Source organism: Nomascus leucogenys, chromosome 13, assembly GCF_006542625.1.
Source record: "Nomascus leucogenys isolate Asia chromosome 13, Asia_NLE_v1, whole genome shotgun sequence".
NCBI lineage: Eukaryota > Metazoa > Chordata > Mammalia > Primates > Hylobatidae > Nomascus > Nomascus leucogenys.
This window is the reverse complement of record NC_044393.1, coordinates 17,331,126-17,403,214: the sequence shown is the minus strand read 5'-3', so window position 1 is coordinate 17,403,214 and position 72,089 is coordinate 17,331,126. Positions and strand designations below refer to the sequence as shown.

General features: G+C 45.2%; 2 protein-coding genes across 2 annotated transcripts in view; one reads left to right on the top strand and one right to left on the bottom strand.

Annotated features, from left to right (window-relative positions):
* Window positions 1–35,725: 35,725 nt before the first annotated feature.
* TP53RK (TP53 regulating kinase) lies at window positions 35,726–39,737 on the bottom strand. The gene is made up of 2 exons (XM_003253697.4): window positions 38,606–39,737; window positions 35,726–36,680 (listed from the first exon to the last, which is right to left on the bottom strand). The coding sequence occupies exons 1-2, from the start codon at window positions 38,886–38,888 to the stop codon at window positions 36,202–36,204; spliced, it is 762 nt and encodes a 253-aa protein (XP_003253745.1). The 5' UTR covers window positions 38,889–39,737; the 3' UTR covers window positions 35,726–36,201.
* A 19,645-nt stretch (window positions 39,738–59,382) lies between these two features.
* SLC2A10 (solute carrier family 2 member 10) overlaps window positions 59,383–72,089 on the top strand; it is a 19,103-nt gene continuing 6,396 nt past the window's right edge. The window contains exons 1-3 of the mRNA XM_003253698.4: window positions 59,383–59,477; window positions 68,366–69,649; window positions 70,190–70,312. Of these exons, the coding sequence (XP_003253746.1) occupies window positions 59,423–59,477; window positions 68,366–69,649; window positions 70,190–70,312 (1,462 nt within the window). The 5' untranslated portion in view covers window positions 59,383–59,422. The remainder of the gene's footprint in view (window positions 59,478–68,365; window positions 69,650–70,189; window positions 70,313–72,089) is intronic.

Below are 72,089 nucleotides of genomic sequence, written 5' to 3'. Positions count from 1 at the left end.
GACTCTGAGCAAGTCACTTTCTCTCTCTGAGCCTTGGTTTTCTCCTCTGGAAAATGGGTCAAATAATCTTTCCCCTCTGAGACGCGTTGAAGTGATTAAATAAAGTGATACACAAAAGGCAAATCCTCACCCCTAGTAAGCACGCATGAATCTTACCGTCCTCGTCATGTAAGGACCTGGTGCAGAAAAAGACCAGCCACTGCTTATTGGGCATTTATTCTGTACCAGGTTTAGTTATAAGAGATTTACATATATTGCCTCATTGATATTCACCGCTGCCCAATGGGTGGGCACTATCATTTCTCCCATTTTTACACACAAGTAAACTGAAGTTCAGAGAGGTTAAGTGACTTGCCCCAGGTCACACAGCTTGGCACACAGTAAGTGTTCATTGTGACTGTCAAGTGAAATGTGCAACACAGCACCAAGAACAGAATTAGAGCTCAAGAAAGAAAGAATTCTGCTAGGCACAGTGGTTCACGTCTGTAATCCCAGTATATGGGAGACGAAGGTGGGAGAATTGCTTGAGTCCAGGAGTTCGAGACCAGCCTGGACAACATACTGAGACCCTATCTCTATTAAAAAAAAATTAGCTGGGCATGCACCTGTAGTTCTAGCCACTAGGGAGGCTGCAGAAGGAGGATCGCTTGAGTCCAGGAGTTGGAGGCTGCAGTGAGCTATGATCACACCACCGCACTCCAGCCTGGGTGACCGCTAGAACCTGTCACTGAAACGAAACGAAATTATTCCCATGGAAGTGAGATCCAGAAGGCAGGGTGGGACTCAAGCTCTAAGGAGCAGCTGGGAAGAGGGAAGAGGCGTTAGGAGCGTTCACAGCGGTCCGCGGCAGGTGCAAGGGAGGGAAGGCGAGGGGGTCTGGTGGAGCCTGTCTACACTGGGACCTCAGCGGTCTCCCAACTTGGAGGCTTGGGAGAAGAGGATCCCGCCTGTGGCTGACTGGGGGCCCACAGGCAGAGGAGGCGTTACCTTGGGCGGGAGGGCGAAGACCACCGGCAGCAGCGCGAGCGGCGTGAACAGCAGCACCAGCAGCCGCCGCGCGCTCCACACCTTCTTGGCCGCTGCCGCCAGCGCCGCCATCAGCGCGATCGCCCGGCGGTACGGGCCGGCCCGGGACTGCCCCGCCTGGCCCCGGCGCCGGCTTAAAGCCTGGGGGAGGGTCGGGGAGGGGACTGCGCTGGGGAACCCGCCCTCTCCCTGCTCCTCCTGGAGGAAAAGGGTGGTGCCTGCACCCCTGGGACCGGGTGAAAGAGGCCCGGGAACGTTGGAGAAAGTTAGGCACTAGAACTAGCAAACGGGACCCCAGCCGCAGGGCAGTGTGGCCTTGGGTCTCAGCCTCTTGGCTTCCCAGCAATGTGGCCTGGGGCAGCTGGCTTATCCTCTCCTCGCCTCTGTTTACTAGCCTGTGAGATGGCAGAGGATGACAAGGCGAGGATTAAGGCGCGTACTCCTATTACGCGGGTTCAAATCTTGGCACTGCCACATACTCACTGCGTGGCCTTGAACAACAGCCTCTGAGCCTGAAAGTGGAGTGGTGATAATGATAGTCTACACCATGGAATACTATGCAGTCACAAAAAAGAAGGACATCATGTTTTTTGCGGGAACATGGATGGAGCTGGAGGCCATTATCCTTAGCAAACTAACACAGGAACAGAAAACCAAATGCCACATGTTTTCACTTATAAGCGGGAGCTAAATGATGAGAGCACATGGACACATAGAGGGGAACAACTGACACTGAAGCCTGTGGGAGGCTGGAGGGTGGGAGGAGACAGAGGATCAGGAAAAATAACTGATGGGCACTAGGCTTAATACCTGGATGACGAAATAATCTGTACAACAAATCCCCATGACACAAGTTTACCTATACAACAAATCTGCACATGTACCCCTGAACTTAGAAGTTAAATTTTTAAAAATAGTCTACACCAGACAAGAAGGTTGTTAGGAAGTTTAAATGAGATAACACATGTAATGTGATTAGCACAGTGTCTGGCAGAGCAGGTGCGCAATGAGAGTTATTGCTGCTGATGAGGTATTCTTATTTTTGGTTTTTTGTTTTGTTTTGTTTTGTTTTGTTTTTGAGATGTAGTCTCACTCTGTAGTAACCCAGGCTGGGGATCAGTGGAGCGATCTCGGATCACTGCACCTCTGCCTCCCGGGGTCAAGCAATTCTCCTGCCTCAGCCTCCTGAATAGCTGGGATTACAGGCGTGTGCCACCATGTCCGGCTAATTTTTTTTTTTTGTATTTTTAGTAGAGACGGGGTTTCACCATTTTGGCCAGGCTGGTCTCGAACTCCAGGCCTCATGATCCGCCCACCTCGGCCTCCCAAAGTTCTGGGATTACAGGCGTGAATCACCACGCCCGGCTGAGTTATTCTAATTTTTTTTAAGGTGGGTGAGTCACTTCTATTCACTTCTATTTACTCTCGGGTAACCATACAGGAGTGCAACTGCTGGGTGGCCCAGTATTTGCAATGCTTAGCTTTTTAAAACACTGTCAACCTGTCTTCCAAAGTGATTGCACTATTTTGTACTTCCATCAACAATGTATGGATCATCCAATTTCTCCACATCTTTGCCAACATTTGGTGTTGTCACTGTTTATTTTAACCATTCTGACAGGGATGTAGTAATAGCTCATTGTGGTTTTAATTTATATTTCCCTAATGGCTAGTGATGTTTAACATCTTTTCACATGCTAATTTGCCATCTCTATATCCTCTTTGGTGAACTATCTTTTCCTGTCATTTGCCTGTTTTCTACTTGTATTATTTGGTTTTTTACAGTTGAGTTTTGAAAGTTCTTCGCAAATTCTAGATGTCAGTCCTTTGTCAGTTATGTTGTTAGCAAATATTTCTCTCCATCTGTAGCTTGTCTTTTCAGCCTCTTAACTATATATCACCAAGCAAACATTTCTAATTTTGATGTAGCTAAATTTATCAAATTTTTCCTTTGGATCATTGGGTTAAGCTCTCTGCATAGCCTTAGATCCCAAAGAGTTTCTCATATGTTTAGTTTGCTTTGTTCTCACAGAGGTGTCCAAGGGAGAGAATACAGTCATGAGTTCTTAGTTTCTGTTTCTGGTTGGGCCAGTAAAGCCCCTTCCTCATCCCTCTTTTCCATTCATCACTAGAGACAGAAACTAAAAACCATGGCTTCAGGCTGCTAAAAGCTTAAAACAAACAAACAAACAAGAAAAGAACAACAAACTAAGGCAGGTTGGACAAGCTTGTCAGAAGTTTTACAGTTTTGAAACACTGTATTCATTACAAAATAACTTCATTCTCTCCTCCCACAGCCTCTGGAAACCATCATTCTACTTTCTGTCTCTATAAATTTGATTAATCTGGATAACTCATACAAGCGGTATCATGGAATATTTATCCTTTTTGTGACTAGCTTTGTGTCCTTAAGGCTCGTCCATGTTGTAGCATGTGTCATAATTCCTTTTTAAGGCTGAATAATATTCCATTGTATGGATATACCATATCGTCTTTATCCATTCATTTGTTGATAGACATTGGGTTGTTTCCACCTTTTGGCTATTGTGAGTAATGCAGCTATAAACATGGGTGTACAAAGAGTATCTGTCTGAGTCCCTGCTTTCAATTCTTCTGGGTATATACCCAGAAGTGGAATTGCTGGATCATAAGGTAATTCTGCGCTTTTTAAAAATTACTGTTGAGAAATGGCCATACTGTTTTTCACAGAGCCTGCACTATTTACATTCCCACAGTGTGCAAGCGTTCCAGTTTCACCACATCCTCACCAACACTTATTTTCTGTGATTTTTTAAAATAATAGCCATCCTAATAGGTGTGAAGTGGTATCTCATTGTGATTTTGATGTGCGTCTCTCTAATGATTATTGATGTTGAACATCTTTCCATGTGTTTATTGGCCATCTGTAAATCTTGTTTGGAGAAATGTCTATCTAGGGCCTTGGTCCATTTTTTTAGCGTTTTGGTTTTTGTCATTTGCATGGCTTTTTTTAGTAACTGCTCTAGGTATTACATTGCATGTACATAACTTATAAGTCATAATCCACTGGTATTGCCATTTTACCAATTCCAGCGAAGCATAGAAACCTTACTTCATGCCCGTTTGCCTTACCCAGCTTAAAATACTGCTTTCAGTATTTTCTCTACCTACATTTAGAACCACATCAGTGTTTTAACTTTTGCTTCAACTATCAGATATAATTTTTTTTGACATGGAGTTTTGCTCTTGTTGCCCAGACTAGAGTGCAATGGTGCCATCTCAGCTCACTACAACCTCTGCCTTCCAGGTTCAAGTGATTCTCCTGCCTCAGCCCTGTGAGTAGCTGGGATTACAGGCACCCACCATCACACCCGGCTAATTTTTTTGTATTTTTAGTAGAGACGGGTTTACACCATGTTGGCCAGGCTGGTCTCAAACTCTTGACCTCAGGTGATCCACCGGCCTAGGCCTCCCAAATTGTTGGGATTATAGGCATGAGCCACCATGCCTGGCCAAGAACTTCCTTTCATCATTCTTTGAGACCAGGTCTGCAGGCAACAAATTCTCTTAGTTTTCCAACATCTGAGAAGGTCTTGATTTCCCCTTGGTTCTTATTTTCAGTGGATATAGAATTCTGTTATTTTCTTTGAGCACTTGAGAAATGTTATGCACCTACTTTCTGGCCTCCATGGTCTCTGGTGAAAAATCTGATATCATCTGAATTATTTCTTCTCCATAGGTAAGGTTTATTTCTTTTTCTCTTGAATAAATATTTTCCAAGATTTCTTTTTTTTGTCTTATGTTTTGAGAAGTGTGGCCATGATATGTCATGGTGTGGATTTCTTTGGTTTACCCTAGTAATATTTGGAGTTCACTCAGCTTCTTGGGTCTGTAGATTTATATATATACATATATATATACACACACACGCACACACACATATATATACACATAGATATGTTCATTCATATATATATAGATATATAGATATATACCAAATATACATATATAAGCCAAAAGAGGTTTAATTAGCTCATGGTTATGCAGGCTGTACAGGAAGCATGGCGCTGGCATCTGCTCAGCTTCTGGGGAGGTCTCAGGGAGCCAACATATGTGTGTGTGTGTGTGTGTGTGTGTGGAATATATATGTATTATATATGTGGTATATATATATGTATATATGTATTATATATGTGGTATATATATATGTGGTACCACACACACATATATACACATATATATACATATATATACCACATATATAATACATACATATACCACATATATAATATATATACCACACACACGTATATTTTATATATATACCACACACGCGTATATATATATACACCACACACACACGTATATATATACACCACACATGTATATATATATATATATATCACACATGTATATATATATACCACACACGCATATATATATATACACCACACACACATGTATATATATACACCACACATGTATATATATATATATCACACATGTATATATATACCACACATGCATATATATATACCACACACACGTATATTTTATATATATACCACACACGCATATATATATATACACCACACACACACGTATATATATATACACCACACATGTATATATATATATATATCACACATGTATATATATACCACACATGCATATATATATACCACACACACATATATATTATACATATACCACACACACATATATAATATATATTATATATACCATATAATAATACAGATATACCGTATATAATATATATAGTATATTCATACTATTTTCTTTTGTATCTATATATTATATATATAGATATATATACACAGTATATCTGTATTTTTATCTAGTCTAACATTCTCTGATATTTTAATTGGAGTGCTAATCAATTTACATTTAATGTAATTATTTATCTGGTTGGATTTTAGTGTCTCATTTTGCTATTTGTTTTCTATTTATCTTATTTGTTCTTTGTTCCTCTCTTCCTCCTCTCTTGCTTTATTTTGTATCTATATATAATATATATCTATATATTATATATACTATGTATACTATATATACTATACAGTATATATATTATACTGTATATAATATATATGCTATATATTATTATATATATATATAGCCAAATTTGGGAAGTTTTCAGCCATTATTTCTTTGAATAATTTTATGTCCCACCCTCTTTTTCCTCTCCTTGCATAATTTCAGTGACATAGATGTTAGATCTTTTGCTGTAGTTCCCCCTGTCCCTGCAGCTCTATTTACCTTTTCAGTCTATTCTCTCTCTGTTGTTCACAATGAGTAATTTCCATTGTTCCATGTCCTGGTTCACTGATCCTTCTGCCCTCTCCATTTGCTGTTGAACCCATCCATTGTATAATATTTTCCAGTTATACAATTTTCATTTGATTCTTCTTTGTATCTTCTATTACCTTGCTAAGTCTTCTGTTTCTTTGCTGAGGTTTTCTACTTTTTTCATTTGTTTCCAGTGTGACACCATCATGTCATCTTGATATTAAGCATCAAAAGTCAGTTTGACCAGCCTAGTCAACATGGCAAAACCTCGTCTCTACTAACAAACCAACAAAAAAAGCTTTTGAGAAAAAGTTCAAAAAAAAACTTTTATCATGATCCGGGACATCATCAGAGGGCACTGAGCTCGTAAGATAAGGCTTCTACCTCCAGGAACTAGCTGGGTGTGATGGCATGCTTGTAATCCCAGCTACTCAGGAGGCTGAGGCACGAAAATCATTTGAACCCGGGAGGCAGAAGTTACAATGAGCCGAGATTGTACCACTGCATTCGAGCCTGGATGACAGAGTTCGACAATGTCTCAAAAAAAAAAAAAAAGTCAGCGTGAGACCTTCCACTTGTCTTATACAACAAGTGACTTTCGTTTGGAACCTGGACATTTTGGGTATTGTATTACAAAATTTTGGCTCTTATTTAAACCTGTTTTTGCTGACTTCTTTCAGTGCTCTTGCAAAGGAAATGGGGATGTCACCTCATTACTACCAGATGAAAGTATAAGTCCAGTTCCCCACCTCATCCTCCATTAATATCTGAGGTGGGGGGAGTTGTTAGGCCATTTTTGCATTGCTATAAAGAAATATGTGAGGCTGAGTAATTGATAAAGAAAAGAGGTTTAATTAGCTCATCGTTCTGCAAGGCTGTACATGAAACATGGTGCTGTCATCTGCTCGGCTTCTGGGGAGGCCTTGGGGAGCTTTTACACGTGGCAGAAGGTGAAGCAGGAGCAGGCAGCTCCCATGTCCAGAGCAGGAGCAAGGCGGTGGGGGCAGGTGCCACACACTTTTAAACAACCAGATTCCCTGAGAACTCACATCTCAAGGACAGCACAGATCCAACCCCATGACCCAAACACCTCCCACCAGGCCCCACCTCCAACATTAGGGATTATATTTCAACATGAGATTTGGACAGGACAAACATCAAAACCATCTCAGGGGGAGATTACTGCTGGGGAGTGCTGGGAGTTCCAGCTCCCATCAGCCCTCTCCTGATTCCTCCCCAGCTGGAGGAGTAGGAGTGCCTTGTCTTTGCTCCCCATGTGGCTTCCATTGACACTGCGGGAGGGTCGTGTCCTTGTTACTGCTGGGTGGTAGTTACTTTGGAATACTGATACATGCAACACTATAGATAAATATAAAAAAAGCCATTATGCTATATGAAAGAAGCTGAACACAAAAAACTACATTCTGCATAATTATATCTATATGAAAAGTTAAAAGAGGCAAACTTCAATTGTAGAAACCATATCAGTGATTGCCAAGCAATGGGGGTCAAAAGACAGGATCAATTGGAAACAGCATGAGGAAATGTAAAGGGTGATAGATGTGTTCTCCTGACTATGGTGGTGGTAATACAGTTGTATATAATTATTAAATTCCATCAAACTGATCATTTAAAATGGGTGAATTTTATTATATATAGTTATACCTCAATAAAGCCAGAACAGAAGTGCATTGAGGCCAGGTGTGGTGGCTCACACCTGTAATCCCAGCACTTTGGGAGGCCAAGGCAGGAGGACTGCTTGAGCACAGGAGTTCGAGACCAGCCTGGGCAACACAGTGAGATCCTGTCTCTAATTTTTTAAATAATTTTTTTTAAAAGTGATTGAGTATATTTAGTGATAAAAAATATTCATTGGGTCAAGTTGGCTGATCCTGCTTTTCAAATTTAGATTCTTAAAATCTCCAATTTAATTGTGGATTTTTCTATTTCTCACTTTAGTTCTGTCAATTTTCACTTCATAGACTTTGAAGCTCTGTTATTAAATGTGTACACACTTAAGATTGTTATGTCTTATTGGTGGGTTCACCTTTCTATCATTCTAAAATCTCTCTCTTTATCACCATAGATGCCCTTTGTCTTGAAGTCCACTTTATCTGATATTTAAATAGCCACAACAGCTTTCTTATGCTCAATGTTTGTATTGTATCTTTTCCACTTTTTTAACTGTCAACCTGTTTCTATACGTACAATGTGTTTACTGTATACAGTGTATTGATGAACTCTGCTTTTTTATCTAGTCTAACATTCTCTGATATTTTAATTGGAATGTCTAATCAATTTACATCTAATGTAATTATTTATCTGGTTGGATTTCAGTGTCTCATTTTGCTATTGGTTTTCTATTTATCTTATTTGTTCTTTGTTCCTCTCTTCCTCCTCTCTTGCTTTCCTTTGTATCAATTGATTATATTTTGGTGTATTTTATTTTATTTCCTCTATTAATTTTTTAGCTTTTTTCTGTTTTATTATTTTAGTGGTTTCTCTAGAGATTATGATGTGCATCTTTATCACAGTCTACCTTTGAACAATGATATATTATTTTAGGAACAATATAAGAGCCTTACCATAATGGTGGCCAAGTATGGTTGCTCATGCCTGTAATCCCAGCAATCTGGGAGGCCGAGGAGGGTGTTTCTTGAGTTCAGGAGTTTGAGACCAGCCTGGCCAACATGGTGAAACCTCATCTCTACAAAAAATACAAAAATTAGCCGAGCGTAGTAGCAGGCATCTGTAGTCCCAGCTACCTGGGAGGCTGAGGTGGGAGGATAGCTCGAGCCCGGGGAGGTGGAAGTTGCAGTGAGCTGAGATCACAGTTCTGCACACCAGCCTGTGTGACAGAGTGAGACCCTATCTCAAAAAAAAAAAAAAAAAAAGAAGAAGAAGAAGAAAGAAAGAAGGAAAGAAAGCCTTACAATAATGGAAATAATGTAAAAAATTCCTTTGTACTTTTATTGTCTTTTTAAATTTATGTATTCTATAAACCCAAGTATGTGCTGAAGATAAATCATGCTAGCTTATGAGAAATGACTGTTACTCTTTCAGAAAATTTGTGAGCCAGTTGTAGAACTGATGGTAGCATGAAATCACCCATAGCAAGAATATTTACACCATGAAATTAATAAAATTCTATAAATAAGGGCTTTTCTTCCAGCAGCCAATTGTTAAAACATTTACCAGAACACCACTGTTTGAACTGCACAATATATTGTTTTGATTTTCTAAACAATCAGTAGTCTTTAAAAGACATGTATAAATTATATAAATAAAAGATAAATGTACTTCAAAAAGTATTTTGTATTTTCCCAAATATTTACCTTATCTCTTCACTTCTTCCTGCAGATGCAGGATCATTTCTCTTTCAGGTGCTAGCATTTCTTTTACCATTTCTTATAGTGCTGGCTTGTTGAAAGGAAATTCTCTCAGCTTCTGTTTATCTGAAAGTATCTTTATTTTTGCTTTTGTTTTTGAAGTTACTTTCACCAGATATAGAAGTCTAGATTGATAATTATTTTTTCTTTTAGCACTTAAAGATCTCATTCCATTATGTTCAAGTTTCTATTGTTTCTGGTAAGAGATTAGCCACCATTCATATAATTGATCCCCTGTAAGTAATGTCTGGTAAGAAATTAGCCACCCTTCATATCATTGTTCCCCTGTAAGTAATGCCCCATTTTTATTTTGGCTACTTGTAAGATCTCTTTATCTTTCACTTTTCAGCAGTTTGACTGAAACATTTAGGAGTAGTGTTTCCCTTACATTTATTTACTCGGAGTTTGCTGAGCTGCTTGGATCTGTACATTGATGTCTTTCATCAATTTTGGTATATATCCAGTCATTATCTCTTCAAATACCTCTTTTGCCCCACTCTCTCTCTCCTTTCCTTCTAGAATTCCAGTAACATTTATGTTAGAGCATTTGGTATCATCTTACAAATTTCAGACTCTTTGTTCTTTATTTTTTTCACTTTTTCTTCTCTACATGTTTCAAACAAGCATTTTCTATTACCTGTCTTTACTGATTCCTGTCTTTGTTGTGCCCAGTCTCCTATCGATCTAAGTGTTCATTTCTGATGTTGTATTTTTCATCTCTAGAATTTTCGCTAGTTCTTTTAACAGTTTCCAGGTTTCTGCTGAAGTTTTCCATTTGTTTATGCATGTTGTTCTTTAGATTCTTTCATTTTTATAATTTTGTTGTAGATTTTTTAAGTCTCTGGGAGTTCCAAAATCTAGGCCAAATCTGAATCTGCTTCTATTAATACTTTTCTTTAATGACTGTCACATTTTATTATTGTCTGTGTGTTTGCTAATCTTTGAATGCATTATTGACCTTTTTGTAAGAAAGAACAGTAGAGAATGAAGTAAATAGTATTTACCTCCGGGAGGGGGTACTCCCCTTTTCCTGTAAAACTGATAGAGTATGGAGTTAACCAGTCTTACCTGCAGTATAGAGTTAATCGGTTTTACCTGTAGTACGGAGTTAACCAGTCTTACCTGTGGTTGAGCTGGGTTTCAGCTTTGGTGCAGTTTTAGTTTGTTTCAGTTCATCACTGGCTCCAAATGTTTTGAGGGTAGATTTAGAACTTTTCCTTCAGCAGATCTGAGACCTGAGCACTGGTGAGATTTTAGGAATCTGCCTTTGCTTCCCAGAAGAGTTGCCCAATTTGGGAATGCTGGGAGTTCTCTCTCTTGTGTAGAGCCAAGTTGCCATGGGCCTTTTTGGTCGTTGGTGAGTTCTCTTTGTTCTCGAATCCTGCCGCCCATTTCCTACACCTGGGAGGATTTTTTCAGCCTAGTTGTTGTTCATCTGGCCTTTTGAGGGTTATGGTTCTACACATTTTGAAGGCCTGGAATGACTGGTAGGGGTGTCTTTTCACTATCAGCTTCTGATAGTCAAAAGCCAGGCATGCCTGGGAGGTGAGGGAATCTCTCAATTCTTCTACCTCAGGTTTTCTGTCTGTTCTCCTGATCTGCTCCCCTGTGCCAACTTTTGAGAGTGTCTTATACTTAAGAGAGGCCCTCTTGCTTTCAGGGGAATCCTTCTTAGCCCTCCTTTTATCACCTGTTTTGATGTAATATCCCTGCACTTGATAAATCCCGTGGTAAGACTTGGTGGGCAGATTCAGACCTATTCAGTGAGTAGAGTTTATCTCCATTATAGGCTACACAGAAGCTTTCATGTTATTGAAAATTTAGCTGGTTTCTTCCTGCCCATCCATGGCAGTCTCCTCTTTTTTTTTTTTTTTTTTTTTTTTTTGAGACGGAGTCTCGCTCCGTCGCCCAGGCTGGAGTGCAGTGGCGCAGTCTCGGCTCACTGCAAGCTCCGCCTCCCAGGTTCACGCCATTCTCCTGCCTCAGCCTCTCCGAGTAGCTGGGACTACAGGCGCCCGCCACCATGCCCGGCTAATTTTTTGTATTTTTAGTAGAGACGGGGTTTCACCGTGGTCTCGATCTCCTGACCTCGTGATCCGCCCGCCTCGGCCTCCCAAAGTGCTGGGATTACAAGCGTGAGCCACCGCGCCCTGCCAAGCAGTCTCCTCTTTCTCCAGCAGTTGTGCTAGGGTTTGGAGCAGCTATGAGTCTCTTCTCTCCTATGATGATTTTGGCATTCTCTTGGAGGTTAACTCCTTTAGATTTCTTTGTGTCCTCAGCTTTCCATGAAGTTTTAAAAACTATGATTTTATAGCTAATAAAGCCTATTTTGATGGGGTGGTGTTAGAGTGGGAGCAACAGTCTCTTATCATTTCCTACACTAGAACCAGAAGTGGAACTCTTTCCAAAAAAATAATAACAAAAACATGTTTCTAATAATGCCATCAGACATTGTGGTAGTCTATCAAAATACCAGGACCATTGGGTCGTTCCTGCCTACCATGTGAAAGTCAAAGAATATTTCATTTGGGGGAAAACCTCAAGTCTTTCAAGATTAAACTCCAAATAGAATATAGAGACTTATGGACACCCGATATAGCAGACGAAAATGATGTTACAAAAAGGAAGTAAGCACCTGCTATAGCAGGGAAAAGTTATATTATGAAAAGGAACTAAGCACGCTGCTCAAACACTCTGGATCATTCAAGATGAACCTGAATCATCTTGAAATATACAAGAAGATCGAAAATGTTCTGATCAGAAGTCAGCCAGCTGGTAACTCAGCTCCTATAGGCATGGCATGTTTGAGACAGCATTCCTTTGCTTTTGAATTGGGTGAGATTACTAAATGCTCATGAAGAATTTTTTCTTTGTTGTTGTATCTAGGAAGGGGTAAAAATTAGAACCTTGCAAAGTTCTGAAAATATAAATAAGAAACAAAGTAAATTATATGAGTTCAGCACTTTTGTAACTGGCCTTGCTGTGAAGATATGAATTTATAAGTCTTATCAGCAATGAATTTGTGTAAATTTGGTCTGCTGTTTAATATGCTTGAACCATTTGAAATAATCTGCTTGGGGGCTGGGCATGGTGTGTCACACCTGTAATCCCAGCACTTTGGGAGGCCGAGGTAGGATTGCTTGAGACCAGGAGTTTGATATCAACCTGGGCAACATAGTGAGATATCATTGCTATTTTAAAAAATTAAATTAAATTAAAAAGAATCAGCTTAGCTGGGTGCAGTGGCTCACACCTGTAATTTCAGCACTCTGGGAGGCTGAGGCAGGAGGACCGTTTGAGCTCAGGAGTTTGAGACCAGCCTGGGCAACATAGTGAGACCCTGTCTCTACAAAAAAAATACATAAATTAGCAGGCCATGGTGGTGCACGCCTGTAGTCTCAGCTATTCGAGAGGCTGAAGTGGGAGGATTGATTAAGCCCAGGAGGTGAAGGCTACAGTGAGCCATAATTGTGCCACTACACTCCAGCCTAGGTGACAGATCGAGACCTTATCTCAAAAAAAAAAAAAAAAAAGGTTGAGGGGCTTTACTAAGATTTGTAATTGCAGTTTATATTGTTCAAGGGAATTTAATCAAGTTTGTGATCTATGTCAAATGCAAGGAATGTTGGCTTTCCAGCTTATTTATTCATGAATAATAATGGCCACACTCACTACGTGTTTACTCCAGTTCAGGTCCTATTCTAAGAGCTTTACATGATTTAATTCATTGAACATTTAAATAACCCTATGAAATAGGTTCTATTATATTCCCATTTTGCAGAGGAGGAAACTGAGGTACAGGGAAATTGAGTAACTTATCCAAGGACACACAACCATTGAGTGGGGATTCAAACCCAAGCAATTTCACTGCAGAGTCCACACGCATAACCAACCACTACACCGTAATAACTCTAGTATGGGTGTTTATTAGATCTGGGCAATATGACTTTAATACTGAGCATTGAACAAAGTAAAGTAGCAGTGAGTATTCTCCGTGCACCAAATCCCTGAAAGTATTAATATTAAAGGAGTTGTCAACAATTTGAGTGTATTCACTCAAGAGGCTGTTTCCCAATACTCATTCCCCTCAGATAACAAGGGTGCTACGTGCACTTCTTTAAACTTCTACCATATGGTTCTCAACCCCGGCTGCACATTGGAATCACCTTAGGAGCATTAAAAGTGCTGATGCTGGCTGGGCGCGGTGGCTCAAGCTTGTAATCCCAGCACTTTGGGAGGCCGAGGCGGGCGGATCACGAGGTCAGGAGATCGAGACCACGGTGAAACCCCGTCTCTACTAAAAATACAAAAAAAAATTAGCCGGGCGTGGTGGTGGGCGCCTGTAGTCCCAGCTACTCGGAGAGGCTGAGGCAGGAGAATGGCGTGAACCTGGGAGGCGGAGCTTGCAGTGAGCCGAGATTGCACCACTGCACTCCAGCGTGGGTGACAGAGCGAGACTCCGTCTCAAAAAAACAAAACAAAACAAAAAAAAGTGCTGATGCTCCATCCTCAGAGAGTCTGATTTCATTGTCTAGGGTGTGGCTTGGGCATCAGGATTTTTTTAAGCTCCAAGCAGATTCTAAAGGGTAGCTTGGATTGAGAACCACTGTCCCTAAAAATCTAATTCATCCTTTGCCAGATTCTGGTGAAACCTGGGAAATGTGAACTGGCTTTTTATCACATCACGTCTAAAGGCTGAAGCGACCCTCCTGAGTTAGTACAGAATCTTGACACCCAACAGCTCTGGGGCCTGGGCATGGTCTATGTTAGATGCCTTGTCAATGTTTACTTAACTATTAATAATATTTGAAGACCTACCAGACTCAGTTTTGCTCATTAGCAAACTTGGGATTAATCAGACATACCTTTCATCATGTGTTTTATTCAATATTTGCTATATGGCAACCATATATCAGGCTGTATATACACTAATGAATAAGACTAAAAAATTAAAATCCCTGACCTCATGGAACTTACATGATGGCAGGTACAAATAATAAACAAATAAATGAGTAAAATGTATAATCAAAAGATGAAAATATGACAAATCTGGGAAGAAAACACAAGGAAGCAGCAAAGGAAAGTTGACAGTGATGCTTTGGAGGTGCTGTTGTAGATAAGGTGGTCAGGGAAGCTGTCCATGAAGAGGACCCTAAGTTAAACTGAGACCTAAAGAAAGTGAACAAATGAACTTCTGAGTATGCAAAGGAGGCATTCCAGGAAGAAGGAGCAGTGAAACGCAATGGCTTTGAGGCAGCAGCCAACATGACAGGTCTTAGCATCATCAAGGAACTGGAGTGCAGAGACAGGGTCACAGCCAGCCAGCAAGGACTCAAAGTAGGATCCCGAAAGCCCAAGTAGGGACTTTCACACTCAGTGACAAAGGCAGCCATTGTAGAGATTTAAGCAGAGTGGCATATTCTGCTTTCATTTTTTTTTTTAAGTCAGTGTTACTGAGATATAGTTCATATAGCATATAATTCACCTGTTTAAAAGTGAATATGTCAATTAGCCAGGCATGGTGGTGTGTGCCTGTAGTCCCAGCTACTTGGGAGGCTAAGACAGGAGGATCACTTGAGCCCAGGATGTCAAGGCTTCAGTGAGTGGTGTTTGCATCACTGCAGTCCAGCCTGGGCAACAGAACGATACACTGTCTCAAAAAAAAAAAAAAAAAAAAAAAAAGGTATGTGTAATGTAATGATTTTTCAGGACACTCAAAATGCAACCATCACTACAATCAATTTAAAACATTTTCATCACCCCAAAGGGAAACCTCATGCCCACTAACAGTCACTCCTATCTCCCCACAACCTCCCGAGTCCCAGGCAACTACTAAGATACTTTCTGTCTGTATAGATTTGCCTATTCTGGACATTTCATATAAATGGAATCATATAATATGTGGTCTTTTTGTGTCTGGCTTCTCTGACTTAACAATGCTTTCAAGATTCATCTCTGTCATAGCATGCATTGGTACTACATTTCTTTTTATTGCTGAATAATATTTCATTGTATGGGTGTATTCTACTTTATTATTCATTCATCAGTTAATACACATTTGGACCATTTGAACTTTCTGGCTATTATGAATAATGCTGCCTTGACCTTTAGTGTACAAGTTTTTGGACATGTTTATATTTCTCTTAGGTACATACCTAGGAGTGGAATTTCTGGGTCACATGGTAACTCTATGTCTAACCTTCTGAGGAACTGCCCGACTGTTTTCCAAGGTGTCTGCACTATTTCACAATCCCACCAGCAGTGTATGAGGGTTCCAGTTTCTCTACATCTTCCCAGCACTTGTCATTATTTACCTTTTTTATGATAGCCATCCTAGTGCGTGTGCTTTTTATTTCAAAGATACCTCAGGCTAAGACGATGGTGGCTTGGACCAGAGTAGTAACGGCAGAGGTGGTAGGAAAGGATTCAATTCTGGATATACTCTGCCAGCAGAACTGGCAGTTCTTGCTGAAACTCTGATGAGGGTATGAGAGAGAGGAACTGGTAATGGGATCAAATATGAGATGGTGGAATATTTCTCAAAGTGTGAGAGGAATACTAGTGAGGAAACACAGATAATTTCATGTTGGGCATTTAAATAACATTGAATCACAGAAAGTGAAAGTTATCCTGTGTCACCTTTCTTTAACTCCTCATTATACCATGGAGAGAGTCTCAGTTGGGTGTCAGTATCCCTTTAAGACCTCATCACCTATAAATCTTCCTTTGTAACAGACAGAAAAGGGTTTGGAGTCAGAAACATTGGCCTCCTGCTGAGCCAGGCAATATTGTTTTATTTTTATTTTATTTATTCTTTTTTTTTTTTTTTTTTTTTGAGACAGAGTCTTGCTCTGTGGCCCAGGCTGGAGTGCAGTGGCGCAGTCTCGGCTCACTGCAAGCTCCGCCTCCCGGGTTCATGCCATTCTCCTGCTTCAGCCTCTCCAAGTAGCTGGGACTACAGGCGCCCGCCACCACGCCCGGCTAATTTTTTGTATTTTTAGTAGAGATGGGGTTTCACCATGGTCTTGATCTCCTGACCTCGTGATCCGCCCGTCTCGGCCTCCCAAAGTGCTGGGATTACAAGCGTGAGCCACCGCGCCCGGCTATTTTATTTATTCTTATAATTACTTTTGACTTAAGGAGAGTGATTCTTGGTTTTGGTTTTGGTTTTGTTGCTTTGTTGTTGTTGTTGTTGTTGTTGTTGTTGTTGTTGCGTTGAGACAGGGTCTCACTCTGTTACCCAGGCTGGAGCGCAGTTGTGTGATCATGGCTCACTGCAGCCTTGACTTCCCTGGCTTAAGCAATCCTCCCACTTCAGCATCCTGAGTAGCTGGAACTACAGGCACACACCACCATGCCTGGCTAATTTTTAAATTTTTTATAGAGATAGAGTCTTGCTATGTTGCCCAGGCTAGTCTCGAACTCCTGGGCTCAAGTGATCCTCCTGCCTCGGCCTCTCAAAGTGTTGGGATTACAGGCATGAGCCATCACACCTGGCTGTGATTTTTGTTTTTTATTAAAGCCTATGACTTTTTTGGAAAGCTCTCCGTTTAACTTATATCTATTTAAGTTTACAATGTAAAGCAACTCAAAGAAAAATGCCAAGTAACTTGGAGTGCAGGGAGTACATGACAATGGCAAAATTCCAAAAATTTGAGGCCAAAATCTGAAATCTGGGAGACTACAAGATAGCAAGAGAAAGACCCAGGAAGGGGTGTGGCACTCACTTCCTATCCAGATCATGCTGATGCCGTTCCTATAAACACTGAGGGCAAGTTATTTCCCAATGGACCCATTCCAAGCTATGATGAAACTGTCTCCCATGACCTTTCAGGTTGGGACTTGATCCTGAGCCAGCCCAATAACCGGCTTCATCAAAGGCTCCAGATAACAGTGTATGGAGGGACAGAGGCCCTCCAGGGAGCACTTTGGACCCTCAAGGTCTGGGCATGGAAGGATGGGGTACTCCAAACCAGAAAAGGTATTTTTAGAGAATTGGATTCATTGACATCAAAGGAACTGTGGTCCATGCCCCAAAGTCTGAGTGGAGGCAGCTGGGACCAGGGCATATTTTACCGGCGGTCCTGGGTTGGATTCCCTGTTCCAGAACCAGCTAAGAGATTAAGAGTACAATATTTAGCATTAGAGCAGAGGTTTCAATCTGGTGGCCCAAATGTAGTCATCATCATAACAATATTAATATTAGCGAGCACATATACCACACTTACTATTTGCCAGGTTCCGTTTTCAGTACTTTACCTGTCTTAACTCATTCCATCCTTATAAAATCCATCTGCATTACCTATGTGAGTCTATCAGCCCTGCATTAGACAAAGCTACATTCAAATTCTGGCTGGGCCACTTGCTTGTTGCTGGGCAGGAGGTTTCACTCAAACTGAGTTTCCTCATCTGAAACGAGAACTATAATGTGTACAGGCATATCTCGTCTCATTGTGTTTTACAGATACTGCATTTTTGTGACAACCCTACAGTGAGCAATTCTCTTGGCATCATTTTTCCAACAGCATGTGCTCACTTCATGTTTCTAGGTCACATTTTGGTAATTCTTGCAAAATTTCAAACTTTTTTATCATTATATCTGTTATGGTGATCTGTGATCAGTGATCTTTGATGTTACTATTGTAATTGTTTTGAGGTGCCATGAACTGTGCCCATATAAGATGGCAAACTTAGTGGATAAATATTGTGTGCATTCTGATAGCTCCACTGACTGGCTGTTCCCCCAATCTCTCTCTCTCTCCTCAGGCCTCCCTATTCCCTGAGATACAATACTACTGAAATTAGTGCAACTAATAATCCTTCAATGGCCTCAAAGTATTCAAGTGAAAGAAAGAGTCATACATCTCTCACTTTAAAATCAAAAGCTAGAAATGGTTACACTTAGTGAGGAAGGCATGTCGAAAGCCAACGCTGGCCAAAAACTAGGCCTCTTGTGCCAAACGTCAGCCAACTTGTGAGTGTAAAGGAAAAGTTCTGGAAGGAAATTAAAAGTGCTACTCCAATGAACACATGGATGATAAGAAAGCAAAACAGCCTTATTGCTGATATGGAGAAAGTTTTAGTAGTCTAACACAGAAGATCAAGCCAGCCACAACATTCCCAAGCCAAAGCCTAATCCAGAGCAAGACCCTAATTCTCTTTAATTCTATGAAGACTGACAGAGGTGAGGAAGCTGCAGAAGAAAATTTGGAAGTTAGCTGAGTTCATGAGGTTTAAGGAAAGAAGCCATCTGCATAACATAAAAGTGCAAAATGAAACAGCAAGTGATGATGTAGAAGCTACATCAAGTTAACCAGAAGATCAAGCTAAGGTCACTGATGAAGATGACTACACTGAACAACAGATTTTCAACATAGATGAAATACTCTTCTATTGGAAGAAGATGCCATCTAGGACTTTCATAGCCAGAAAGAAGTCAATGCCTGGCTTCAAAGCGTCAAAGGACAAGTTGACTCTCTGGTTAGGGCCTAATGCAGCTGGTAAATCTAAGTTGAAGCTTTGCTCATTTGCCATTCTGAAAATCTTAAGGTCCATAAGAATTATGCTAAATCTATGCTGCTTATGCTCTATAAATGGAGCAACAAAGTCTAGATGACAGTACATCTGTTTACAGCACATTTTACTGAATATTTTAAGCCTACTGTTGAGATAAACTGTTCAGTAGACTGTGGAAGGGAATTCTTAAAGAACTTCCACAGTCAATGGATGGCTTGACCAATATTAATTTTCATTCCTTACTAGGTATGTCCATTGGACAGATAAGGAAACTGAGACTGAGAGGGATTAAGACATTTGTCCCAGGTCACACAGCTGGTGCATGATAGAGCTGAAATCCCAATGATACACACTGCTACTCCCATATCCCCACACAAATACTGAACTTTTTTTCTTGTTGGAGTCATCAGAATATCAAGAAGTTATTATATGTGTTGAGTGAAGGAATATAACACATGGCCTGAAATCCAGAGACACACTTCAGCTAAAGGAAAAATCTTGTGTTCCACCCCCCTCGTGGACCCCCCACCCTGCTTAACTTCCTTTTAAAGACTGTCAGAGAGACAGGTCAAGTCCTTTCATCAAGGCATCCCATACCATTGACTGAGCACTTACTATGCCCCAGACACTATGCTCAGTGCTTGCTCAGCTTTTCTCATTTTATTTTTACAACCACCCTTCCAGATGGATGTGATTACCTTCATTACAGAAGAAAAGACTAAAACTCAGAGATGTGTCTTCTGACTCCAAAGTCTGTGTTGCTAACCCTCAACTAGACTGTTCCCAAGCCTGCCATCATGCCCACCTTAGGGCAAAGTTAGAAAAACCTCAGGTTGATGGAAGCTATTGGCAAGAGACCACATGAGCTGGGTGGGTCTGACCACTGGCACCCAAGGCAAATTAGAGAATGTGACTCAAGGTACTCATAATTTTATTGTACTACTATTTGTATAAATAATAAATACCAATTTTGAGGGGCAATGCCTACAATTTATAAAATTGTTTTCCAAGCACTGTGCTAAGACCATTATACAGACATTTCCTGATTTTTGATGGTTAGACTCAGAATTTTTCAACTTTACAATGGATTTATTGAGAGTATTAAATGCCTTTTAACTTAGGATATTTTCAACTTACAATGGTTTATTGAGGGGTAACACCATTGTAAGTTAAGAAGTATCTGTATAGAAATCCATATAAAACTTCATACTGGCCAGTGTGTAAAGAAAGAAAAAAATTACATGCATACTTAACAATGCAGAAGGATAAATAAAAAATTGGTTACCTTGCTTGTCTCCTAGAAGGTGCAACGGGAGGCTTGGGAGGCTGGTGTAGCAGGGACCACCCACATGCAGCTTCCTTTGGACCTTAGTGCCACTTCCCTGGAATACATGACCAGCTTTAAAAACAATTCTCAGGCTTCCCTACAGTTGGTGTATCTATAGGATTAAGATCTGGCCAATGAGAAGTGAGTAGAAGTTGTTGTGTGGGACATTTAGGACCATGTCTTTAAAGGAGCATACCCTTTTTTCTTTCCTCTCCCTTCTTCCTTCCTGACTCATGGCTTGAGCTCCAGCAGCCATTGTTGATCAGGAAGGTATAAGGGATGTATTGGTGGCCTCCACAGACTCATGCGTCCTGGTATTCACACCCTTGTGTAGTCCCCTCCCACAGTGACTCTGGGCTTGGCCATGTAACTTGCTTTGGCCAATGGGACATCAGCAAATGTGATGCAAACAAAGACTTAATAACCACTTGCACATTAGGGCTTGTCTTCTTTAAACACTCCCTCTTGGCAGCCAATGTCACACCATAAAGAAGCAAGGACTAGACTACTAAATGATGAAAGACTCCATAGAGAGGGGCCCTGAAAGACAGGAAGTTATTTTGGATGTCTCATCCCCAGCAGAGCTCCCACTAAATGCAGCCTGCTAAGTGATCTCGGCTGCACCATGTGGAGCAGAAGAACCACCAAACTGAGCCCAGTCAATCATGGAATTATGAGAAATAACAAAATAATGTTGTTGCAAGTTGTGAGGTGATTTAATACAGAAATCAACATGAACTGACCTTGAGAATCAAAGGTACACACTAAGGATGGAAAAGCAGAAAGATGGGAGTTGGGTTCCTTCATGAATTCATGGAACCACCTCTGTACGTTGTTTGCAAGGCAGTAGAAAACCTAATATGTTGAGCCTTATGTGTCTATGTTTTCAGTTATGTGTGACTGAAGTTGTTATGTTGGGGACATGAGCAAGCGGAAGACTTACTTGCACATCATACTCTGTTATGAATGTTGGAATGCACTGCCCAGTGCCCCTTTAGGAACAAAAATTTCTATCTGCTGGGAATGCTTCCAGTAGTCAATCCTTGGCTATGAGCCCATTTGATAATTGCCTCAGCAAACAGTGCCACTTTAGCCAAGGTCATGTTTCCTTCCCAGAGTGGCTGACATCCAGTTACTGACTGAAGCAGGAATACAAGTTCCCAGCCTCCTCACCCCAATTTGAGACAACTTTGAGGGGCCATCCCCCTTCAGAGCACTCATGCAATTGGTCAAGGCCTCTGTCAAGGTTGCATTTCTGCTCAACATCTCCCTTCACCCTATATTTGTTTCCTTCCCTTCCCTTCCATGGGTGTGGATCCCAAAGGTATGCCCTAATAAATTTCCTGCACACTCGTCTCCAAATCCTTGAAAACCCAACCTACAACACAGTGTTTTTCAACCCTTTGAATGTTATAGTATATGTCTGTACTCCTCGTTTAAAAAAAAAAGATATATAAGACAGAGTTCATATGCAGAACCAAATCACAGTGTGGGTTCTCTAGGAAACAGGGGGTTAGGAGTGCAAAAGATTTATTGGGAATAACACCTGTGAAAAGGAAAACGAACAGGGAGAAGCAGGATTGGGCAGAGGGAGCCACCAGGCAGCATTCAGGCATGACAAAGTCTCTGCCAGCACAGTGGAGAGCCCAGAGCAAGCTCACCCACTGGAGGAGTCTTGCACCAGGTGGGTAGATACTTGTACTAGCATCTTACTCAACCAGTCTCTGAGCTGAGGGCCTCCCTGAGAAGAGCATCACTTCTACTTGAAAACTGAGGCAGTCCCCAAAGGAGCTAATAATCGCTGGGCAGCAAGTCCCAGTTTGAAGGGGAATCTGAGCCGCACATGTCTATGACTCCCACTAGCTAGAAGGGCTTCTTCATAGTCATCCAATCTGATACACCTCTCCCACTCAACAGGTCAACAAACAGAGGGTCACAGCGTCTGTTCCAATACCACCCAGAGAGTCAGGGTCTGAATTATGGCCAGTTCCCAGTCCAGGGGTCCTTTCACCAGACTTCAAACTAACTAATGTGAAGAGAAGGAAAGCGTGGCTTTGAGCTTCCCATAGGCAGAGGCCATGCCTGCTCAGACACAGCTGTCTCTCTACTGCCTGGCACATGAGTGGGAAATAAATATGAGATGGGTTGAATTGAATTGATATGCAAATCCCAACATTTGGTAACCCCTCACCAGAAAGCTGGGCTGTCAGCATTCCTGGTGTTCCTGGTGCTGCACAGAGCAGTAGTCATTCATACCCAAGCTCTGCTGAGCCCATGGCAACAGGAGTATGGATTTTGGAATCATCTATTCATTTATTCATTCAGCAAACATTTACTGAATTCAAACCTGTACCAGGCACTGTGCTGAACCCTGGGGATCCGACATGAAATGAGGCAGGCAGCATCCCTCCTTCATGAGGCTTCCCATCTAGTGGGGTAGGCAGTTCAAATGCCAGTCCCTATGTGGTTATAAAACATAGCTACAAATCCTGTGACATCCTTTCCACTGAGAGGCAGGGTCTATTCCCCCTCCTGATGAACCCAGGTGAGCTTCTGACTGCTTTGACCAACAGCTTACCGTGGAAGTGACCCGATACGGCTTCCAGGGCATGAATAAAGCCGTGCAGCTTCTGCCTGATTTCTAGAACACTTGTCCTTGGAGACCTGGACTACTGCCCTGAGGCTGTGGTGCTGGAGAGGCCATGAGTATCTGCTCTGGTTGACAGCTGAGCCCAGACTTCCAGCCAGCCCCATCAAGGCATAAGACACATGAGTGAAGCTGTCTTAGGCCCTCCAGATGAGCTCATCTGATGGCTGAGTGACCCTGAGTGTATTCCTCGATGCCACGGAGAACAGAAGAATCACCTAGCTGAGCCCCACTCTAATTCTTGCCCCACAAAATCATGATGTATTATTGCATGATTATTGTTTAAGTTTGGGGGGTAGTGTGTCAAGCAGCAGATGTTTAACACTGAAACTGTGCACCTGGTGGGCTCATATCACCCCACCCCTCTGAGCCTCCATGGCCTTGTGGAAAATGTAGATAATAAAAACAACTACTTCATAGGTTTATGATAAGTCTCAGAGAATGAAAAGCCAGGCACTGTTCTAAGTGCTGTTCCCGTTTATTCGTTTGGCACAGCACCACGTACCTATCAACCCCTAATTACAGGGAAGTATGATTTCTAATTGGGAAATAACATACTATGTGAGGTATGAATAAATATATTAACAATGGTCATCAGCCCAGTTATGGAGGCTTGCTGTGTGCCAAGCACAGTGCTAGGCATTTATATGCACGATCAGGTCCTGCCTGGTCCTTCAACCCTGCCCCCATTCCCTTCCATTGCTGGGGGCTGTCCTCTTTGCAGCCTTCTTTCTGCTCCTTGAGCATAGCAAGTTCTCTGCTTTCACAAATGCTCAATCTGCCTGGATCTCCCTGTGCACCCTCCCCAAGCTCCCGCTGCCATCACCATGACTGGTTCCTTCTGCTCACGCAGTCCTCAGCTCAAATGTCACCTCCTCAGAGGTTCCCCACCCGCGACCTCCTGATCTAATGAAACACAGCCTTCCTCCACGTCACTCACCCTGTACAAAATCCCCAAGTTATTCCTTCATAGCATGATTCGTCGTCTGAAAGTGTTTACCACTAGGTTAAACTCCAGGAGAACAAGGGAGTCCCAGTTGCCCCCTGCCACACTCCCAGTGCCTAGAACATGGAGAGGAGCAATCAATATCAAAGGATGAAACACGCCCTACATCATTGGGTTTTATTGTTAGGAATATCAGTCAAAATCGTGTTCATTCAACAAGGATTAATCGAGCACCTATTGTGTACCAGGCATCATTCTGGGTGCTGAGGATACAAGTGATCAAATCAGACACCAGTTTTGCTGTCACAGAGTTTTCATTTTAGTAGCTCTGTGATAAGATACATGTGTGAAATACACAGCATGTCATGTGGAACTTAGTGCTATGAAGAAAAATAAGGTAGGCAGTGGGAGAGAGTATGAGGGGAATCTTGGCACCAAATTCCATTCTTCCCTCCACAGAAGGGACTTGCGGTTCCCCTCCCCTCCACCTCCGCACCCTGACCCCCATACCCCGTCAACATCTCTCAGTGTGACATTTTGTTTGAGGTCTCTGCAGCTCCAAGAACAATATTGGCTTTGATGCAGGTCCCAACAGAGAGCCCTCAGACTGGAGTGGGGATTAGTTCCCCCTTCTTTCCCCTGGAGGGAGAAGTCAAACAGTTTGGTCTTGTGGGGCCTTTCCTCACTATGGGGAAGGGGGCAGGCCTGGGCCTTCCTGGCCTGGAACGTTGACTAACCCTGGGTTCTGGGCCATCCCCTTGTCTCCTCCATCCCGGGCAGAGAGTCAAGGTTTACAAACACGGAGAGGCCTTTGATCGGCAGCAGACCCCCAGTGTTCTGTTTTTTGTTCCAAACCTCAGGCCAGGACCATACTCTGTTTTGCCTCCAGCAGGGGAGACAGTGGGTAGGTGGGGAGTGCATGCACGCGCGCGCGTGTGTGTGTGTGTGTGTGTGTGTGTGTGTGTATGTGTGTGTGGGAGTGGGAGGAATCAGAGGAAGGCTCACGTAGATCCTTGATTTTCTTTCCAACAAGCAGGCTAGGTTTGGAAGAGAGAATTCAATTCAATTCAAAATACCTAAGAAGCACCTACTAAATCTCAGGCACCATGGTAGAAACTAGGGCTAGAGCAGTGAACCAAACAGAGCTCCCTGCCAAGAGCCCCAGTTCTAGAGGGGGCCACAGACAGCAAACAAATGAGCAAGTGAATACGGAGGCTGTGGGGGGCCATGATGCCCTTGACAGGAATGAAGATGGGCAGTCGATGGGGCTGGGGTGAGGGTGCTGTGGGGGCTTCCCAGACACAGTGGCATTTGGTAGAGACCTGAAGGAAATGAGGGAGGCAGCCATGTGGCGATCAGTGGGAAAAGTGTTTCAGGGAAAGGGAACAGCTGCTATGAAGGCCCTGAGATGTGCGCAAGGCTGGCAAGTTGGAAGAACAGCAAGGAACCCAGTGTGGCTGACCCAGGGGAAGAGCAGGGAAAGGAACAGCAGAGAGGTCAGAATGGGGAGTGCTGAGGTTGGAGGGGGGAGGTAGAGTGGTTTTCTTTTTTTTTTTTCTTTTTTGGAGACGGAGTCTCGCTCTGTCACCCAGGCTAGAGTGCAGTGGCGCAATCTCGTCTCACTGCAACCTCTGCCTCCTAGGTTCAAGCAATTCTCCTGCCTCAGCCTCCCGAGTAGCTGGGACTACAGGCACATGCTGCCACGCCCAGCTAATTTTTTTTTTTTTTTTTTTAGTAGAGACAAGGTTTCACCGTGTTGCCCAGGCTGGTCTGAAACTCCTGAGCTCAGGCAATCCGCCCATCTCAGCCCTCAGCCTCTCAAAGTGTTAGGATTACAGGCACGAGCCACCGCGCTGGGCCCCTTTTTTTTCTTTTCTTTTTTTTTCTTAGTTTGTTTAATTTTAATTTTGTTTTTAACTAAAACTAAACTGTGTCATCCAGGCTGGAGTGCAGTGGTGCAATCACAGCTCACGGCAGCCTGGAACTCCTGGGCTCAAGAGATCCTTCCCGCCTCAGCCTCCCCAGTCGCTGGGACTACAGGCATGCACCACCTTGCCTGGCAGATCTGAACTGAGATTTAATAGAATTCCTGGGCTGTGTGGAAACAGTGGGGATGAGGGCAGAAGTGGGGAGAACCATGAGAGGCAACTGCAGGGGTTCAGGCAAAAGATCACATGGCCTATGCCAGGGTGGCCAGGAGGGGGAACAGAGAGTAGTTCCAAATTCATCAGCTTTTTTTTTTTTTTTTTTTTTTGAGACAGAGTCTCACCCTATCCAGGCTGGAGTGCAGTGGCAATCTCGGCTCACTGCAACCTCCACCTCCTGGGTTCGAGTGATTCTCCTGTCTCAGCCTCCCAAGTAGCTGGGATTACAGGCGCCCGCCATCATGCCTGGCTAATTTTTGTGTTTTTAGTAGAAACAGGGTTTCGCCATGTTGGCCACACTGGACTTGAACTCCTGACCTCAGGTGATCCGCCCACCTCGGCCTTCCAAAGTGCTGGCATTACAGGCACAAGCCACCACCTGGCCTCATCAGCTTTTTATTGAAGTACAACATAAATACTGAAAAGTACACATATAAACATGCCTGCAGTTTCACGAAGTTTAACAAACCCAATCCACCCACATAACCAGCATCAAGCTCAAGAAATAGAACTTGTCCATCCCCCTAGAAGTCCCCAGAAGCCCCCTCCAAATCACTGCCCCTCCCCCAAGGGCAGCCACTCTCCCAACTTTTTAATTATATTTTGAAAGTAAAGCTGGCAGGATCTTTTGCTGGATTGAATAGGGGTGAGGGGAGCTGGTGAAAGATGGGAGTCAAAGAGAGCCTGCAGGTTTGGGGTGAAGTTCTGGATCCCTGGGGCTGCTATTTACTAAGATGGCAAGTTTGTGACGGGGGCAGAGACCATGGGTGAAACCAGGATTTGTTTTGGGACCTGTTGAGTTTTGGGATGCCTTTGAGGCCCTAGGGAAGATACCTGCCATCTTATCTAGAGGTTGCAAATTCAAATGCTCTCAGGGACAAGTAACAAGAGGAGTAAGACATATCTCACTCTCCTCTTACCTCTATAAGAAGAACAATGGGACCAGCGTGATGATAAACAGTGACTCTGAGCCAAACAGCAATAGGGAGCAGTGGAGACTGGGGCAAATTGGAAAGCACAGCCCCCTCTAAAAGAAGAGATGTTAGAACAGGGGCTCCATGTGGCAAGATCTCCTGATGATGTTTCCAGAGAAGCCAGATGTCTGGATTTTTACATATGAAACCATCCATATGTATGTTTGAAATTGTTTAACACTAGCATATGAAACTGTTTAACACTAGCATATGAAATTGTTTAACATTGGCAGCTAAAAAGCAAACATTATGTGAACCCAAGAAAACTGCCTACAGTTACAGCAACCCACTGGATCTAGATCAAATCTTCCACTTTACAGGTGGAGAAACTGAGGCCCAGGGAAGTCTAGAATTTTCCCCAAACTCTCAGAGGGAGTTGGTGGCAGACTTTGGCCAAGCCTTGAGTAGGCTGGGTCTCAGTGCAGGGTTCTCACCTCCCAGGCCTTGGTAAGAAGGGGCTGGAGTTAGTCTGTCTCCTTCACTTTGATCTAAATAGAGAGGCCCCAACCTGACGGTGAAAGGCAGCAAGATGCTATGAACAAGTATGGCTTTGGGGACCTGGGGTCTGTATCTGTGTTGGTTAGGAATGCTTTTGGCTTCAAGTGATGGAAAATCTGATTTACGGTAGCTTCAGCTTTGGAGATGTTTACCTGTGCACATAATAAGTTCAGAAAGTGAGATCTGAGGTTACTAAGAACAGACTCACACTCTGCCCATCCTTCTACCTCATCATCTTCCTCTCATTGACTCTTTATCATCAGGGGTGGACTCATGGTCTCCAGATGGCTGCTGAAACTCTGGTTATGGCCATTGCATTGAAAAGCAGAAATTGTTGATGGGATGTGCTGGTGTCAGAGCAGGGAGAGAATTCTTACATCTCCTCACTTTCCAGGAGAAGCAAAATCTTCCACAGAAGCAATCTTCCCAGATTTGCTCTTGTATCTTATTGGGCAGAAAAGGGTCACATGCTGATACAGTTTGGAAGTTTGCCCCCTCCAAATCTCAGGTCGAAATGTGACCTCCAGTGTAGGGGGTGGGGCTGGTGGGAGGTACTGGATCATGGGGGCAGATCCCTGGTGAATGGCTTGGTGCCCTCTCTGTGGTAATCTCTGAGTGAGCCCTGGCTGTGTTAGTTCACAAGAGAGCCGGTTGTTTAAAGGAGACTGGCTCCTCCCCTTCTTTCTCTTGTTCCTGCTCTCGCCATGTGACACTGTCTGCTCCCCCTTTGCCTTCCACCATGATCGGAAGCTTCCTGAGGCCCTCACCAGACGCAGATGCTGGAGCCATGCTTGTACAGCCTGCAAAACCGTAAGCCAATTAAGCCTCTTTTCCCTACAAATTACCCAGCCTCAGGTGTTTCTTTACAGCAATGCAAAAGGCCTAATACACATGCCCATTCCTAATTAGAGACCAATCTGACCTTTCCTGAGATGAAGCTATCTTCGCCTAAAAATATCTAGACTAATTGGGGTTCTGTCCAAAAGCAATAAGGAGGGTAGGCCGGATGCCGTGGCTCATGCCTATAATCCCAGCACTTTGGGAGGCCGAGGCAGGCAGATTACTTGAGGTCAGGAGTTTGAGACTAGCCTGGCCAACATGTCGAAATCCTGTCTCTACTAAAAAATACAAAAATTGAGACCATCCTGGCTAACACGGTGAAACCCCGTCTCTACTAAAAATACAAAAATTTGCCGGGTGTGGTGGCAGGCGCCTGTAGTCCCAGCTACTTGAAAGGCTGAGGCAGGAGAATGGCGTGAACCCAGGAGGTGAAGCCTGCAATGAGCCAAGATTACGCCACTGTACTCTAGCCTGGGCGACTGAGCGAGACTCCGTGTCAGAAAAAAAAGCAGGGGAGATGGGCTCACGCCTGTAATCCCAGCATTTTGGGAGGCCAAGGCAGGTGGATCATTTGAGGTCCGGAGTTCGAGACCAGCTTGGCCAATATGGTGATATCCCCATCTCTACTAAAAATTCAAAAATTAGCCAGCCATGGTGGTGGGCGCCTGTAATCCCAGCTACTGGGGAGGCTGAGGTGGGAGAATTGCTTGAACCTGGGAGGTGGAGGTTGCGATGAGCCGAGATCACACCACTACACTCCAGCCTGAGTGACAGAGTGAGACTCTGTCTCAAAAATAAATAAATAAATAAATAAAAGAGGGTGACTTTTGGTAGGCAATAATGCCTGGCACAATTTCTACCATTTACAGGCTGATGACTCTGGGAAAGTTGCTTAGCACCTCTGAGCCTCTACTCCCCAATCTGTAAAATGGGTATGGCAGATGGTATTTTGTTTCTTGCCCTCTCAGCATCCATTTCCTATTTTTCTGATGACATACTTTGATTTTCCTTCAGGTAGGAGTTCTCAGAACAGCAGCCTCAGCATCATCTGGGAGCTTGTTAGCAATGCAGATTCTCAGGCCAGTCTCAGACCTTTGATTCAGAAGCTTTGGAATGGCAGCCCGGCAATGTGGGAAAGTGCGTCTTGTCTACCCTTAGCTTATAAGGGGAACAAACGGAGCTGTATTATAATCATCTGTTTGCTGTTCTCTAAAAACAGTAACCACCTAAATGACATCACAATAATGATATTGCTCATTGTCACCATGTGCCATGCACTGTGGTAGTGCTCCACGTGCTCCACGCACCTCCTTATATGGATGCTTGTGGTGGACATGATGTGTGACCCAGATCCCTTAAGGAAGGACTGATTGCCCCAGAGGCAGGGAGAGTGGTCAGCAATCAGCTCCTGTGGTCAGCTCCTCCAGGGATCACCTCACAGTAGGCAGAGAGTGGCCTTGCCAGAGCTCGTGTCCCTTCCAGGGGTGACCCCCGAACGACTGCATGATGTGAGATTGCAAAGTCCTGGCCATCTCAGGCCATCTTGTGGCATCTCTGAAGAGCCATTTCAACTGCAGAGCTTCCGCAGGATTGACTGAAGCTGCTGCTGGGTCTCAGCTCCTGTTCTCCCTCTGCCCGCTCCTGTGTCCTCTGCCCGCTCCTGTGTCCTCTGCCCTCTCCTGTGTCCTCCATGCTGTGGATGTTGATCCCAAGGGCAGCTCAACCGTATCTGAGTCTGCTTCCTGGGGATCCTGACCAGTGACAATACTCACAGCAACTCCACCATGCAACACCATTGTGAGTCCATTTTACAGATGAGGACACTGAGGCTCAGAGAGGTACAAGGAGGGGATGCTAGGCCACGTACCTGGTAAACAAGGAGACATGGGCTGGGAAGCCAGCACATTTGTGAATAGAGAAGTGGCATGTTCTGGCTTTAAAAGGGTCCCCTGGGCTGCTGAGTAAGGGAGAACGGAAGGGGCCAGGACAAGGGCCTCCCAGGTCGCGGCTGGACCTTGTCATCCCTGCAGCTTCTTCAGAAGAGCCAGACACAGCCCATGTGCTCACTAAGTACCCAGTGAAGGAGTGAAGAGAGAATGGATGAAAACGTTAAGACCGGAAGGAACTAGACATCCTCAAGTCTGTCTCGCTCATTACGTGGTGCATAATTAGCACAGTGCCTGCCCCACATAGGTGCTAAGCTAAGGTGGCGTTGAGTGAATAAATGAACAAGTTCAAGGAAAGGAGGGAGGGAGAGAGGGGAGGAAAGGAGGCAGGGACTTGGGAAGAAAAGATGGAAGTAGAGGAAGGAGAAGGGGAAAAAAGAAAGGGAGGAAGAAAGAGGGGAAGGAGGGAGGAGGGTGGAGGAAGAGGAGAAAGTGAAGGGAGGTTTCTTTACCTGTTTGCACCAAGAATGACGGTAACTTACGACCCCTGGTGGCAGAAAAGTGCACAGTCCATTGAAATTGCGGTGCCTAGAATTAAAGGACACATGGGAAGTCTCCTAGTTCCCCAAGAGGTTCAGGCTGCATTCATTTGTTTTCTATTGCTTTTAACAGAATACTTGAAACTGGGTAATTTATAAAGAAAAGGAGTTTATTTCTTACTGTTATGGAGGAATACAAGGTCGAGGGGGCACATCTGGTGGGGGCACAGCCTTCTTGAATGTGGGGACTCTACAGAGACCTGAGGCGGCACATGGCATCATGTGACAAGGGGGCTGGGGGTGCTAGCTCAGGTTTCTCTTCCTCTTATAAAGCCACCAGTCCCGCTCTCATAATAACCCATTAATTAGTCCACACGTGGATTAATCAATTCATGAGGGCAGAGGCCTCAGGATCCAATCACCTCTTAAAGGCCCCATCTTTCAGTACTGCTAAGTTGGGCATTCAGTTTACAACATATGAAATTTGGGGAACAGATTCAAACCATAGCAGGTGCAGACCCTCGTAAGAACATGGGCTCCTCCATCAGGGCTCTGGCAGTCAGTGACAGCTGGGTTAGGACTAGGATGAAGCAAGTGAGGCACAAATTTAAGGAGGCACCCAAAAACTCCATAATCAAGACAAATATCTTAATGGGATGGTTTTAAAAATCAAATTGGCAAACTATGGCCCACAGGCTGACAGTCTGATTTGTAAATAAAGTTTTACTGGAACTAGGGTCAGGAATATGGCGGACTCTTGCAGTTAAATCAGAGATTATGCCCTGCATGCCTTCACTAATGTAGGTGTTCCCAACCCCTAAGGTAGCACGTGGTGTGGGCGTGGTCAGCTCAGCTCATCCAACAATAAGAACACAGCTTGTTTGGAGCACTCACTATGCCAGCTTTAAAGCAACTCTACTCTGGAACTATCTCTCTTGGCCCCATGGACTGGCCACAAAAGCACTTTTAAATGTTCCAGGAATCTGGGCCTGTGTCAAATGTTGGTCACATCTCAGTGTCATATCACATTTCCCTGGTTCTGCCATTCACTGAGTGGCCTGGGGCAGGCCTTAATTTCTCTCTCATTTGCTTCTTCTGTAAAATGGGTTAAAACATGCAAAGAACCTAACTAATATAAACTCAGCTGCTGTTAAAAGCATGGGTCTGAATCCCTGCTCTGTCACTTATTGTGACCCTAGGACATGCTATTTCCTATTGCCGAGTATTTCCTCCACCATAAAATGTAGATTATAATCCTCATCTGGTTGGGTTCAGCTGGGGATTCACGCAAAACTGCTAGTGCCGTTGGCTCAGCACTGCAAAGCACCTGCAGCTCCCTGGTGGACGTCAAGGGATCTGAAAGTGCAGAGGGTTCCTTAGCCCTTTGTGAGAGCAACTAGGGAAGGAATCCACTGTTCACCTAGGAAAGTTTATTAACCCTTTATTTCCCACTGTGGGCCAAGGGCTAAGTGTGCCTATGGACAATTCACCTCCTGGGGGCATTTGTGACGTATCTCCAGTCTCCAATATCTGCCACTCTCCCTCTTGATACTTGCAAAGATCATTACTGCTTCCTGACAGCTGCGGCTACCCCCACTGCTACTGGCCACTGATACCGGAGGTAGAAATTATTTAGGCAGATTTTGAGGGCAAAAGAGCCCTCGGCGGAATTTCCCTTCTAACAAAAAAGCAGCCCCAGAAATAATTTCTTTTCTAGCAAAGAGCAGCCTGAAAAATCCAGCTGCAAACATAAATAAGGAAGCTGGAAGCTTGCACGGGCGAATGCGGGTAGCTGTACTAACAGAAAAGGGCTACCGGGGGGCCAGACACGTCCAACATGGAGGCTCCATCTTCCCTTTTCTTTTACCACGTGTACAGTAATAAAGAAATGGGCAACATGGCACAGCTCAGGCAGAGAACTTGCCTGCAAAAGACTGGGGTGGGGGTGCCCAGAGATTCACACCCTATGCCAATGGCACACCTGGGTCCAACCAGTTTTTCACACCCTATGTAGATCAGACAGCACCTCCTCACCAGCTCATCTATAAAACTCCCTGCATTTCACCGCAGATCCAGCAACCCATTTTTCCAGGACCCCTCTTGTAGCAGAGAGCTAGTCTCTTTCTTTCAACTATTAAATTTCTGCTCTTCACCTCACTCTTTGTGGGTCCGTGTCCTTGATCTCCGTGACCATGAGACAACGAACCTCGGGTGTTACCCCAGACAAGCCTGCTTCTCCACCGCATTCCCTGCCTCAGTGGCTGCCAGGTCCTGTGCCAAGCAGTTGGAGCATGCTCACCACGGCTTCCACCCTGGCTACTGTTTTCACTGGACCAGCTGCTTTCGGTCCCCTTCTCACTTCCAGGTTTCTTGCTTCCACTCTTGCCCTCTACGGTTTTCTGCCAGCAACCAATGCAACCCTTTCAAAACTATCAGTTATCGCCCTGTTAAAAACCCTGAGTCCCATTAAGAACAAAACCCAACCTTGTAACAGGGCCCTGCAGGATCTGGCCCTGCCTCTCCCATCTCATGTTCTGCTCCTTCTCCTTGCTCACTGACGCCGGCCACACCAGCCTTGCTGTCGGGGATGTTTCTTCTTCACCAACTTCGCACGCCACAGCCTGCCCGGGATATACTCTCTTCATCTCCCGCGTTTCTGGTTTTCCTTCACATCTTCACTCATCACTGTCTGAAACTGTCTTATGTTCCCCAGGAAAATAAGCTTCATGTTCCCCTCCATTAGATCTCCAGTGCCTGGCACATACTGAGTACTAGTGTATTAGTCCGTTCTCACACTGCTAATAAAGACATACCCGAAATCGGGTAATTTATAAAGGAAAAGTTTAATAACTCACAGTTCAGCATGTCTGGGGATGCCTCAGAAAACTTACAATCATGGCAGATGGGGAAACAAACACATCCTTCTTCACGTGGCAGCAGGAAGTGCAGAACAAAAGAGGGAAAAGCCCCTTATAAAACCATCAGATCTCGTGAGAACTCAATCACTATCACGAGAACAGCATGGAGGTATCGGCCTCCAGGATTAAATTACCTCGCACTGGGTCCCTCCTATGTCACGTGGGGTTTATGGGAACAATTCAAGATGAGATTTGGGTGGGGACACAGCCAAACCCTATCAACTAGGGATTTGTTGACTTAATGCACACAAGCCAACCATACCCCAACAAAGTGGTACTAGCCTTATAGTACATGTGAGGAAATTGAGGAATGAGGCATCGCATTCATGTTGGGAATATTAATTGAAAAACCTGTCAGCTCCTGTGGCCCTTGGAGTTCCTTGAAAATAATGTTATATGCCAATACTTATTATACTACTGCAAAGATGCACCATATCCCGTATCTCATTTGTCAGTGGAAAGAACACAGATTTGGAGCCAGGTAAAAGTACCTCTTGCTACCTGTGATGTCTTGGACAAGTTCCCACCTTCTGGGGCCAGTTTCTCCATCTATAAAATGGGGATAATGCCTAACTTAAGAGTTATTTTAGATCCAATGTAAAAATTCCTAGCCCAATGCCTGACATGCAGTAAGCAGGCAATTATATTATTTTTCCTCTCTACTAGTCACAACTACCCAGGAAGGGAAGTTTTCACTCATTCCTGGCCATCCACCCCATGCTAGGCACTTAGGGCGCGCTGACTGTGGTGAATGAAACGGATAGGGTACTGGTCCTACTATTATAGAATGTTTGCTTCATAAGAACAGGCACTGTATCATCTCTGAACACAATGGAATGAAGCTACGAATAACAAAAGAAAAATTGTAACATTTACAAATGTGTGGAAATTAACAGATTTCTAAACAATCAAGGAGTCAAAGAAGAAATCACAAGGGAAATTAGAAAATACTTTGAGATGAATGAAAAAAAAAAACACAAAATACCAAAACTGAGAGTGTGTGATGAAAACAGTATGCAGGGGGAAATTCACAGCTGTAAATGTCCATATTAAGAAACAAGACAGTAACTATGTGAGGTGATGGATGTTAATTAGCTCAGCTGTAGCAATCATTTCATAATGTATATCAAAACATCCCACTGTATACTTTATACTTTATAAAAATAAATTTTCTTACAAAAGAACAGGCGCTGTGTCTGTCTGGCTCACCATTGTACCCAATACCTAACAGGGTGCCAAGGAACATAAAAGGCACTCAAAACATGTTTGTTGATTGGAGTTTACAAGGAAGAAAGGCATTTTATTATACCTCTCTTCCCTTCCCACCCACACATAGCTTCTTCTAAGAAAAGAAATTGAGGCTGGGCAAGGTTAAAAGCTAGCTCCTGGTACTTTTGCATCCATACTCAGTCTACCTGTGCCTTAAACCAGACTTCATCAAACGTCAGTCTTCACAAGTCACTTCACCATTTCTGCTCTACCTACTTACTGCCTGTGATAGAAATCAACTCAGTTTGTTTACCTGTATAAACTTAAAAGGAACTTTGTATCAATCACTTGTCTTAGAAGGTAACCATAAAAATACAAAGTAATAAAAATAAAAACAATGTTAACATGAATTTCAGTTGCCTGAAAGCTGTAAGTATGCTTTTTCAAAAGAGAAATTGGAGTTAAGCAGATTTTTCATTTTTTGATCATGACCCTGAAAAATATATTTGACATCAAAACTCAGTACATATCCTTGTCTATATATACATGTGAAAGTTTCATAAAACAATACACTGATATTTTCTATGCTGTAATTCTATTTCATTTTTAAAAATGCTGGTTGTATCCCATTGAACTGGTTTCAAAATAAATGTATCATGTACACAACAAAGAAAAAACATTGGGTTAGAGGGCCAGTAAGCTCAGTGAGTATCAGCAACTGAGACTTCATCCTTGTCTCACAAGGACTAAAAAGAGAATAATGTTCTCATTATGTGGTTCAATGGCACACCCATGTATCTGAGATATACATAACACAATCTGGGAGAAGCCCGTCCTCGATTTGCTTTAAATACCCAATTCTGCCTAGAATATGACTTAGACACATAGTAAGCTCTTGAGTGAAGTGCAGATGATAATGACACCACAGGCACGATCGCATACCACTTAAAAATATCTTAACACCTTTACTTAGATCTCATCTCATACTTGTAGCATTTCTTCAAATTTACTTTGAAAAAAAGAGCTTCACCATGTGTGGTTGTCATACACATTCTTCTATCCAACCATGGACCTCTTTCTTCCTCTCAGGCGCACTTCATCTAATTTTTTTAGCACTGGCCTGGCCTTTCTGGAGGAGGTGGAGTAGCTCTTCAGAAAGGCTTCAAACACAGTTTCAGTGTTGGGATGGGTACTAAGGAAGGCCTTCTCCAGGACATAGAGGTCTACTCCCTTATCCTCTGGAAGTGCTGAAATGAAACTCAGCCCAAAGTCTATGAGCACAATGTTCAGCTGTTCCAGGGGGGGTTTCAGGAGCATGTTGGAGGTGGTGAGATCACCATGAATGAGGTCTTCATCGTGCATTCGAGCCAAAACCTGCCCAATTGTCTTGGCTAAGTTGGAGAGACCTTGGGGAGTTTTTTCAGTCTCCATAGTGGACTGAATATAATCTCGAACAGTCACTGAGCCTTCGATTTCTTCCATATATAAGCAGTTGGAAGCATAGTCCACAAAAAAGACAACTGGGGCAGATATTCCTGAAATCAAGACATAAGTGGTTATTGGGTTGGATTTTTTTTTAATGGATAAACTTAATTTTCAAAGATTAAGCCAGTTTTTCCATCTGTATCTACTTATTTCAGGACGATTTAGGAATGCTACAGGAAATAGTACAACTGAACTCATCTGGAATATTCCCCTGCTCATGCCCCCTGCAGGACTCTGCCTGGGAGCACCCCACAGCTAAACTGAGGAGGCCATAGCTTCCTCCTCCCTTCCAAACCACCCTTTCTCACTGAACTTCATTTGTCACACTCACTCTCTAAAAAACAAACAAAACAAAGGCCGGGTGTGGCGGCTCGTGCCTGTAATCCCAGCACTTTGGGAGGCAGAAGCGGGCGGATCACTTGAGGTCAGAAGTTCCGAGACCAGCCTGGCCAACCGGGTGAAACCCTATCTCTACTAAAAATACAAAAATTAGCCGGCCGTGGTGTATGCGCCCGTAGTCCCAGCTACTTGGGAGGCTGAGGCAGGAGAATAGCTTGAACTCAGGGAGCGGAGGTTGCAGTGAGCCAAGATTGTGCCACTGCACCACTCCAGCCTGGGTGACAAAGTGAGACACTGTCTCAAAAAATAAAAACAAAGAGCAAGGAGCAGCCCAGTCAGAGCAGTTTCTACTGATGAGGACACAAACAGGAGGCCAAGCAGTGTGCTGGCTTCGAGGTTCATCTTCGTAGTCACAGTGGACAGGGTTCAAATCCCAACTCCTTTTCTTATTAGTTGTCTAATCTAATCTTAAAATTACATTAACTTCTCTAAGCCTCAGTTTCTGCTACTATACAAGGAACAATAGCTCCAATAAACTCAATGAATCTTTACTGAAAGTCAACCAGGCTCAGTATACTTTTCCAGAAACTGAGAGATGTTATCAATGGGGATACAGCAATAAACGAGCCAGCTATAATACAATCTCTGCTTAATGAAACAGATCATAAGTGGCTGAAAACAGAAATATGAACACACAACCTCATGAAATCTTAAGTCTCTGAAAGGGCAGCAATGTGTCTGCTTGTTGGCTACTGAATATCCTCCACCCAGATCTCCCAGCACTTAACAATGTCCTGGTACCCACAGGTACCTAAAAAATACTGATAAAAGAAAGAAAGGCAAGAAGCGTAAAAGTAAAAAGCCAGTGCTTCTGAGTCAGAGGCATACGGAGCTGAGGGCCTGGATCGGCCACTTAGTAGCTGTGTAACCTTGGGCAAGTTACTTCTCTCTGAGTGTCACTTTCTCATCTGAGGACAAGGTTTATGGCGCTGGCGCACAATGATGTTTAATGAAAACATAGGCAATTTAATGAAATCCAGCATTTATTGAGCACTATGTGCCAGGCACACATTCGAACATAATACATGGCACATATACCTCCTCTAATGGTCACAACATCCCTATGACATGGATACTGCTACTATGTCTCCCATTTTACAGGTGAGAAAACCGAGGCTGAGAGGCTAAATAACTCGTTGAAAGGCTACATAAGCAGCAGAGTTACTATTTCAACCCAGAGAGCCTGGCTCCAGTAGGGCAAGTACTTGTAATTACATGTTTCTTAAAACTAATAAATGCAAAGATAATGATCGAAAATTGAAACGAGTCAAATGGGGAAACCAAGGCTCAGGGAAGTTAAACATGTACAACGTTGAGCAATAATGACAGAGCCCAGATTTGAACCAGGCAGAACGGCCCCAGAACAAAAGCTTGACGCTGCAAGGCCACGTGGTTTCTTAAGACTTAACGAATGACGAAAGGGATGAAAGAATAACATTTCCGAAAGGCCGGCCACGGCAGAAGGCACAGAAAGAGAAACTGAGGCAAATCGAGGCTCGGAGCACAAGAGAGTCCCTCACCCGCCCAGGCCCCAGAGCCTCGGGGCCGCCCACGCCGGGATCCGGGCCCATCTTACCCGCGCGGCGGCAGCGGAGGAGTGCCCGGGCCTCCTGCACCGTCCGCCGCCGGCCAAGCCGCGCCTCCAGCGCCGGATGCCGGTAGCCCTTGGGGAAGCGGTGCTTGATCACCGCCGCGCGGCCCTGGAAGCGGCCACGGAACACGCGCGCCTCGGCACCCTGCTTCACCAGCTCCAGGCCGCTCAAGAAGCGGCTGTTCCGCTCCCGGGCCGCGGCCAGAGCCTCAGCCTCCGGCGCGGGCTCATCGCCATCGTCCGACGTAGTACCTCTGGCCGCCGCCATGACTGTGCTCGGCGCAACAGATCCGACCGATCAGCTATCTCTGAAAACTGTCGCGATGCTTCGGCTCGCTTCGGAAATCCTGGGCCTTCTTCGGCTACCCGAATGCGTCCACGCCGGACACTTCCGGCCTGTAAGTGGTTACGCCTCCCAACCTTTCGGCTCTCTGAAGCCTTAGGTTCCCTGGAGGAAGGGCTCTTGTGGCCGCGCCTTCCACCTCTTCGGCTATCTCCGTACACGTTCGGCAACTCTCGGTAAGTGGCTCTTCCCGACTCCATGGCTCTCCGGAAATCTTCGGTGACTCTCGCAGCCGGCTTTGGGGGCGGGGGCCCACCTCTCAGTTGGTCGTCTCTTTCCGGAAAACTTCGGCGCCTCTCGAGAAAAACGTCAGACGATCTTTGCTCTCTTCAGGAGTCTCTTCCTGGACAGCTGCACCCTCTAGTATCTTCTTTTTGGAACTCCTCTTCCCCTGACTCCTACATTCCCCACAAAACGTACTCATACTTGTCAGAGTCGGAAGGGTCAGACAATGAACCATGTTTCCGACATCCTCTTAACTGCTAGGATAACTACCATTTAGTGCATTCAGAAGAAATACGGTTAAATGATGAAAATCCCTACAGAAAAGAAAATTGAGACTCAGAGATGGCAGAGGGAGTGGTAAGATGGGGCGGGGAGTGGGGGCTGGGGAATCCAGGAAAGTTTTCCGGAGACAGAACCTAAACTGAATTGGGAATAATTAAACTTTTTCAGTTTCTACCTGTTTCGTTATAAAGCTAATAACACAGGCTATAGCAAATTCTTACAATACGGAACTTTGCACACACACACATAAATAAACTACCTATCCCCCTTGTGACACTGCTGGCCGTTAGTTTCTTTCCAGAATTTTCTTTTATTCAGTGTGCACACTCACACATCGTTGTGGTGTTTTTTCCAACATAAATGACATCATACTGTGGGTTCTTTTGCAACTTGCTTTTCATTTTCCTAAACAATTTATCTCGGACTATATTCCATATCAATACATACAGAACTACCACGTCCTTCTACCTGGTCAGGCAGTTTCTTGTTGCTAAACAGTTGTTTCCAGTTTGTTGTTTTTCAGGAAAACACTTTACATACTATTGCCAGTTTATTATCAAAGATAGTATAAAAGATAAAAATGAACAGCCAGATGAAGACGTACATAAGGAAAGGTAAAAATTATACGTGTTTATCGTAAGTAACATGTTTTGAAATATGTATACATTGTGGAATGGCTAAATCCAGCTAGTTAACGTTACCTAACATACTGATCATTTTGGGGGTGAGGACACTTAAAATCTATTATCTTAGCATTTTTCAAGAATACAACACATTGTTATTATCTATAGTCACCATGTTGTGCAATAGATTTCATGAATGTTTCCTCCTGTCTAACTGAAATTTTGTATCCTTTGACCAACATCTCAAAATCCTCCCAATCTCCCTCCCCCTACCCCAGCGCCTGGTAACCACCATTCTACTCTGCTTGCATGAGTTCACCTTTTCTTACCTTCCTCATATAAGTGAGATCATGGGATATTTGTCTTTCTGTGCCTGGCTTATTTCATTTAACATAATGTCCTCCTGTTCCATCCGTATTGCTGTAAATGACAGCATTCCATTCTTTTTAAAGGCTGAATAGTATCCCATTGTGTATATAAATGTACCACATTTTTATCCATTCATTTATTGATGGACAATCAGGTTGAGAATTGTGAATGATGCTGCAATTAACATGGGACTGCAGACATCTCTTCAATACTGATTTTGTTTCCTTTGGATATGTACCCAGTAGTAGGGTTGCTGGATCATAAGGTAGTTCTATTTTTAATTTTTTGAAGAACCTCCATACTGTTTTCCATAATGTCTGTACTAATTTACATTCCTATTAACAGGGTGCAACGGTTCCCTTTTCTCCACATCCTTGCCAACACTTATTATCTTTCTTATGTTTGATAATAGCGATTCTAACAGGTCAGAGGTGATATCTCATTGTGGGTTTAATTTGCATTTCTCTGATGATTAGTGATGTTGAGCATTTTTTTAATATACCCGTTGTCCATTTTTATGTCTTCTTTTAAGAAAGATTTCTTTGGATCTTTTGCCCACTTTTAATTCAGGTTTTGTCCTTTCTTACTATTGGGTTGGATTCCTTATATATTTGGATATTAACCCCTTATCAGATGTATGGTTTGCAAAAATTTTCTCCCATTCTGTAGTTTGTGCTTTCACTCTTTTTTTTTCTTTTTTCTTGACTGTGCAGAAACGTTTTAGTTTGATGCAATTCCATTTGTCTATTTTCACTTTTGCTGCCTGTGTTTTGAGAGTCCTACACAAAAAATCATTGCTCAGACCAATGCCATGACATTTTGTCCCTGTTTTCTTATAAGAGTTTTATAGTTTTGGCTCTTACATAGAAGTCTAATCCATTTTGAGTTGATTTTTGCATATGATGTAAGATAAGGGTCTAATTTCTTTCACATGAATATCCAGTTGTCCCAACACCATTTATAGAAAAGACTGTCCTTTCTCCATTATGTGTTCTTGGCGTGTTTGATGAAACTCAATTGACTATAGTGTGTGGATTTATTTCTGGGCTCTCTATTCTGTTCCATTGGTCTATGTGCCCGTTTTTATGCCAGTGGCATGCTGTTTTGATTACTATAACTTTGTAGTATATTTTAAAGTCAGGCAATATGATGCCTCCAGCTTTGTTCTTTTTGCTCAAGATTGCTTTGACTATATGGAGTCTATTATGATTCTATATAAATTTTAGAATTTTTTATTTCTACAAAAATGTCAGTGGAATATTGATAGGAATTACATGGAATCTGTAGGACATTTTAACAATGTTACTTCTCCAGTTTTGTTTCGTGTTTTTTTTGTTTTGTTGTCTCTTATAAACTGTGCTGCAGTGAGCAGGCTTATCCAGCCATCTTTGCCCACATGAATGTTTCTGAGGACATCTTTCTACAAGTGATATTGCTGGGTTATAGGTGACAAGCACTTTGAAACTTGACTCCTCAGCCAAACTACCCTCCCAAAGTTTTGTGCCTATTTATGCTTCAGTCAAATTCATGTCTCATTTTCCCATATCTTCATCTTCATTGAGATTCTCAGGTGCTAGAACGCTCAGTCAGGAGGTGGAGAGGGAGGGTGCTCAGGTTCCAGGCAGTGAGAACAGACACAGGGTAGGGTTGGGTTGGACAAGGACCAGCAGCTCCACATGGCTAGAGCAAGTTGGCACTGGGGACAGGCTGGGAGCTGAAAGAACAAGGACAGTGGCCTGGTCCCAAAGGATTTTTCTTGCTGGAAGGGAGGTGCTGTGAACCTGGGGTGACTACACCAAGCATGGCCCTTTGAGACCTTGACCTCTGGCTGCAAAATATGCAGCTGAGCTCTGGGTAGAACAGCCAAGCGGTAAAGGGAAGGGAGGCTTCTACTTTTTAGCCCTTTCTGAGCCTGAAAGAGAACCTATGGCCTCTTCTTCACTTCCCACCCATCAGCACCAGATGCCCATTCAGTGATCTATTCACTAATTAATTTAATAAATATTTATCGAGTGACTACTATAGGCCAGGTACTGTGCTAGGCCCTGAGGACAGAGCTGTAAACAAAATAGAGAGTAGTTACTGCCCTCATGGAGTTTACATTCTAGGGGGTGGAAACCAGCAATAAACAAATAAGGAAAATGTGTCGTTGACAGGGGCTAGCAGGAGATAAATCAAGCAGGAAGGGGGATGGGAAGGATGACATGCATCTGGGCTTGCCAGGGACAGCCCCAGTTTTTGCCTGTTGTCCTGGCATAACTATTATTAGTGCCCCCGCCTTTTTTTTTTTTTTTTTGAGATGGAGTCTCACTCTGTTGCCCAGGCTGGAGTGCAGTGGCATGATCTTGGCTCACTGCAACCTCAACCTCCCAGGTTCAAGTGATTCTCAGGCCTCAGCCTCCTGAGTAGCTGGGACTACAAGTGTATGCCACCATGCACAACTAATTTTTTTGTATTTTTAGTAGAGATGGGGTTTCACCATGTTGGATAGGCTGGTCTCGAACTCCTGACCTCAAGTGATCCGCCTGCCTCAGCCTCTCAAAGTGCTGGGATTACAGGCGTGAGCCACCGTGCCCAGCCTAGTGTCCCCTTTTTACTCTCAAAAGCATCCTAGTTTGGATGATACAATATATGGTTACCCTATGGGTAGTAGAGTGGGGGTGGGAGGGAGTGATGCAATTTTATTTTATTTTATTTTTTATTTTTATTTTTATTGAGACAGGGTCTTGCTCTGTTGCCCAGGCTGCAGTGCAGAGATGTAACCTGCTGGGGCTCAAGCAATCAATCCTCCTACCTTAGCCTTCTGAGTAGCTGGGACCACAGGCATGTGCCACCACTCCCAGCCAATTGTTATCATTTTTTGTAGAGATGGGGTCTCCCTATGTAATGCAGGCTGGTTATGAACTCCGGCCTCAAGTGATCCTCTTGCCTTGGCCTCCCTCCCAAACTTCTGGGATTACACATGTGAGCTACCATGCCGGGCCTAATTTTAAATAAAGTGGTTGAGAAGGTGTCAACGAAAAGGTGACATTTGAGCCCTGTGAATGGATTCCTGGGGGAAGATGTTTCCAGACAGGAGAGGCCCCAGAGAGGAAGTGTGCTTGACATGTTTGAGGAAGAGTGAGTTATTTAACGTCTTTGTGCTTTAGTTTCCTCATCTGTAAAAGAAGATTGTAGATAATATTCACCTTGTAGGGTTTTTGTGATGATTAAATGAGTAACGAGGTAAAACACATAGAACTGTGCTGGGCACATGATATGCACTTCGAAATGGAAGCTATTATTATTATGGAGTGTTTAGTATGATGACAATTAAAACTGGACCCCCAGTATCCAACCACTGCTCCATGTAGGGGAAGGGGCTTCCCATTGTGTGGTGTCTCGGGGAACACAGAAACCACCTCCCATTACAGAAGCCTCTCCTTTGCCCCACCCTTGTGTGGCTTGCAACAAGAAACCTGACTTGTACCACCACTGAGTGGAGGTGTGTTGTGGCTACTGTATTAATTAGTTAGGAAACAAAATAAACTGCTATAACAAAGTAACCTACAAATAGTGGCTTAAATATGAGAGAGATTTATTTCTTGCTTATGAAACAGTCCAGATCTGTTATTCTCAACTTATTGCTTCCTCTTCTGAGTCTACTCCACTTGTTGCCCTCTCCACTCAGCAAAAAGTGTGATGACAACCGGGAAAAACAGATCAACCAGCTAAGAACTTGGCCCAAAGTTGCAGGTCACTTCCTTCTCATCCTATTGGCCAGAACTTAGTCACATGGAAGATGCAAAGGAAGCTGGGAAATGTATTCTTTAGCAGGGCAGACACGAACTCAGCTAAAACCCTGGGTGATTATTACTAAAAGGAAGTAGGGGAGGAATGATATTGGGGGACAATTAATAGACTGCAATGGTGTTGATATTTTAAACTGCAAGTAACATCAGTCAACTAATTAGCTTAATTGGCATAAACAATAAGTTCATTTATTATCTCCCAAAATTTCAAGAGGTGTGGCTGGGTACAGTGGCTCACGCCTGTAATCCCAGCACTTTGGGAGGCTGAGGCAAGTGGATCACCTGAGGTATGGAGTTCGAGACCAGCCTGGCCAACATAGCTAAACCCTGTCTCTACTAAAAATACAAAAAATTTGCCGAGCATAGTGGCATGTGCCTGTAGTCCCAGCTACTCAGGAGGCTGAGGCAGGAGAATCACTTGAACCCAGGAGGCAGAGGTTGCAGTGAGCCAAGATCACATCATTGCACTCCAGCCTGCGCAACAAGAGCAAAACTCCATCTCAATAAATAAATAATAAATAAATAAATAAATAAAACATTTCAAGAGGTGGAAGGTCCCAGCTGTTATTAGATACCAAGGACACGGGGTCTTTTCATTCTTTTCCACCAGCCTCAGCATGTTGTTTTGGTCCTTATCCTTGTCACCTTATGATCTCAAGATGGCTATCAAAGTTCCACACATTATCTGAAGACACAAAAACATTTGGTTCAAGAAAAGGGGCAGTACCTCCTGTATAGTTTTCTTTATTTGGGAGAAAATCCTTTGCTGAAGCCTCTTCTGTCCCCATCACACTTCCTGTAAAGGGCATCGTCACAGTTGGCCCATGTGCCTTTGGCTTAGCTACAGAGGAAGCTGGAAAAGTGAGGATCTGGCATCTTCAGCCTTTGAAGATGGAGATGTGTTCTGTAAGCAACGAGCAAGGGAGCTGGTCATAGCTATTGGAAAGGCAGCCACAAATGGCTGGCACACTGTGACGCCCACCAACATCATTTTTCTGAATTTCAGTTTAATCATCTTCAGAATGGGGATAATTAGTTCTACTTTGGCAAGTGCTTATAAAAATTAAACAAGATGTTCAACATAAGGGTGCCTTGTGGATAGCAGACACTCTTCATTTGTTCATTTTCCTTCCTTCCACCCCGTAGTCACTGGGGCCCTGTTTGAAATACCAAAGAAAAGCCCTTTGGTCTGAGGGTTGCTATGACACCAATGCCTTGGGCTCTGCAGTCCTTAGGTTTCATTCATACACGAGGCAGATTGCTTTTTCAAACATAAGACCCTTTATGTTGGCATAATGTGGTTTCTAGCACCTTTCATCAGCCCAGACTACTCAAAGCCTACCCAGAACCAATTCTATTTATAACTTCCAGTTTCCCAAGTTTGTGGCTTCATTATCATAATTGTTAGTGTCCACATAGTTGTCTCTATGGTTACCAAACTCATCTGAGCCCCTGCCTTAGAAATCTGCATGAAAACATATTTACAAGACCCAGGTTTGCTATGGTCAGACTAGTTCTGGCTTCTGTGGCAGGAAACTCAATTTAAAGCCTTTCAATGGCTCCCCACTGCACTTAGGATAAAGATCCAGTCCTTAATTCAGCCCAGGAGGCCCTGCATAAGATCCCTGCATCCTCTTCCAAACTCATCTCCCGTGAAACTCCCGCTTCTCCTTGGTCTCTGCTTTTTTTTTTTTTTTTTTTTCTTTTTTAAGAAACAGGGTCTCACTCTGTCACCCAGGCTGGAGTGCAGTGGCATGATCTCAGCTCACTGCAGCCTCCAACCTCCTGGTCTCAAGCGATTCTCTGGCCTCAGCCTCCTGAGTAGCTAAGACTTCAGGCATGAGCCACTACAGCTAGCTAATTTTTGTATTTTTTATAAAGATGGGGGTCTTACTATGTTGCCCCGGCTGGTCTCCAACTCCTAGACAACTGTAATCTCAAGAAACGCCAGGAGAGGAGTGAGGTGAGGACAGGAAGGCAGCCAGTGAAAGGCGAGCCCATTTCCACTCTGGGCAACTAGAGCTGAATCCCGCTGGGGAACAGAAGCCAGTGTAGATGACTCAGGCCTCAGACCCAAGAGGCAAGGGAGCTGGGTACTTAGACAGCAGTCGTTGACTGAGGGTTGTTCCCAAGAGATGTTACTTCCTCTGTGCTCCTGGCCTGCCACAGAGCAGCAGAGCAGGGTCAGAGAGAGCCCAAATGTAGATGCCAGCTTGACTGTCAGCCATGTGCAGCGAAGGGCAAGGTATCCAGGGGACTGAGCATAGCACTGCCAGTGACTGCCCAATGGGGATACATTTCGCATTATTCATCGCCATGGTGGCTGCAAATGACAGAAACAAGCTTAATCACAAAAAGAAATTTATTTAGATGCAGCTGGACCCAGGGGCTCACATGATGTATCTGGCTGCCTCTCAACATTGCTTTCATCTTCAATGGCTTTATCTCCAGGAGTGCTCCCTTTCTCATGATGAGCTCCACATCAACCAGCCCAGCAACCCCAGCAGAAAGAACAGACCCTTCTGCATTGGTTTCTCATTGCTGCTGTAACAAATTGCCACACACTTAGTAGCTTAAATGACAATTTTTTTTTTTGGAGACAGGGTCTCACTCTGTCACCCTGGCTGGGGTGCAGTGACATGATCAGGGCTCACTGCAGCTTCAGCTCCCCCCACCAACAGGCTCAAGCAATCCTTCTGCTGAAACCTCCCGAGTAGCTGGGACTATAGGACTACAGGTGTGAGCCACCACGCCCTGCTAATTTTTTGTATTTTTAGTAGAGATTGGGTTTCGCCCTGTTGGCCAGGTCTCGAACTCCTGGACTCAAGCAATCTGCCCCCCTTGTCCTCCCAAAGTGTTGGGATTACAGGCCTGAGCCACCATGCCCAGCCTTAAATGACATTTATTATCTTACAGTTCTAGAGATCAGAAGTCTGAAATGGGTCTCACTGGGGTGAAATTGAGGTGTCAGCAGGGCTGTGTTCCTTTCTGGGGGCTTTAGGGAGAGAATCTGTTTACCTGCTTTTCTAGTTTCTAAAAGCTGCCCACATTCCTTGTCTGATGGCCCCCTTTCTCTGTCTTCAAGGCCAGCAACATCCAGTCAAGTCCTTCTGTGTGAGGACATTCTGTATTGCTATAAAGAATACCTGAGGCTGGGTGATTTATAGAGAAAAGAGGTTTATTTTGGCTCATGGTTCTGTGCAGGCTGTAGAAGAAGCACAACACCGCATCTGCTTCTGGTGAGGCCTCAGGAAGCTTGCAATCATAGCAGAAGATGAAAGGGGAGCAGACATGCCACATGGTGAGAGAGGGAGCAAGAGAGAAGGGGGGAGGTGCCAGGCTCTTTGAACAACCAGATCTCACAGGGACTAGTAGAGCAAGAACTCACTTATGAACATGCAGAAGGCACCAAGCCATTCATGAGAGATCTTCCCCCATGACCCAAATACTTCCCATTAGGCCCCTCCTGCAACATTAGGGGTCATATTTCAACATGAGATTTGGAGGGAACACACATCCAAACCATATCACCTTCTCAGACTGCCATCTCCCCAGCTCTCCTGCCTCCTTCTTCTACTTTTAAGGATCCTTGTGATTACATTAGGCCCACCTGGCTAATCCAGAATAATCTTTCCAAAATCTGCTGGCTAGCAACTTTATTTTTTTGAGATGAAGTCTTAACTTACTCTGCCACCCAGGCTGGAGTGCAGTGGCCTGATCTCTGTTCACTGCAACCTCCGCCTCCCAGATTCAAGCAATTCTCCTGCCCCAGCCTCCCGAATAGCTGAGATTACAGATGTGTGCCACCATGCCTAGCTAATTTTTGTATTTTTAGTAGAAACAGGGTTTCACCATGTTGGCCAGGGTGGTCTTGAACTCCTGACCTCAAGTGATCCACCCACCTCGGCCTCCCAAAGTGCTGGGATTATAGGCATGAGCCACCACCGCACCCAGCGTAACAACTTTACTTCTATCTGCAACCTGAATTCCCCTTTGCCATGTGGCCTAATATATTCACAGTTTCCAGAGATGAGAATAGGAACGTCTTTGTGGATTGTTATTTTGCCTGCTACACTTTTTTCCCCCAACAGTTCTAGCAAAAATCCCAGGATCAATTTTCACTGGTCTGCCTTGGGTCACGTAACTGTTTCTGAACACACCACTGTAGACAAAGCAATGGAAAAGTCTGATTGGCCAGATCTGGTCATGTGGAAAGGGGAAGTGGGGCCAGCCCCATTGGAATTCACATGGAGAGTGGAAGAAGTGTGGCTCCCCAAAGGAAAATCTGAGTGGTCTTACCAGGAGAAGGGATAATGAATGTCAGGCAGGCAAAAGTCCGAGATGCTCACTACAGGTCAGCAGGCCAGAATTTCCTGTTGTGGGAAGAAGATGATACATGTTTAGAATTGTAATGTTGTAATGTTGAATTTTAAATTAAAAGAAAATTTCGGCACTGTTCTGGGTGGTAACAAGGCTCCATCACTGCAAACCTCCAATAAATATAACCACATACATTGCCTTGTGCACGACTCCAAAGTTGTAAGAAAAATGGGACAACTATTACAGGAATGAAGACGAGCAGTGATAGGGAATTAGGCAAGAGTACAGGGAAAAAAAGCAAGAAGTGATTAGGAGAAATTTCAGCCTCCTCCATCCATCCTACTCCTAGAATCCAGCTCCAGAACATTAGATTTCCCTTTATATGAGTGTAGTGGGATAATATATTTTTAGTGATGATTTTTAAAAGCTACATCTTTATCCCATTACTGTTAAAACATACTAGAAATGATTTGGTTCATTTGTGAATAACAGAAAGACTCATAATAGCGGTGACTCAAGCAATCTAGCAGTTTATCTTTGAAGTACAGAGACAATGGGGCCAGGCCTGAAATGGTACATCATGGAGTTAGGAACCCAGATTTCTGCTGTGGGGTTGCTCTGCTGGGTTCAGTTTCTACTCTCAAGGTCTCATGGCACAAAATGGCTGCTGGAGCTCTATCAATCATGACTGCATTCTGGCTGGCTTTAAAGACAGTTCCAATAAGTTTCATGCAGTACCTATGCTTATATCCATAACCATTATGCTACATGCATCCATTTAACCCAGTGGTTCTCAAACGGAAGAGATTTTGCCTCCCAGGGAATAGTTGGCAATGCGAGGAGCAGGGACTGTGCTGCCATCTACTGCGAAGAAGCCAGTGATGCTGCTAAACATCCTACAGTACACAGAGCATCTTCCTACAACAGTCATTCAGTCCAAAATGTCAATAGTGCTGAAGTTGAGAAACCTGGTTTATCCTTTCCGAGCCTCAGTTTCCTCACTTATCTAAGTGCTGGGAACAGAGAAATGATCAAAACAGAGAAAACGATCAAAATACGGGACATGGGGGAGGTTTCCTCAGATTAATTATACAGGACTCATGAGTTCTTACGGAACTGAAATTTAATCAATCACGTGAAGGTTTTACAAACTAAGGCACTACTTGGGGACAAATCTGTGATTGTTTCAAGTCAGCTGAATAGCGTTTAGTGACAGTGGAGCAGGCAGAGCAGGGATAAAGGACTATTTGCAACGGTTCAAGCCTAGTATTTGGGAACCAGAAGGGAAGGGATAGTGCAGTACCCCAGAGAGGGTAACCGTGGAGCTGTCACCATCCTTGAGCCACAGGGATGAAGGAAGGAGTAAAAGGAGAAAGTCATATAGAGAAAAGGCTGTTTGGAGAGGAGCAAGGAGCAATGCACTAGGAGACTGAAGGCCTGGGTCACATAGTCTTGCAGAAGTCCCTGAAAGCCCTGCCCATCGCTCGTCACCTCTGCCTTCCTCTCCTGTCTCTCTCCCCCTCATTCTGCTCCAGCCATGCTGGCCTCCCTGCTGTTCCTCAGACACACTCCTGCCTCAGGGCTCTGGCGCAAGCTGTTTCCTCTGCTTGGAATGCTGGTCCCACAGGTATCCTTCTGCCCATTCTCTCACCTCATTCAGGTCTTTACCCAAATGTCACCTTCTCATTGAGGACTTCCCAACCCACCGGATTAGGAATTGGCACACTGCCATTCCTCTTGCAACTTTGATCCTCTTTCCCTGCTTTATTTTTCTCCATACTGTTTATCATTATCTGGTACCTTATACATTTTACATATTTATCTTGTATTGTATTGTATTTTACATATTGTAAAATATGTGAAAAATGTAAAATCTGTCATCTCTCCCTTTATTGAATGTAAACTCCATGGAGACAAGAGTTTTTCTCTCTTTTGATCATTTCTCTGTTCCCAGCACTTAGATAAGTTGTCAGCATAATAAATACTCAATATATACCTGTTGAATTAATAATTAAATGTAAGAATGAATGAGTTTATTCATTCATGAAATTAATTGTTCATGAATCTCATTAATTATTCATGAAGTAATTGAATCAGTAAACCACTCTTCTTCCATGTGAATCAGAACTGACTCATTCACATACTCCACCAGCTCTCAGGCCAATGAGACTCAATTCTGAGACTTTGGAGAGAGCTCTTTGAAAAGAGAAGCTCTCTTTATACCTAGAAAAATAAACTGTGAGGATGTGAGTCTGGGACTACCCAGTAAACCTGCCTGAGAGGAAACCCCAAATAGAAGAAGCAGAGAATTACAGAGATCTGATGAAATCATTTAACCCTGGATCCAGCCATGCCTGAAGCAGATTTTAAATATATGTTAATCAATAAATATATTTTTTTCTTAAGCTGCTTTGAGTTAGGTCTCTGTCACTTGCAACTGAAAGCATCCTGACTGCCAAGATGAGAGATGTGGAGCAGAGACGATTTGCAGACAAACGAGAGAATCAGCCAAATAGCAGACATGGGAGAGAAGAGCACAGATCCTGGGAAATAAATACATATTTTTCTATGCCCCTGAGGTTTTGTGGGAATCTTTCGTTGTTGTTATGTTTATTTGTTGTGTAGCAATTTTGTGGCAACAGTTAACCATGACGAATACCGTGGGGCAAATGGAATCTGTCTGGCCCAACATCAGCCTTTCCAATGCCTGCGTCAGGTTTAGAGGTGCTCTGCTACTCTGGGCAGCATGTAGGACATGGGACACGGGGGAAGCTTTGTTGAGGTTGTCTGTGTCCTAGCCAGTTAACTTGATATGGATTCTGGTGACCTTTGGGTTGTGTGCAGTTTGCTAACACCTTGTTTTTTTTTTTTTGAGATGGAGTCTCGCTCTGTCACCCAGGCTGGAGTGCAGTGGCGCAATCTCGGCTCACTACAAGCTCCGCCTCCCGGGTTCACGCCATTCTCCTGCCTCAGCCTCTCCGAGTAGCTAGGACTACAGGCGCCCGCCACCACGCCCGGCTAATTTTTTGTATTTTTAGTAGAGACGGGGTTTCACCGTGGTCTCGATCTCCTGACCTCGTGATCCGCCCGCCTCGGCCTCCCAAAGTGCTAGGATTACAAGCGTGAGCCACCGCCCTCGGCAAGACCTCGTTTTTAAAACATAATATCTCCTGCTTCATTAAAAAAAAAAATCAGGAAAGTTCACATTTCCTAAAATGAAAAATGTTAGCATCAGGCTCACATTCCTACCTAGCCAGCCTGCTGAGCTCCACCCAGCTGCCCGTTAGTCCTTTTTTTTTTTTTTTGGCAAGGTGGGGGGTGGGCGCAGGGTTGCGCTCTATCACCCAGGCTGGAGTGCAGTGGTGCAATCTCAGTACACTGCAACCTGCACTTCCTGGCTCAAGTGATCCTTCAGCCTCAGCCCCCTGAGTAGCTGTGATCCCAGGCACAAGCCACCATGCCCGGCTCATTTTTGTATTTTTTATAGAGACAGGGTTTTGTCATGTTGCTCAGGCTGGTCTTGAACCCCTGAGCTCAAAGCGATCCGCCCACCCCGGCCTCCCAAAGTGCTAGGATTACAGGCATGAGCCACCGCATCTAGCCCCCTGATAGTCTTGACCTGTGGTTGTCAAACTTTTTCTGTAAAGGCCAGATAGTAAATATTTAAAGCATTGTGGGCCATACCACATGTCTGTTACAACTACTCAACTTTGCTATTGTAGTGCAAAGGCAACCATGGACAATATGGAAATGCACAGGCATGACTGTGTTCGAATAAAACTTTATAGACAAAACAGTCAGCTGGTTGTAGTCTGCTGACTTCCGCCCCGAATGTACAGCCTTCGGCTTGCCACAGTCCTCAACACTCCGCACTGCCTTATGCCCGGCTCACTTCCCTCACTTATAACACCTCAGTGGGCCCTGTAGGCGTATGAATTTGCAGCCTCTAATCTAAGTTCTTTTTAAGGTTAGAGTTTGGGAAACAAAAAAACAGGCAGTCTTGTAAGCTGGCTGGTTGGGTGAACAAGAGGAAGGTAAAATCCTTCAACAATTATGATTTAGCAACTAGTATGTGCTAGGTGTAATTCTAGATGTTTATCCTGAACCAAAACACTGGGATACAGAAGCGAATAAGGGAGATTTAAAAAAATTCCTGGCCAGGTGCGATGACTCATGCCTGTAATCCCAGCATTTTGGGAGGCCGAAGCAAGTGGATCACTTGAGCCCAGGAATTTGAGACCAGACTGGGCAATGTGGCAAAGCTCCATTTCTACAGAAAATACAAAAAAATTAGCCCAATGTGGTGGCACATGCCTATAGTCCCAGCTACTTGGGAGGCTGAGGTGAGAGGATCACTTGGGCTTGGGGCGGTCAAGGCTGCAGTGAGCTATGATTGCTCTACTGTACTCCAGTCTGGGCAACAGAGCGAGATCTTGCCTCCAAAAAAAAAAAAAAAAAATCCCACTCATAGAGCTTCATTTTAAGGGAGAAGACAGAGTAAACAAATAAATGAGAGATATAATGTGTTAAGGATAATAGATATGTTCCTTATCTTAATTGTGATGATGGTTTCACGTGATGGTTTCACAGGTGTAAATGTATGAAAATTTGTCAAACTATGCACTTTGAGTATGAGCAGCTTATCATATGTCAACTGTGCTTCTGTTAAATTAAGTGTAGCCTAAAGCTGCCTCCTTACCTATTTCTAGTTCAGCCTGAAGGTTTCCCTGTACATGATGAACTATGATCTAAGTAGATGTGTAAACAGACTACAACTTACCCTTGCACCAGTCACCAAGTTTTGCCCAATCAGTGGTGGCCAACTGTTCAAACTGTGTTCAAATAAGACAAATGCCAAGCTGTAACCAATCCAATTGTTTCTGTACCTCACTTCCGTTTTCTCTATGTCACTTTCCTTTTTCTGTCCATAAATCCTCTCCAACCATGTGGTAACACCTATTCTGGTTCGGGGGGCTGCCCAATTCACAAATTATCCTCTGCTCAATTAAACTCTGTTAAATTTAATTTGTTCAAAGTTTTTCTTTTAATAGTTCAATAAAGCTTATATATATATATATACACACATATATGAAGAAGTGAAGAAAAAAACAACTGCTTATCTAGAAAGATACCAAAATGTAACTAGGTTTTTGAGTTTTGTTCCAAATATGTATTATTTTTAACATATGATATTCTTTAATGTGCCATATATTGCTATTTTAATAAAGAGCTCCATTTTTGTTTTTGTCTTTAAAAAAGATATACAGTATATCAGATGGTGATAAGTACAACAGATAGAAATATGCAAAGAAGAGATATAGAGAGGGTTGGAAGGGGATTATAAATGGTGAATGAGGAGACAGAGAAAAACAGTAATTAAGATCTCACAGTGGCTGGGTGTGGTGGCTCACACCTGTAATCCGAGCACTTTGGGAGGCTGATGCGAGCAGATCACTTGAGGCCAGGAATCCGAGACCAGACTGCAACATGGCGAAACCCAGTCTCTACCAAAAATACAAAAAGTAGCCGGGCACGGTGGCAGGCACCTGTAATCCCAGCTACTTGGGAGGTTGAGGCACGAGAATCTCTTGAACCTGGGGGGTGGAGGCTGCAGTGAGCCAAGATCATGCCACTGCACTGCAGCCTAGGTGACAGAGCAAGACTTTGTCTCAAAAAAAAAAAAAAAGAAAGAAAAGAAAAAGAAAAAAGATCTCAAAGTAAGCTGGGTGTGGTTGTGACTATAACAGGTCCGTTGCTTGAAGCAGGGCAAGTCAATACACCAATACAGAGGGTCGCGGCAGAGAAAGAGTTAAAAAAAATCTTAGGGCAGCTGAATGAGGAGACAGAAGGAAACCTCAAATCCACCTCCTGGAGGAGTTTGAGCCTTGGGATTTTAAGGGTTTTGGAGTGGGCTGAGGTGTAGGGATCGTTGTTTGTTTGAAGAATGTGGAGTGAAGTCACAGGACAGGGAAATAAAGAAATTTCTTTCTTAGGCTGATTCAGTTCCTCTGTGGGGGTCTTCAAACTGGTTGGTGTCTGCCAGTCCACTGGAATTCAGGATCTGAAGAACATCTTCAGCAATTCCTAAACAAAAAGCCTTATGACGCTAAGGTCAGAAATCCTATCTATAGGAACAATGGGGATGCAAATGGCAGTATCTAGTGCCCCAGGACTTTCAGTTACAAGGAAGTGGGCCAAAAGGCAGCCAAATTAATGCTTAATTATAACTACATTTCTGCCCAGAACCCATCATGTAATTCTCGTTAACCCTATGAGGACAATTTCATGGTGGCACATGCCTACAGTCTTAGCTACTCAAAAGACTGAGGCAGGAGGATCACTTGAGCCAGGAGTAAGAGGCTGTAGGGCACTATCCTCATGCCTGTGAATAGCCACTGCACTCCAGCCTGGGCAACATAGTGAGACTCCGTCACAAAAAATACAAAATAAAATCTCAAAGCAGAATCCACTTACAAAACAAACTCTAAATGTGCAAGTTATACTCCTCCCTTTCTCAACCCTAATCCAACCCTCCATCGTGCCCTCCCCTCCTCACTCCTGCTAAACTTCAGGGTTGCCGACAGCTGAGTTTATGCTCCATGCCCTGCTACGTGATTCACAGCTGAAGCCTCCTTCTGGGTCTTGCTGTCTTCATCCTGCCTCTTCTGATCCATCCCGACAGTCCCAGGGAAGTCTAGTTGTTCCTGGTCTGTTCCTCATTAGCTGCGTCAAAAGACAAAATCACAAGTTTAAAGATCTCAGTTGGCTTTATTTGCAATTCTAAAATCGGGCAACACTTCGTTTCATCAAATAGGATAAATGATCCAGTAAGCTGAGAAGCAGAGGTTGGCTTTATAAAGACAGAGAAGGACTGAAGAAAGCAGAAACAAAGAACAAAAAGTATATTAGTTACTTTAGAGCAATAGAAAAATAACTGGTTAACATCAGGTTACTTCAGGCTACCTTTTTTGTGTAAGCATGAAAGCAGAGGGAACTTCATCATCATGCTGATTGAAGATTTAAGCTGGCTGCTTGTCTCTCTCTCCTGATTTCTGGAAAGGTCAGATAACAACTTAGCTTAGGTTCAGTGACCTGGAACTCTAGCATAGGTGACTCCATTTTGATTTTCAGTCTGTTCTGTTGGGGACTAGTGCAGGAGCTTAGTCCAAAACAATGGCTGGTAAGGTTGCCACATTTATCAAAAACAACAACAAATAGTATGCCCAGTTGAACGTAAATTTCAGATAGACATCAAATAATATTGTAGTAAAAGTATGTCCCATGTTTATCTGAAATTCACATTTAACTGGGCATCCTGTATTTTATTCTGTATTTTATCTAAATTCTGTGTCACTCCCCAAGAAATCAACTTGGGTTCTGAGGCCGTCTATAAAAGGAAGTTTATTACAGTGGCTTTTTAAGGGAATTTTTTTTTAAATCATAGAAACTCCTTTTCCCATGATGGACCCCAAGCTAATGAATAGGCTTTTTAAATAGTGAGTGAGAGGTTCACAACACTTAAGAGACAGACATTGGTGAGAAGGACTTTTCAGCAAAGTCCTATAATTGCCAAATGGGTTCTTCCTGCTCTCTGCACAGACAAAACCAGTTCACTGAGACTGCAGTATTGCAGTAGAGAGTTTTATTAATGCAGAGCTAGCCAAGTGGGCTAGGTGGAGTTGTTACTCAAATCAGTCTTTCTGAAAACTTCAGAAACCAGGGTTTTTATAAATACTTTGGTGGGCAGGGGGCTAGGGAATGGGTGCTGCTGATTGGTTGGGGGTGAAATCATCAAGATATGGAAAACAGCCCCGTGCACTGAGTCTGCCTCTAAATGGGGGCCACAAGACCAGTCAAATCATGAATCTTTAGTCCAGGTGGGGTCAGTTGTTTGCCAGGATGTGAAAGTATGAAAAACATCTCAAAAGATGAATCTTAGGTTCTACAATAGTGATGTTATCTGCAGGAGCAATTGGGAAAATTACAAATCTTGTGACCTCCGGCCACATGACTCCTGAGCAGTAAGGAATTATCGAAACTACACCTGCATTTTAGCATAATTCAGGCCCATCCCATAATCCTAACCTCATGGACTTTCATTAATTTTACAAAGGTGGCTTCAGTCCCTGAGCAAGGAGGGGGTTAGTTTTAGGGAGCGATTATTATCATCCTTGCTTCAAAGTTAAAATATAAACTAAACTCCTCTCATGGTTGGCTTGGCCTATAACCAGAAATAAGCAAAGGCAGGTAGCCAGTGAGATTAGAGTCAAGATGGAGTCAACCATGCCAGATTTCTTTCGCTGTCTAATCTTCGCAAAGGCATTTTCAGTCCCTTAAGATCACATTAAATTAAAGTTAGATACCATCCTCACTGATTCCTCAGCTTCTGATGGTTAACTGTTCAAGGGTCAGAGGAGAGATTCAAGGCCAAGGGTGATAAGCCTCCCAGTGTCCACGTAGATATAACCTAATCTCTACTTTCTCCTGGAGATGATCCATCTCCTTTTTCTAATCAAGATAATTAACAATAATGAAATGTGTATTAGTTATTTATCACTGTGTAACAAATTATCCCCCAAATTTAGTGGCTTAAAGAAACATTTATTATCTCATGTCTTCTAGGATAAAGAATTTAGCATAGCTAAATTCTAGCTCTGAGCAAGAGCTTAGAATCTTGCAAGGTTGAAATCAAGGTGTCAGCCAGGACTAGAGTCACCTCCAGGCTAGGCTGAGGGAAGATTCACGTCCAAGCTCACCACAAGCTTGTTGGCCAGATTTAGCTCCTTAGGGGCTGTTGATCTAAGGGCTTTAGTCTCTCACTGGCTATTGCCTGGAGGCATTAGCTATGTGATTCAATAGCTTCGCGCCATGTGGGCCTCTCCATTGGGAAGCTCAAAACATGACAGCTCAAAGGCTTCATCAGAGCAAACAAGTGAGAGATCTCGAAACTGAACAACACAGAAATCACCATCATTTATAACCTAATCCAAAAATGACATCCACCACATTTGCCGTCTTCTATTCATTAGAAGTAAGTTGCTAAGTGATACTTCTAGTGACAGCTAGAAGAGGATGCCACTAGGCCACGAATACCAGGAGGGTCTCAGCGTAATTGGACTTCTTACATGAAGGCTCAGGGATCCAGGCACCAGCGTTCCAGTGACCCAGCCTCAGAAGTTACACAGTGTCACTCTGCAGGATACTGATCAAACCAGTCACAAGCCCACTTTTATTTCAAAGGAAGGAACAACGAATTCTGGAGCCATGTTTTCAAACTGCCCCAGCTATTATTATTTTTGAAACTGTGTAAGGATCCCCTGGTTCAGAGGTCTTGTGGATGCTGTCATCTTTGCTGAGATACCTGCTTGTGCCTGTAGCATGGAAGAATGCCTGTGTATCCACCTGTACGGTAGGGGTCGCTGTGACTTTGGCTGGTGAGGGTACAGCTACTGGTGCACGTGCGAAGGTGCCTATCTGTGAACACGTATTGAGAGGCTGGATAAGGCTGCGCCCATGTGAGTGCTGGGCTTGTACGTGCATTTTTGCCCGAGTGAGCATTAGTGGCGGTGTCCCCAGCCTACCCCTTTCCAGAATCCCAGGCTCATAGCCAACTGCCCACCTATTTCCACATGGATGCCTGCTGAGCACCTCAAATGTCACACAGCCAAGACAGAACTCTGGATCTCCTTTCCCAGCCCCAAGCTGCCCCTCTTCCAGTCTGTAAGTTCTTACCGAGCATATATGTGATCTGCCTACTTTTCTCCAACCTCACCACTGTGACATGAGCCCAAACCAACTTCTCACGTTGCAACAGCTTCCCAGGTGGGAAGGCTGAGTATTCCGGCCCTTAACCAGTTAGAACTCCCCAGTTATCTGTCCTGCTGATGGGGTTGAAATCGACATTCCTGACCCTGGCCCACCAAAGCTCCTCCCTTAGCCCCCATCTCCCTCCTCCCTCCCTGTCTTCTCCTCTGCTCCAGACACTCTGGCTTCATTTCTGCGTTTGTTGTACCCCATAAGCTCCTTCCCACCCCGGGGCCTTTGCCTTTGCTGTTCCCCTGCGGGGAATGCGGGATTTCTGCTCAGATATCCTCTCCTCAGATCAGCAAGCTAAAGCAGCCACCTGTGTCCGCCTAACCCACCACCCTAGTTTAACTTTCTTCCTAGTCTTTATCACTAGCTGATACTTCTCAGGATCTTTTAGTTATTTCTTTTTCGTCTTCCCCTCCTAGAATGTAAACTCTTCCCCTCCTAGAAGGTAAACAAAAGACCTGTCTGTTTTGTTCTTCGGCCCATCCCAAGCCTAGCATAGTGCCTGGCATGTGGTGGTGTCCAAACCCAAGCGTGGGGTGAATGAGGGATGAATCCATGAGAGAGTGAGCGGCTCCAGTGGGTATGCGCGAGTGTTTCACTCGATGTAGATGCGTGTGTTGTGTGTTTTGTGTGTGTGCGCACGCTGGGGAGGCAAGACAAGTGTGGACCAGTGATTGGGGCACCGCTTCCCTGCAAAGAGGCCAGGGGAAGACAGTGAGTGTGGGGTCTTCTACCAGGGAGGATGGCTGGCCGGTGTGTCCCCCCCAGGGGAGGACTACCAATGAAGGGGACCCGGGAGACGGCGGGTGAGGGCCCCCGGGAGGACAGTGGGCGAGGGAGGGGGTCCTTGCCAAGCCTGGGGCGGCCGGGGGCGGTCCTGGGCTCCCCTCCGTCCCGCCTCCAGGCCTCGGGGCCTGGCTGGCCGACGTGGCGTTGGCGGCGCTGCGCGCGGGAGGGCAGGGCAGGAGGGACAGAGGCGGGGGCGGGCCGGAAAGTTTGTCCGGGGCGGCAGCGGTGTTGGGGACTCCGGCGGGGAATGCGCGCCCGGCCCCCTGCGCCCCCAGCACGCCGCGGAGTCCCGCTTGCCATGGGTAAGTCCCGATCGGGCGCAGCCTGCTGGAAGCCCGACCCCTTCCCGGGGTGTAGACACCGCCCCCGCGCTCCCCCAAGAGTGCGCGCCCCCTGGCTCCCCCTGGGCCGCCCCGGCCGGATACCGCCTCTCGGGTGGCCAGCCCGAGACTGCAGGCCTGCGGCGGGGGCTGGGACGGGGCTCGGTCGCGCTTCCTTCCATCGTCCTTTCTGCCCCGGAAAAGTGGTCCCTCACTTGCTGCGGCGCCCACTCGGGCCCAGGCACTCTCCCGGGCGCCTTGATCCGACAGCCCCAGGCAAGTGCAGTTGTTCCTGGTCTGCAGATGAAGAAATGGAGGCTCCCAAAGAAGCAAAGCAGTTCAGCGATTCGCTGAAGGCGGTTGTGCCCCAGGCGCTGTTGTGGGCCTAGGGACGCTGTCGCGAACGAAACCGCGAACAAAACAGACGAACCCCCTCCTCTGGACACGATTCTGCAGAGAGGGGACAGAGAAGGAGATTCTAACGCAGCATTGGGGTGGGACGCGTAGGGAATGGCTTTGTTGCCACTCGGACTAGGGCTGTTTTTCTCTCTGCATTCAGAAGCCTCGAAGGGTCATTGATTCTTGAGTGAGCACCTACCATGTGCCAGACCTTGATACAGGGGTTGGAGATTCAGCAATGAACAAAATAGACAATAATCTTCTCTCTCACGGAGCTGGCATTCTGATCGAGCAGCTGGGAAAACACCTTTAGGAATAACTTCAGAGGGAGATAAGGCGCTGTGGAACCCATAAAATGGGGTGGCGTGAAGGCCAAGGGAGTGGGTTCCTTAGGTGGGTGGTCAGGGTGGGTTTTCTGGAGTAGGTCATTTTGGAGCTGAGACCGTCCTCAGAAGCAGGTCTTGCTGAGATCTGGAGAAAGAGCTTCCAGGTGGCAGCAACAGTGCAAAGGCTCTCAGGCAGGAATGAGCTTGCATGGCCCAGGCCAGGATGGCCAGAGCACAGCGGGCAGGGCACTGAGATCAAAGGGATGGCAGAGAGGTGTGTAGGGCTTTGTAGGCCGTGGTGAGAAGTTCAGATTTTATTGCAAATGCCACGGCAAGCTGGAGAAGGGTTTTAAGCTGGAGCAGGGCCAAGACCTGAATTATCTTTTCTTTTCTTTTTTTTTTTCTTTTTTTTTGAGACGATCGCCCTGTTGCCAGGCTGGAGTGCAGTGGCGTAATCCCGGCTCACTGCAACCTCCAGCTCCCTGGTTCAAGCAATTCTCCTGCCTCAGCCTCCCAAGTAGCTGGGATTACAGGCACACACCACCACGCCCAGCTAATTTTTGTATTTTTAGTAGAGAGGGGTTTCACCATGTTGGCCAGGATGGTCTTGATCTCCTGACCTCATGATCCGGCTGCCTCAGCCTCCCAAAGTGCTGGGATTACAGGTGTGAGCTATCGTGCCCGGCCCTGAATTAACTTTTCAAAGCTTGCTCTGAGTCGTTCCGTGGAGAATCACAGTAGCTAACACTGGCTGTGATGTAGGTAAGCATAGGAGGTAGGCATTAATATCCCATTTGTAGATGGGGAAGCCCAGAGAGGTGAGGTGAGTTCCCCAAGGTCACACAGCTATGGAGAGGAGAAGCTGGGAAGGAGCCCCAGCATTCTGACTGCAGCCTGCATTCCTAACCACTGCGCCACGTGGCCTGTCATGGTGGATTAATGGTAAAACTGGTGACCAGTTCCGGCTCTGACTGGAGAGTCCATCCTCTTAATCCCCACGGCACAGTGCCCCAGAGCCTGAGAAAAAACTGAGGCCCAGAGAGGTCAAGGTCTTCTTAAGGACACTCAGCTTAGCCCTAGCCCCTTGTTCCTGTGCCTCCTATTCCTGCTAAGTCAACCCAACAGCCATTTACTGAGTGCCTTCTATGGGCAGAGCGAAGGCTGGGTGTTAGTGCTGGGGGAGGCACAAGTCATGGCTGCTGGTCTCCGTCCTCCCCAGAATTCTTACACTGCTCAGTTCACAGCAGGGACCAGGGATTGGGCTCTCTTTATAGCCTTTGGGGGCAGAACTGGGTTCTAGCCCCAATTCCTCTCACTTTGTTCCACCATTCCACTTTGACCTGGGATAGTCTGCCAACTTCTCTGGTCACTATCAAATACCCTTATCACAGGGCAGCCATGAGAATGATGTGAAAAAATGAACTTACAGTGCTCAGCTCATCACCTATATCTGGTAAATGGTGAGTGAATGTGAGTTTTTATTTTATGTTGCACACAATATTGGGATTCTGGAGTCAGACTGCCTGAGTTCAGGTTCCTGCTATGTGACTTACAAACTGTGTCACCTTGGGGAAATGTCTTCACCTCTCAGTGTGGTGGTTATTTCTGTAAAATGGGAATGACAATAGTGATTGTCATAGGATTGACTAGGAATTAAGCCAGCTGGTACAGATACTGCCCCTTAGGAGAGTGGCTGGCTATAGTGGGTGCTCCAAGTATCAGCTGTGGCTGCAATTGCTGGGACATTTGGAAGCCGGCTGTCTGCAAGAGGATATTCATACAGTTCAGTTTCACTTCTGGCTTCTCCCTGGAACTTCAGGGAAAGCCACAGCAGGTCTCTGGTGCAGGAGGGACCTAGTGCTCTGTGACTTCTGGTTGAGACACTGCTCTAGTGTCACCAACAGGAGGCCTGGGACTTGCAACTGGAGATACTTGCATCCCAAACCGGGGTTCTACCCCCTCCCCCTGCCCCCTGACTCTCTCCCTGGGAAGCTCTGCCCTCCACAGTGAAGGGCTTAGAGGATTAAGGGATTTCTTCCAGTGTGGGACATCTTCACATACAGCCTATGTTAGGCAGGTTATTAATAGAAAGGATGCACACTTGCTAAACTTAGGTCAAGCCGTCTTAATTTGTTCTCCTTAATTTTTTTTCTTTTATTTCCTTCCCTTCTTTTTTTTTCTCTTTCTTTCTTTCTGTCTTTTTTCTTTCTTTCTTTTTTTTTTTTTTTTTTGACAAAGTCTGGCTCTGTCATCCAGGCTAGAGTGCAGTGGTACAGTCTCGGCTCACTGCAACCTCTGCCTCCCAGGCTCAAGCCATCCTCCCACCTCAGCCTCCTGAGTAGCTGGAATTACAGGTGCACACCACTATACCTGGCTAATTTTTGTACTTTTTGGTAGAGATGGGGTTTCACCATGTTATCCAGGCTGGTCTTGAACTCATGAACTCAAGCGATCCACTTGCCTTAGCCTCCCAAAGTATTGGGATTATAGGCATGAGCCACCGTGCCCAGCCTAAGCCATCTTAATTTGAGGGCCAGGCTTTGCTCTGCTTCCTGTCCAGGCCCTGGACCTTTCAGATGTTCCTGAGCCAAGATCCTTTCCTTCTGGATTTCCTACATCCCCACAGTTCTTTTGGTTTTTCATTCATTCACTCAATCATTCATTTGTTTAACAAATATTGATTGAATGCTGAGTAACTGTCCTTGGCCTCAGGGAGACAGCTGAGAAGAAACAAACCACTCCTGTTCCCTTGAGGCTGACTTTCAGGTCAGGGAGACCAATAAATATGTAAAATATATAGTTATTTTGGATGATGAGAAGTGCCACACAGAAAAAACAAGTGGAGAAGGGGATACAAAGTGCTAGATGCTACGGGGAGGTTGAATTTTAGGTAGAAGGCCAGGGACAGCCTCACCGAGAAGGGGATGTTTCAGCAAAGATCAGAAGGGAGGAAGGAAGGAACTGTTGGCAGGGAGGGAAAGGACTTCCCAGGCAGAGAGGTTGGTGGGTACCAAGCTTTGAGTTGGGAGGTGCTTGGAGTGAGAGTAGCAGCAAGGAAGCAGTGTGGCTGGAGCCCAGTGAGAGGGAGCAGATCCTGCAGAGCCTTGAAGGCCACGGAGAGGACGCTGGCTTTTCTTAGACTGAAATAGGAGCCTTGGAGGGCTCTGAGCGGAAGAGTGACGAGGCCTGACTTAGGTTTTCCCAGAATCCTTCTGGCTTCTGTGTAGAATTAGTTTAGGTTCAGAGGTATCTGACACAGCCCCAGAAATGCCATGAGGTGAAACAGCCCTGGTCCTCTACCCAGTCATTTGTTCATTCAGCAGAAACTTCACTGGGTTCCTCTTGGGTGTCAGGACAGGGCTGGGGCCCTGGAGGCTCAGGACGAGTGAGTCTTTATCCCTGCCCTCCTTAGTTGAATATGGAAGACTCATAAAGGAACTTGCAGTGTGACCAAGCAAAAGGAGTACAGTGGAGAGTTGAGGAAGATGCATGGGAATTGGTCAGGAACTCCCTCACACTTTTCCACTGAAAGGCACTAAGCGGACATCACTGTCTGCTGATATGACGGGTACTTGGGTACTGAGATTAAAAAAAAAAATGACAGGCCAACCTTCAGAAAATCCAGAAATTGGCAATGAGTATTTATGGGTCACTGAAGTCTATGGCTTCAGGTGCAGTTCGATCTAGGGGCTCATACAGTGTTGTCAGGAATCCTTCATGGGGGGAGATGGCTCCCAGTGGCTTCAGGCAAGTAAACCACCAGCTTGGCACCCCTGGTGAGCAAACACACCTGGGCCGACTCTCACTGGCCCCGGTTCACCCACGTGGTATTCACCTCTGCCTAGGGCCCAGGAATCTGCTGATTGGTTGGATCTGGATCTGGCACTGAGGGTGGAGGTGGGGGCGGTCATCTCCACCCAAACCAGGAGGCTGTGAGACAAGGAAAAGGGGCGGCTCCCTGCAACAGAAGATGAGGAGTGGATGCCAAATAACAGATGTGTACACCTGGAGGCTCCTTGGGGAGGTGGCACAGGACCTGGGACTGAAGAGGGAGAGTAGAGGAACAAAGGGACCCTTTCCTTGGGGAACAAGGACAGTGCACATAGGAGGCCCAGTGCGTGCGGAGGTGGAGCAGCATGAGAGCATACAGTATATGCCGGGAACAAACATGTTGGCAAGGTGTGTGGGGCGGGGCTGTGGCGACAGAGTCCAGGAGGAGGCGAAGTGGCTGAGGAGTTAGGCCAGCCCATGAAGGGCCTTGCCTGTCATGCTAAGGTGGTGGGACTGACTCAGGTGATGGGAACCATAGAAAGGGAATGTTCTTCCTCGTCTTCCTAATGGCTCCAACTCCTTTGAGGTGCTCCCTTATGTCTACAGTCACATGCCACAGTATCATTTCACCATGCTTTATCCCTTGGGGTTTTCCTGAGAGCTCTTTCCCCTCCACCTCTGCCCCCTGAACCCCAGTTGCCCCCCACCCCACCTATCTCTGATTGGCTCTTCTTGCTGGAAGGTCAGTGCAGCAGAGCTCTTAAGGACGTGGGTTTGGGAGGCAGGCAGGTCAGCATTTCCATCCTGATCCTGTTGCTTCCTAGCTGTGAGAACACTCTGAGCCTTAACCTCCACATCTGTAAGATCAAATAATTGTAGCAGTCTCACCTAGGGTTGTTATGAGGATGAATTGAGGGAAGGAACATAAAGTCTTCGCACAGAGGAGATCTCCATACATGATACCTACTGTTATTATTACTATTTTATTTCATGTTTGTTTGTTTGTTTGTTTTTATTGTCCATTAGTTTTATTGTCTGTTGCAACTGAACATGCACTGATGTGTTTTCCAGTGGAACCTGTGGGTGGAAGCTGTGAGCCCTTTGGCTGGGTTCCCTTTTGCTGCAAGAGGAACCCAGGACATGGCAAACAAATCCTGGGCTTTCACCTCGATTGCTTCACATGGCCTGGAAGGACCTTCCTTTCTGGGAGAAAACCTCAGGAATGAGGGAGGAGGGGCAAAGGGGGGCGAAGACAGAGCCGGATCTGAGCAGCATCTTCCAGTATGTTTACTAGTGGTAAAGAACAGGAAGGACAGGCCAACCAGGGAGTGGCAAGGGCTGGTTTCCTTGGAGGGTAGGAGTGGCAGGGGAGAGGGATGAGCAGAAGTAGGGGTGGGGAATGATTCCTTCACCAATGGAACTCCTCCCTCTGCACAAAAATTGCCTAACGAAGCTAAGAAGGGACCCAAGCAAGAGAACAGAGTGAAATCACATTGCACCAAGGTTTTATAATGGAGCAGTCAAGAGTAGGGACTGTGGACCCAGACAGCCTGGCTTTTATTCTAGCCTCAGCCGCTTACAGCTTTTTTTGTTTTTTTATTTTAGAGTCAGGGTCTCAATCTGTCACCCAGGCTGGAGTGCCGTGTCACAATCATAGCTCACTGTAACCTCAAACTCCTGGGCTCTAGCGATCCTCACACTTCAACCCCTAGAGTAGCTGGGACTACAGGCACCCACCACCATGCCTGGCTAATTTTTAAACTTTTGTAGAGACAGGATCTTGCTATGCTGCCCAGGTTGCACTTACTACTTTTGGCCTTAGGTGAGTTGCTTCACCCCTCTGATGATCACTTTATTCATTTGTAAATAATACAAGAGCCTACCTCATAATGTTGGGGTGAGAACTATTTTTTTTTTTTTTTGAGACAGGGTCTTGCACTGTTGTCCAGGCTGGAGTGCAGTGGCACGATCTCGGCTCACTGCAACCTCCACCTTCCCGGATTCAAATGATTCTCCCACCTCAGCCTCCCGAGTAGCTGGGATTACAGGTGCGTGCCACACACGTGTAATTTTTGTATTTTTAGTTGAGATGGGTTCTCATCATGTTGGCCAGGCTGGTCTTGAACTCCTGGCCTCAAGTGATCTGCCCGCCTCAGCCTCCCAAAGTGTTGGGATTACAGGCGTGAGCCACTGCATCTGGCTGTAAATGTGTTTTTAAACTCAAAGCAATGTCTGGTCCAGAGACACTCTCCATACATCTGGCTATGATATTGCAGATGTTCTTGTCAGGTCCAGGGTGGGGGTGCATGACATAGATACTGCTGGATTATTCTAGATGCTTCCAGAAATATGTAAATTTAAATGTGTGAATTTAAGAGTAATCTGTGCAACTGTGCTGCCAATAGGGTAGCCACCATCCATATGTGGTTATTTTTATATGTACATTAATTGAAATAAAATAAAATAAAAAATTCAGGCTGGGCATGGTGGCTCATACCTGTAAGTAATCTAAGCATTTTGGGAGGCTGAGGCAGGCGGATCACCTTAGGTCAGGAGTTCGAGACCAGCCTGGCCAACATGGTGAAACCCCATCTCTACTAAAAATATGAAAATTAGCCAGGCGTAGTGGTACATGCCTGTAGTCCCAGCTACTCGGGAGGCTGAGGCAGGAGAATCGCTTGAATCCAGGAGATGGAGGTTGCAGTGAGCCGAGATTACGCCACTGTGCTCCAGCCTGGGAAACAGAGTAAGACTGTCTAAAAAAGAAAAGAAAAGAAAAGAAATTATTTCCTGCATCCCGTTAGCCACAGTCACCTCATTTAGCATCTCCATACAACAGCAAGAGCAATATTTAAAAAATTAAAAATAGGTGACCGATTTGTTTCCTGTTGGGACTCATAAAAAATGAAAAATAAAAGTAGATCACCTCATTCCTGGCTGAAGCCATCAAAAGCTTCCAACCACTGAGAATGACATTCCTTATTGTCCTCTTGACTTGCAAAGCCCCACATGATCTGGCCCCTGCCTATTTCTCCTGCCTCATCATTTCCCATCACTCTCACTCACTGGGCTTCAGCCTCTGGCCTCCTGTCTGATTACCTCAGTGATTAAAGGTCCTCACTTGAGCCACATCATCTCTACAACTTACTTGTTATGTGACCATGAGAAAGTTTCTTAACTTCTCTGCACTTTGGAGGATGATAGTAATGACATGTTACAGGGTTGCTGTAACAATTAAATGAGAAAATACATATAAAGCTCTTAAAACAGATTCTGGCATTTAGTTAGGGCTATATAAGTACTAACCATTAATATCCATAGTTGCTCAAACACCAAGAACTGTCCTATCTCAGGGCCTCTGTACTTTGTGTTCACTCTGTCTAGAATGTTCTTCTCCCAGATTTTCCTAGGACTTTCACGTCACCCAAATCTCTGCTCAAATTTTTGCTCTTCAGAGAGGCCTTAAAATAGTACTACTCTATCAATCTTAATTCTCTTTCCCTGCTTCATTTTTTATGACATCTTCGCCACCTGAAATTATATACTTATTTATCATCTTCCTGTTTCTTCTAGAACGTTAGATCCTGGACAACACGGCTGTATTCCAGCCCTAAGAGCACTTCCCGGCATGCTGTAGATGCCAGATAAATTTGGATGGATGAATGGATGGATGGATGGATGGATGGATGGATGGATGTGTGGATGAGTATATAAAAGGATGAAATACAGAGATGGGTGGATGAATGGATGGATTTGTAGATAGATCAATACATTGATGGATGGTTGGGTGAATTAAGGTATAGATAAATGGACATACAGATGGATGAATATTTGGATGGATGAAGTAGATGAATGGGTGGAGGATGCATAGATGGATGGATGGGTGGTTGAATAGATGGAGTGGATGGAAGAATGGATGGATAGTTGAATGCATGATTGAACAGATGGTGTAGATGGATGGTGGATGGATGGATGGATGGAAGGTTGAATAGATGGAGTAGATAGATGGATGGATGGATGGATGGATGGGTGGTTGAATAGATGGAGTGGATGGTTGGAGTGGATGGATGGATGGATGGATGGATGGATGGATGGATGGATCAGTGGATGGTTGAATGGGTGGTTGAACAGATGGAGTAGATGGATGGATGGAGGATGAATGGACGGATGGTTGAATTGATGGAGCGGATGGATGGACAGATGGATGGATGGATGGATGGATGGACGGATGGATGGATGGATGGATGAATGGTTGAATAGATGGAGTAGATGGATAGATAGATGGAGGTGTTGACAGATGGAGGGAAGGTTGAATGGATGGATGGTATGACTAGGAACCATTCTAACTCTGTCCCTCTCACTTTTGTTTTTTAGGCCGCCCCCCACCTGTCCTGCCCTTGTGTGCCTCTGTGTCTTTGCTGGGTGGCCTGACCTTTGGTTATGAACTGGCAGTCATATCAGGTGCCCTGCTGCCACTGCAGCTTGACTTTGGGCTAAGCTGCTTGGAGCAGGAGTTCCTGGTGGGCAGCCTGCTCCTGGGGGCTCTTCTCGCCTCCCTGGTTGGCGGCTTCCTCATTGACTGCTATGGCAGGAAGCAAGCCATCCTCGGGAGCAACTTGGTGCTGCTGGCAGGCAGCCTGACCCTGGGCCTGGCTGGTTCCTTGGCCTGGCTGGTCCTGGGCCGCTCTGTGGTTGGCTTCGCCATTTCCCTCTCCTCCATGGCCTGCTGTATCTACGTGTCAGAGCTGGTGGGGCCACGGCAGCGGGGAGTGCTGGTGTCCCTCTATGAGGCAGGCATCACCATGGGCATCCTGCTCTCCTATGCCCTCAACTATGCACTGGCTGGTACTCCCTATGGATGGAGGCACATGTTCGGCTGGGCCACCGCACCTGCTCTCCTGCAATCCCTCAGCCTCCTCTTCCTCCCTGCTGGTACAGATGAGACTGCAGCACACAAGGACCTCATCCCACTCCAGAGAGGTGAGGCCCCCAAGCTGGGCCCGGGGAGACCACGGTACTCCTTTCTGGACCTCTTCAGGGCACGGGATAACATGCGAGGCCGGACCACAGTGGGCCTGGGGCTGGTGCTCTTCCAGCAACTAACAGGGCAGCCCAACGTGCTGTGCTATGCCTCCACCATCTTCAGCTCCGTTGGCTTCCATGGGGGATCCTCAGCCATGCTGGCCTCCGTGGGGCTTGGCGCAGTGAAGGTGGCAGCTACCCTGACCGCCATGGGGCTGGTTGACCGTGCAGGCCGCAGGGCTCTGTTGCTAGCTGGCTGTGCCCTCATGGCCCTGTCCGTCAGTGGCATAGGCCTCGTCAGCTTTGCCGTGCCCATGGACTCAGGCCCAAGCTGCCTGGCTGTGCCCAATGCCACCGGGCAGACAGGCCTCCCTGGAGACTCTGGCCTGCTGCAGGACTCCTCTCTACCTCCCATGCCAAGGACCAGTGAGGACCAAAGGAGGCCAATCTTGTCCACTGCTAAGAAAACCAAGCCCCATCCCAGATCTGGAGACCCCTCAGCCCCTCCTCAGCCGGCCCTGAGCTCTACCCTCCCTGGGCCCCCTCTGCCCGCCCAGGGACATGCACTGCTGCGCTGGACCGCACTGCTCTGCCTGATGGTCTTTGTCAGCGCCTTCTCCTTTGGGTTTGGGCCAGGTAAGTGGAGTTTTCTTGCAGGTGACTCTGGAGCCTTCTACCCCTCCTAGGGGGAAGTTTGGGGACTTCCCACCCTGATGACCTGGCAGGATGTCAGCGGGGCACTGGAGGTTGGTTGACCATGAAGCCTCAGGGCCCCTCACTTACTTGCAGTTGCTCCTCCCAGGGCCAGTGCCTAATTTTATGTTTGTAATTTGTATTCCTTAAAAGGCTCCCCAAGTCGTTTGAGCTTCAGGTCCCTTAAAGCCTGGATAGCTCACAACTGGAATGGAATTTAATGAATAGGGTGAAAAGCAATCATCCCAGTTCGTCCAAGACTGTTCCCATCTCAGCATTGAAAGTCTCATGTCTCAGAAAACCTCTCAGTCTTCAGCAAACTGAGACTCTACTATAATTCTTATAGCGGAATCGGGGTGGGAGTTTAGTATCAGGAGCCTGACAGTGGCCAATCCCATTGTTGAGAGGCTGCATGTTTGACCCGATGGTGCCAGGCCCCAGGTCCCACCACAGCCCAGGAGCCCTCCTGCTCTCCCACCCTAGTGACCTGGCTTGTCCTCAGCGAGATCTACCCTGTGGAGATACGAGGAAGAGCCTTCGCCTTCTGCAACAGCTTCAACTGGGCGGCCAACCTCTTCATCAGCCTCTCCTTCCTCGATCTCATTGGTGAGTCCTTCCCAGACAAGTCCGTTTTTTTTCTGTGGCCCAAGCTCTCTACTCTAAAGCGGAAATTTTTGGATTTTCCTATTTATTAGCTGCAGAACTATTATTCTGTGCAGAAACATCACCAAGTGTCCAAGACGACATCCAGGACCCTCATACGCACTGTAAAACTCCCCAGGCCAGCTAATGGGTGATAGTCAACACCCAGTACTGGTGAGAGGTCATCTGAGGTCAACCGGCAGGAGTAAGAGTAGCAATGTTTATTTGCTCCAAACTGGCTTAAACTGGTTCATGACACCTGCCAGGTGGAAGTTTTTCTTGGCTTTTCTTTTCTTTTTAGTTTTTAATTTTTTTTGAGATGGAGTCTTGCTCTGTCACCCAGGCTGGAGTGCAGTGGCACAATCTCAGCTCACTGCAACCTCTGCCTCCTGGGTTCAAACTATTCTCCTGCTTCAGCCTCCCGAGTAGCTGGGACTATAGGCACCCGCCACCATGCCTGGCTAATTTTTGTATTTTTTGTAAAGACAGGGTTTCACCAGGTTGGCCAGGCTTACCTCAAACTCCTGACCTCAAGTGATCCACCCGCCTCGGCCTCCCAAAGTGCTGGGATTACAGGCGTGAGCCACAGTGGCCTGGAAGTTTTTCTCAAATCAAGTTTGGGTGACATCATCTCTTCCTCCCTAGCATTGAAACCCAGTCTGAGGTGTGGTGGGATGGGGTGGAAATTATGTGGGCCCAGAACACCAGGGAATGGCTCTGAGATGCTGAGATGCTCGTGGCTCCAGGCCCTGGTCTTCAGTGGGTATTGCTCCTCTGGGCCAGAGTACACAGGCTCCTTCACTGTGGGCCCCAAGGCGCAGTTCTTAGGGTTCAGTTATTTTCCTATTCCCTATGGCCAAGAGTTTCCGTCTCAAAGGTGCAGCCAACTTGGGAGGGTGGGGGGCAGTGCTGTGGGGAACCCCAGTGGAAGAACCCCTCTATCATGGCTGTCTTCCACCCCCAGCCTTAGGGAATCCAAGCTTCTCCCTGCAGCCTCAGTCTTCAAGAATTTCCTTTTGTGTGGAGTAAATGAGTGAGAGAGGAGAAAGAAGGACAGAAACAAGGAAGGGAGGAAGGAAGGGAGGGAGGGAGAAAGGAAGGAAGGAATTTATTAGAATTGTGTCATATATCATCCCCATTTCACAGATGGGAAAATATATCCTTTACCCCGTCTAGCCAGGGAGTCAAAAGACTAGAACCAGCCTCACTGCCTTCCAGCCCATTGCTCTCCCTGCTGGCGATAGGTCCAGCTGGTCATGGGAGGCTGCCTAAAAGAGGTATGGACGTGGCTGTCAGAGGTGAGAATGGCTTCCAAAACATAGTTTGTCTTCCACCTTGACAAAGACCCTTCCTCCACAGCCTCTTCTCTGTCTTGGGCTGGATGACATCAAAGGACTCAGGGTCATTCCCATCTTGGCTGCTGGCTCTGAGACCCACCGGAGGCTCTAGGAGGAGGCCGACTCCGGGACTGAACTGTGGCTTTTGTCCTCTCTCCCAAACCAGTCACAGGCCAAACTGGCTGAAACTCAATTCTCTGAATGATCAATTCACTGAATGACCAATTCATGGAATTTCTGGGTGTTTTTTTTTTTTTTTTTTTTTTGAGACAGGGTCTCACTCTGTCACCCTGAGTGCAGGGCGGAGTGCAGTGGCATGATCTCGGCTCACTGCAGCCTTGACCTCCCGGGCTCAAACAATCCCCCAGCCTCAGCCTCCCGAGTAGCTGGGGCTACAGGTGTGT

Bases quoted from the DNA above. Each gene is read 5' to 3' on its own strand.
- TP53RK (XM_003253697.4), bottom strand. From the start codon at position 38,888: ATGGCGGCGGCCAGAGGTACTACGTCGGACGATGGCGATGAGCCCGCG. The intron at 36,681-38,605 runs GTAAGATGGGCC...TCTTGATTTCAG, and splicing joins CCTCCGCTGCCGCCGCGCGG to GAATATCTGCCCCAGTTGTC.